Source organism: Myotis yumanensis, unplaced genomic scaffold (genome assembly GCF_028538775.1).
Source record: "Myotis yumanensis isolate MYYU_CA2020_CCGP unplaced genomic scaffold, mMyoYum1.0.hap1 SCAF_18, whole genome shotgun sequence".
NCBI classification, from domain to species: Eukaryota; Metazoa; Chordata; class Mammalia; order Chiroptera; family Vespertilionidae; genus Myotis; species Myotis yumanensis.
Window position 1 is genome coordinate 39,730,473 of NW_027223769.1, and position 62,358 is coordinate 39,792,830.

The 62,358-nt window shown below is 59.4% G+C and overlaps 5 protein-coding genes across 9 annotated transcripts in view; all 5 read right to left on the reverse strand.

The window, feature by feature from the left end:
* Window positions 1-1,272, reverse strand: part of LOC138996849 (protein C19orf12 homolog) — a 3,599-nt gene extending 2,327 nt beyond the window's left edge. The window contains exon 1 of the mRNA XM_070398054.1: window positions 951-1,272. The gene's annotated coding sequence lies outside the window, so the exon portion shown is untranslated. The remainder of the gene's footprint in view (window positions 1-950) is intronic.
* Window positions 1,273-4,929: 3,657 nt separating this feature from the next.
* LOC138996788 (protein C19orf12-like) lies at window positions 4,930-12,764 on the reverse strand. Of its 3 annotated transcripts, none has more exons than XM_070397955.1 (4): window positions 12,691-12,764; window positions 8,359-8,555; window positions 6,627-6,838; window positions 4,930-5,305 (listed from the first exon to the last, which is right to left on the reverse strand). In XM_070397955.1, the coding sequence occupies exons 2-4, from the start codon at window positions 8,553-8,555 to the stop codon at window positions 5,064-5,066; spliced, it is 651 nt and encodes a 216-aa protein (XP_070254056.1). In that variant the 5' UTR covers window positions 12,691-12,764; the 3' UTR covers window positions 4,930-5,063. The 3 variants fall into 3 exon arrangements, with proteins under 3 accessions (XP_070254056.1, XP_070254057.1, XP_070254055.1); XM_070397956.1 differs by lacking the exon at window positions 12,691-12,764 and adding an exon at window positions 12,490-12,644; XM_070397954.1 differs by lacking the exon at window positions 12,691-12,764 and adding an exon at window positions 11,989-12,213 and having other exon boundaries at window positions 8,359-8,571.
* A 7,369-nt stretch (window positions 12,765-20,133) lies between these two features.
* LOC138996963 (protein C19orf12-like) lies at window positions 20,134-23,077 on the reverse strand. The gene is made up of 3 exons (XM_070398273.1): window positions 22,952-23,077; window positions 22,037-22,212; window positions 20,134-21,685 (listed from the first exon to the last, which is right to left on the reverse strand). The coding sequence occupies exons 2-3, from the start codon at window positions 22,194-22,196 to the stop codon at window positions 21,552-21,554; spliced, it is 294 nt and encodes a 97-aa protein (XP_070254374.1). The 5' UTR covers window positions 22,197-22,212; window positions 22,952-23,077; the 3' UTR covers window positions 20,134-21,551.
* A 3,662-nt stretch (window positions 23,078-26,739) lies between these two features.
* LOC138997449 (titin-like) lies at window positions 26,740-45,816 on the reverse strand. Of its 3 annotated transcripts, none has more exons than XM_070399114.1 (4): window positions 45,713-45,816; window positions 43,705-43,820; window positions 29,763-42,145; window positions 26,740-28,948 (listed from the first exon to the last, which is right to left on the reverse strand). In XM_070399114.1, the coding sequence occupies exons 3-4, from the start codon at window positions 42,127-42,129 to the stop codon at window positions 28,695-28,697; spliced, it is 12,621 nt and encodes a 4,206-aa protein (XP_070255215.1). In that variant the 5' UTR covers window positions 42,130-42,145; window positions 43,705-43,820; window positions 45,713-45,816; the 3' UTR covers window positions 26,740-28,694. The 3 variants fall into 3 exon arrangements, with proteins under 3 accessions (XP_070255215.1, XP_070255213.1, XP_070255214.1); XM_070399112.1 differs by having other exon boundaries at window positions 43,651-43,820; XM_070399113.1 differs by having other exon boundaries at window positions 43,651-43,836.
* Window positions 45,817-51,455: 5,639 nt separating this feature from the next.
* Window positions 51,456-58,547, reverse strand: LOC138996888 (protein C19orf12-like). The gene is made up of 4 exons (XM_070398127.1): window positions 58,441-58,547; window positions 54,784-54,996; window positions 53,051-53,262; window positions 51,456-51,727 (listed from the first exon to the last, which is right to left on the reverse strand). Exons 2-4 carry the CDS (start codon window positions 54,978-54,980, stop codon window positions 51,486-51,488), a joined length of 651 nt encoding a protein of 216 aa, XP_070254228.1. The 5' UTR covers window positions 54,981-54,996; window positions 58,441-58,547; the 3' UTR covers window positions 51,456-51,485.
* Between the last annotated feature and the right edge of the window lie 3,811 nt (window positions 58,548-62,358).

Genomic DNA, 62,358 nt, shown 5'->3' on the forward strand with positions numbered 1-62,358 from the left:
TGAGGAGGCAGGGGTGGTGAGCGGGCAGGAACAGCCGACCTCTCAATCCCTTCCCCTGGCTGTCAGTCATCAATCACGCGATGGCAACAGGGGAACCAGGGTGGGTGGCAGTGGCGGGCGGGGCCAACTGTGGGCAGCCAGGGAAATGGCCCTGATTGCAGGCCAGGTCTAGGAACCGTACCCACACATGAATTTCGTGCGCTGGGCCTGAAGTATAGGATAATAAACTTGCTTAATTAGACCTGCTTTCTGATGCAGCCAAACTTTTTCCAGCCCAGTGAAGCACCCCAGCTTCTCTTTCAGGTAATTGTCAGCAACACAGCAGTAATATCAACACAAAGCAGATCATTATTGTAGATCACGCAGGGAGAACAAAGGGTGAAATATTTAGCTGCAGCCGTGTCTGACTATATTCTGTGCAGTGAGAAAACCTGAAGTCATTGTCAAGGTCCACCATTTCTTACTTCTTTTCAGTCGGGTCAAGTTTCTAAGCTTTCTAAATCTCCATTTTCTGGCTAATGGAAAGAAAATAGGATTCCACCGAGTCTCCTATCTGCCTACTCCAGGACTTCAGTGAGGATCACATGAGATGAGGCAGGGAAAACGCTTCACAGACATTTGGTTAAAAAGTGTGAAATGTTTGCACACTTGGCTATAAAGCAAGCCGTGTGCCTGGGCTGAAGACACTGCAAGGAGGCGAGTCGTTGTTAGAGAGAGGAAGCCGGGCGTTGCTACCTGACGTCATTACCTGGATGGACACTTAGCACCTTAGCCTTTTACATAGACAGATTCCTGTTCTTTCTGGCGGGGAGGGCCTTCTGGAAGCCAAGGGCTGGGTGAGGCTGGGAGGCGGCCCTTCTGCGGGGTAGGATCGGGGAGGAGGGGGCATTTGAGGGGGAAAGAGCACTTGGACAGTAGGACCCCCCCTCGCCCACACCCACCTCACCCACCTGTTAGAATGCTGTCAACGATGTGGCAGGAATGAGACAAACACTCGGAACTGGACCAGCACAGCAGATGGACGCCTGCGGGAAGGATGCTCCCCCAGCGGGAATCCTGGGCCACAGCACATGGAACGGGTATTTCCTTTCGGTTTCATTTCCTGCTACGGGTCTGCCTGCCCCTCACTCTGAACTCTGACTTGGTTGGTCAGGGCTCAGAGCTGGTTTTCTCATTAATGGACAATTGGCTAATTCCAAGGAAGGGGAGGGTAAGGCGGAGCCTAAGTTGGCGCGGCCCCCTGAGAGTCTGAAAGTCATATCAGAATTGGCAGAGCTCCTTCCTTTGACGGAAAGATCACTGGTTCACTCTCACCCCGCCCCCCTCCCGGCCCCCAGTGCCCGGGGAGAACACCCCAACTCCTCCTCCTGGCTGTGGGCTGTGACAGGCCCCATGGCCCCTCTGACCTGACCTCACCCTCCTCCCTCCACGGCCCCCGAGGGTCCCTGAGCTGTTCCCTGGGCCCAGACATGCTCCCCGCCGGCCTGTGCAGGGCTGGCTCCCCACAGGGTGCAGGGGGTGCCGGGTGACTGTCCCCGATCCTGCCTGGCACCACCCAGCCCCCCGGGCAGGTCAGCCTTCCTCCTGGCGGCCAGCACGCGGCATCAGAAAGGACCTGCTCCGTTCTCTTTCTAGGAAACGCCTCCCACCAGGAAGTCTGGCTCTGAGGGCTGGTCCCCACTCCCTGCTGGGAGGGTGCCCACACCCCTCTCCCAGGGCTCAGAGCTGTCCTCCCTCAGTGCAGGGAGGGAGGGAGGGACCGAGGGAGGGAGTAAGGTTCATTTTCTGGTGAGAACAGCAAACAGAAGAGGCCTCCCCAGCAGCTGTGGGGTGGGGGTGGGGTGGGGGGCAGGAGGAGGCGGGGCTGCTGTTTTTACCAAGAAAAGCCTCCAGGTCCTGTCACACAGGGTGTGAAGCTAAGGTCATGGGGAGGTGGGCGGATGCCCGGGGAGCCGCTGGGACCTGGCCAGGTGTGTGTGTGTGTGGGGGGGGAGGGGTAGGAGGGGGGTCAGAGGTGCATCCAACAACGACTGGTTTGTGTACAAGCCTGGGCCTCGCTGGGCCACACAAACTGGTCCGGGCTGGTTTTGCCTGGACAGAGGGCTCTGGGCAGACAGGTCAGGGGTGAGGGGCAACTTACTGAAGACAAATGGGGTGCCCTCCCAGAATCCACCTCCTGCTGGCTCCCCCACCCCCACCTCGAGGATCCAGCTCCAGAATGTTCCAGCGCTGACAGCAGAAAGGCAGGCCCCGGGAGCACGGGGTGGGCGGACAGAGCCAGACTCTCTGGGAAAAAAGCAGGGGAAGTTCCAGTCCCTGGAGCGTGCGCTGCGGGCCCTGCCAGGGGCGCCCAGTCCAGCAGGAGGCTTTCCCGGACCCGGCCTGCCCCGGGCTCCCAGGGGGCAGGGGGAGGGGGGGAGGGGGGGCCTGGTCTGCCCACAGTTCTTTCTCAGCTTATCCTGCCCCTCCAGCTGCCACAGCGATGCCCTGTATCCAGCTTTAAATGACCCACATTCTTAAAATGCCAAAATGGCCCGGCCGGCGTGGCTCGGTGGTTGAGCATTGACCTATGACCCAGGAGGTCAGTGTTTGATTCCTGGTCAGGGCACAGGCCCGGGTTGTGGGCTCGATCCCCAGTGTGGGGCATGCCGGAGGCTGCTGATCCATGATTGCCTCTCATCATTGATGTTTCTCTCTCTCTCCCTTCTTCTCTGAAATCAATAAAAATATATATATTTTAAACTGCCACTTCTTCACCCAGCAGCTTCACTTTGAGGGATCTCCCTAAAGACCATCTATCATGAGACAAAATACAGGGGATATTAACACAAAAATGCCCACGAGCGTTTAGGATTCTAAGGACCCTCCCCTCCTACCCCCAGGCAGCCGCACCGGGCTGGGCAGCTAAGAGCCAAGGAATGTTGCAGCCGCCACACACGTGGGCGGAATTCCTAGTCACAGCCCCAGTGTTCATCCGAGAAAGGTTCACAGTGGCCTAAACAGCAAGGATGCAAACGCGATGGAAACACACACACACACACTCACACACACACAGGTGGCATTACAAGTTGTGCACAAAATATACCATATTTCATGGTGGTTGAGTGCTGGAATCCATAGCACTTTTTAGTATCTATACTCGTCTGTGTTTTTCCAAGTCTTTGGCAATCAGCATTGACAAATAAAGGGAAATGAATCATTTTCAAAGACCATGTTTAAACCGAGTGGATGCACACGACGTTGATTGACAAGAGGGGCGGGCAGGGGGCAGCGGAGGAGGGAGCCCTCTCATCTTGTACCTGATTTTGTTCCAGCCTGGGGGGTGGGGTGGGGGGGCCTTTTCAAAAATAAATAAGGGAAGGTCTTTTACAAGGAAATAAGCCCAGGGGCTGAGCAGGCCTGAGGGGAGCCAGGTAAGTACCTTCATTCCGAGGGGGCTCTGGGCCCAAAGCCACTGCCAGCCTCCCAGGACCCGGCTGTCATGGGGGACGGCTCAGTACACGTGGGGCCTCAGCACCCACGGTCAGGGGTGGGCCCTCTCCTCCCCACGCTGTTTCCCAGGGGAAAGGCAGGCTGGCTGATGGGGGGCACGGGGGGGGGGGGCGGTGTTGGCTTCAGGGGCCATTGGTGTGGGACCTCTGACCCCTGTGCCCCTGGGCCTGGCAGAGAGCGACCCCACGTGAGTAACCCCGTCACCTTGTCTGATAGGCGAGCCATCCAGATGGGCCGACCTGCCCAGCCCTGGAGCAGCACAGAGGGATGGAGGCAGGCGGCCACCCTGGGCCCAGGTGCTGGAGGGCAGTGTCTGTGAGACCAAAGGCTCCGTCCTTCCTGAGGCACCGGGGGTTCAATCCCGGCCCCCCCCCCCCCCCGTTTTCTGTGCACATGGAGGTGCGGGGTCTGACCATCCTGGGCAGGAGGGCACCCCCCATGCACACACACACACACACACACTCCCAGGGAAGTGGAGCAGCGCCCCCTGGTGGCACTGGGAGGTGAGCAGCCTGGAAAGGGGTCCTCAGGCAGGGAATGCCCAGCTTCCCTCCATGTTTACAGTCACCCACCCCCTGCCTTCCTTTCTCCCCAGCGTTGGGTGTGCTCGCCTCCCGGGTCAGAGATCTTTCCAGGAATCGGAGGGAAAAGGCTGTTCAGAAACCGTGTGGATCTGCAGACGGGGAGCTGCGGGTCTGAAGGCAGCACAGTGTGTGGGGACCTGAGGGCGGTCACTTCTTCGAGGTTGTCCTGACCCCCCACTTCACCAGGAGCCCCTCTTCCTGCAGCAGCGGCCTCTCCAGCAGGACCCGGAGGGGGAGTCAGGCCGGGCTGCTGGCCCGGGGGCCCTTGGTGCCCCTCCATCACCCTCCATGAGGCCCCTGGGAAGGGACGAGGGGGCAGGGGGCGCTCTCGGGGGGCCGCATGGTTCCAGCAGGGCCGGCGGCCAGGCCCCGAGACCCTGGGCCCAGAGGGTCCCGTCCTGCCAGGGGCGCCCAGACAGCAGTCACCCTCACAGCCGAGCGGCTGAGCCCTCTGCCTCCGTGTCAGGAGATGGACGCAGAACCTGCCCCCGCGTCAGCCACAGGCGCCTCTGCCGGGTGCCAGCTCCCCACGGGCCGCGCCCAGGGCGGCTCTGAGAGCTCTTTCTGGAAGGTTCTGAGTGGGCCGGTGGGGCTCCTATGACACCGGCTGTGAGGCATCAACAAGCTTGTGCTTCAGGTGCCCGGGTGCTGCCGGGCTGAGCCCCCCAGACAGGAGCCAGCGCAGAGGGCGGGAGGGGGGGGGGGTCTGGGCAGCGATGGCGGCTGCTCGCGGATCGGCTGAGCTCAGGCTGCGTCCTGCGTCCCTCCCAGGCCCCGGTGTCCTCTGGTCCCTGCGCTGTGCGGGGCTCAGGGCTGCAGGCTCTCCGCCAGGGATCCGCTCAGCACAGAGAGATTCTCTCGGCCCCGTTTTATTCTCTTTCACCTTCACTTTCCAGGACAGGACCCGGCACAGCCCCCCCAAACCCACCCAGGCCTCCCCAGGTTAGGGGCCCCCACCCAAGCCTAGCTGCCATACTGCACTGTGGCTCACAGCTTCTTGATGACGTAGCCTGTGATCAGCGTCAGCAGCTGCTTCCGCACGTCCTCATTGGCCATGACCTTCTTGGTCAGCTGCACGAGGTCTGTCCACTCCAGGTTCCTGACGATGTCCCTGACCTGGCGGCATAGCTTCTCCTTCTCGGCCGGCGGCAGCTCCTTGAGGATCTGAGGGACGGACTTAAACTTCCCCTTCGACATCCAGAATGATAAGAATCCCCCGATGGTGCCCCCTGGGAACAGGAGGTTCGGTTAGTCGGGCTGTTCACAGTGCCTGCTCAGAGCTCGCTGGGAGCTCCTCCCCAGGATTCAGGTGGCAGCCCAGGGCTGGGGCCACAGTTTGTGATCTGAGCCACCACCTATGGTCCGGGTCACAGCCCGTGGGTTGGGTCACTGTAGGAGCGGCTTTAGGGTTAAGCCTCGGACTGACCTGTTGGCAAAGCCACAAACAAGTCCAGCTTAGAGGGCGGAGCCCCTTAGCATAATTAGGCTGGACCTTATGACGCTCCCCAGATCTTACCTGAGTAGCTAATGGGCTCAGGGAGATGCAGCAAGTGCTGCCAAAACAAGTGAAACTCACAAGAACATTGTAACTATGGTGACCACTACCTTGTTTACCTCTGGCTATAAAATAAAGGCTCAGCTTGCCTCTGGATCTCTCTGTGGCCTCAGCCAGGAACAGGAAGATCCACCTAGACCAGCCGTGGGCAAACTGCGGCCCGCGGGCCGGATCCGGCCCGTTTGAAATGAATAAAACTAAAAAAAAAAAGACCGTACCCTTTTATGTAATGATGTTTACTTTGAATTTATATTAGTTCACACAAACACTCCATCCATGCTTTTGTTCCGGCCCTCCGGTCCCGTTTAAGAACCCATTGTGGCCCTCGAGTCAAAAAGTTTGCCCAAAAAGCTGACCTAGACCCAGCTTCTTTTATCTGTCTTTTTTCAATCCTTCCCCGCCCGCCCCACCCCACAGGCTCACCAAACCCTTGGCTGTGCTGGCACAGGTCACAGCCTGTGGTGGGGTTCCCCCAGGAACCTCCTGCTCCCAGATTAGAGGGAGCAACCACCTGACCTCCAAGGACCATGGGAAGCAGCCCAACCTCCCTCATTGGCAGAAACTGGTCCCCAGATGGGAGCAGGGGTGAGACCAGGGACAGGTGCATGTGGGCCACCGTGGGTGCTTCTCCTGCACAAACTGGGGAGTAGAGACTGGGGACTGGGGTGAGGCTGGGCGCTCTCTGAACAGCTAACGTGAGCGGCCAGAGGCCTGGAATCCCAGCTCCCTCCTGACCCTGCAATGAAGACAGGAACAGGCCTGCCCAGGGGACACAGGGCACACCCCTGGGCAGAGCGCCTTCCAGTCCGCAGGCAGGAGCCACAGGAGGGCGCCCTGCACATCTGAGACACAGACACGTGTGTCCCTCCGGACACGTCTGTACACATAGGCCGAGTCTCAGGCTCAGGTAGCCAGCCCCTCACGCGGGTCACAGGCTCCTGTGAGGCCCCTGGGGACCCGGGGCCTCAGTCCACCCCAGGGGGCACTGCACTCACCAACGGCCAGTCCTGGCGGGCCCATGACCATGGCTCCAACTACCATCATGGCGCTGGTGACCAGGAGGGACTGCTTCACGTGCTTGACGGCCGCCTTCATCTCTGAATTCCAGACGTCGCTCAGCAGCTTCATGGCCTCCTCCACTCTCAGGGACATCTCGGACGGCTTCGCGGCGTCCTTCACCTTAGGGGACATCTCGCGCCTCTCCGGCCTGCGGGAGGGAGGGTTCCCACGCGTCAGTTCCCACCCAAAGCTCGCTCGTCCCCGTGTCCAGGGCGGACCCCCTGCTCCGGGAGGACCCAGCTCTGCCGTGGGTGAGAGGACAGCACCGTCACGTGACAAGTCCCCTGTCACGGAGAAAGCAGGGCTGCCGGTCGTCAATAAGCAAACAGGCCGGGCTGGTGTGGCTCAGGGGTTGAGCATCGACCTGTGAACCAGGAGGTCAGGGGTCGATTCCCACTCAGGGCACAGGCCCTGGTTGCAGGCTCGATCCTCAGTGGGGGGCGTGCAGGAGGCAGCTGATGGATGATTCTCTCTCATCACTGATGTCTCTCTCTCTCTCTCCCTCTCCCTTTCTCTCTGAAATCAATAAAATTATTAAAAACGAACATAAAAACGAAAGCAACCGCCAGGAAAGACAACCCACCCCCATTCGTGGGCCGGGAGGCGGCAGGAACACACAACAGCCAGGGAATAAAAGAATCACACATCCCAGGGACTCGGGGACACGTGGATCGTACGGAGCAGGACTCCACCTGGGGACAACGTTACAGCAAGTCTCTGGGGTCAGGAGGCTGTGGGCCAAGCTGGCAGGTGGGACAGGGCAGGGCGGGGCGGGCTCTGCCCAGAGTCCTGGGGATGGAGCGCCCCCGCCTGGCAGGGCTGGGAAGTAAAATCAAAGCTGAGCTATTTCCAGCTTGAGCTGCAGCTAAGCCAAGCCCAGCACCTCCCTGTCCCTCTCCCTCCCCCCTCCCCCTCCCCTTCCGCGGGGCTGACTCATGCTGGCAGCTGCTAAGGAGCCCGAGGACACAGGGCAGCCTCTCGCTCCGTGTCTTGGGGTCGATGAGGGTTTTCTGAACCGCGGGCAACCTGGACCCGTCTCTGCTGTGCAACTGTCCTCCCGGGTCCCAGGAAAACTGGGAGCTGTCAGGTCCAATCGGGGGATCCGCCCCCCGCCCCCCGCCCCCCCCCCCCTCTCTCAGTCCCAGGAGAGCTGCGTCCTGCAGGCCAGTGCCTGGGAGCCTTCTTTATATATTTTATATTTATATGTTTTACATTGACTTCAGAGAGGAAGGGAGATGGAGAGAGAGAAACATCAGTGATGACAGAGAATCATGGATGGGCTGCCTCCTGCACGCCCCACACTGGGGATGGAGCCCACAACCCGGGCCTGTGCCCTGACCGGGAATCAAACCCTGACCTCCTGGTTCCTGGGTCGACCCTCAAGCACTGAGCCACGCCGGCCGGGCCTCTGACATTCCCCAGATCACAGGCCCCCAAGGGGACAGGTCACTGAAGGTCACGGCAGCTCCGCAGCCTGGTGGGGGGACGCTGCCTTCACAGCGAGCCCAGGGGTCTCCAGCCGCACCCGGGAGGCAAGACTGCAGGGCCTGACCCGGGACCCCGGCGTCCATGACTCCGTCCTCGAGTCAGAAATTGCAAAACAGCATCAGCCAGAGGAGTCGGTCTGCCAAGTGGGGTTTGAGGGACCACGGGAGGGGACACAGGCACCTGAATGGTTGAAAGAAGTCGTCCGCATACTCCCTCTCCTGGCTGCGGCGGCGGCGGCGGTAGGACTCGCGTTGGGTTCTGCGTGGCCAGGCAAGGGTCAGTGCTTCCTCTTGCTCCTGGTGGTCCTCTATCACTGGCACTTCCTCTTCCTCCTCCAGGGAGGGATATGTCCATGTCGTACTGGTCTCCAGCTCCATCTGGAAAATGAATGAACTGCCCGGGTTTGCCGGGCAGTGCAGGTCAGCTCCGCGGGGCCCTGTGCCCGAGGGTCACCCAGACCCTGAGACCCACAGCAGGCTCAGGTGACAGGACCTCTGGGTTGGCACCAAGCAGGGCACAGGGAGACCAGGTCCTCAGGGCGCAGCCAACGCGCTCGGGTCCCTGGTCGCCGGCCTCCCAGGAGGACCCCTCCGACCTGGCCCTACCGCAGTGGGGAGTTTTGATTGGTCTGCTGTGTGGCCCCGAGGGCCCCCCTGCCCTCCATCCGCCCCACACGGAGCCCCCGTCTCCCTCGGGCTCTGTGGACCTCGGGCCAGGGACCCACCTGCTCCCCAGCCCCGCGCGCCAGAGCTCAGGGCCTGGGAGGTGAGGGGCTGAGTTAGTGTTTGGTGACTCACAGGCCAGAGTCTAACGGCAGGGCCTCCGGGCCTGGGGGCGGGTTTGGGGGGGAGCGGGCGTGGACAGGCCAAGGGCAGCTTTACTCCGGGGGCTCCAGGATGAAGTGGATGGGGAGCCTGGAGGATGCGAAGGGCCTGAGGAGTGTGGGTAACAGGGCCCCCAGATCCCCAAATCCCCAAGTTAGAGATTGTTTGTAATACAAATACCACTAAGTGCTGAGTGAGAAGCGGTTACATTGTCCGCTTAGGGAATCGTGACAGGAAAACCATGTCTTGCACCTGTTCAGTTCGAGCTGGTTTAGGTCCAACCACCCAGTGACGTCAGCAACAATGTAACAACATAACTAACCACCCAGTGACGTCAGCAACAATGTCACAACATAACTAACCACCCAGTGACGTCAGCAACAATGTGACAACATAACTAACCACCCAGTGACGTCAGCAACAATGTGACAACATAACTAACCACCCAGGGACGTCAGCAACAATGTGACAACATAACTAACCACCCAGGGACGTCAGCAACAATGTGACAACATAACTAACCACCCAGGGACGTCAGCAACAATGTGACAACATAACTAACCACCCAGGGACGTCAGCAACAATGTCACAACATAACTAACCACCCAGTGACACCAGCAACAATGTCACAACATAACTAACCACCCAGTGACGTCAGCAACAATGTCACAACATAACTAACCACCCAGTGACGCCAGCAACAATGTAACGACATAACTTGCACCCTGGCTTTGCCTATTGAGCACCTTTTACATCATAGTTTTGCTTGACCTGTTCTGTGCACTGGTAGGTGTAGACCCACAAATACTAGTACAGTGGGGCCTTGACTTACGAGTTTAATTCATTCTGAGACCGAGCTCATTAAGGAGCTCGTTAACTGAAATTACTGCCAACTCAAAGCAAAAAAATCGGCCGAGAGACAGCTGGTATCTCAAAAAACTCCTTAGTCGGGACACTCGTAAGTCAAGGCCCCACTGTACTTCCCACGGCGCTACGGTGGCCTGCGGTGGTCATCACAGTGACACGCTGGGCAGGCGTGTGGCCGGGAGCGACAGTGCCCTCCAGGGCGTGTGCACAACCACAGACTGCCGGACGACGAATTACCCGGAGTGTATCCCATCACCAAATGACACATGGCTGCACAGAGATATAGACTTTCAACCACTTTATCGGGTTGTGATCAGCACACAAAAAGCTGTTCATAGTTAATATCTAAAACTCGATAAATCTGGGGCAAGTGCACACCCATGGACCATCAGCACCATGAAGGCCATCGGTATGTCTGTCAGCTCGGGAGGTTCCCTGTTGCCCCCTCTTATACAATCGAGTGTGCGTGTGTGTGTGTGTGTGTGTGTGAACACAGAGCCCTGGCCGGTTTGGCTCAGTGGATAGAGCGTTAGCCCTCAGACTGAAGGGTCAGGGGTTTGATTTCCTTCAAGGGCACGTATGGGGCGCAGCTACAGTGTTTGGACAGGCTCAAGCCTTGGACTGATGAGAAGGCACAGTCCTCTCGTGGCCACGTGCAAGTCCCAGCGTGGAGGGCAGGGCCCTCCCAGCACAATCATAGCCAACGGCTGTAGTTGTGAGCTTGAACCTGTGGTCCGAACACGTGGCCCCACATGCCTGTGTGATAGAGTTCAGGTGCGTGTAGTTAAGTGAGGATGAAACCCTTGAGAATGCTGTAAACATCTTGATCACGCCCTGACTGTGCCTCGTGGCATCTGCTATAAAATGAAGACACGGCTTGTGAGCGCTGGCGCTGTCTCCTCATCAGGGAGCAGCGTCCCATCCAGACCCAGCCTTCTTCTCTTGTCTGTCTTTCCTCCATCCTTTCACCCCCTCACTCAGGATCACCCTTGGCCGTGCTGGCGCGGACCAGGCCCGTACCTCGGTTTCAGGTTCAATCCCGGGCCCCAACTGGGTGGGCTGTGTGCGGGAGACAACCAATCCATGTGTCTCACATCAATGTTTCTCTCTTTCTGTCTCTCTCCTTCCCTTCCACTCTCTCTAAGATCAACTGAAAGATATCCTCAGGTAAGGATTAACAAGAAGTTAAAAACACATGGAAATAATGGCTCTCGTTTACATCTCAGGCTGTGAGACCTACCCCCACACCCTCCACACTGCACCCCATTCCCCGAGCCACACAATACCCCTGAGGGCGAGGTTGTGTTCACAGAGCCAGCCGGAGCCAGAACTCAGATGGGGTCCCCGGAGGCCAGCACCCCCACCCTCACCCCCACCCTGCTCCCCCAGAGGCTCAGCGAGCCAGCCCCTCCCTCACACGGCTCCATCGGGAGAAACTCACCCAGACCCAAGGCTGGTGACCCCAGGCACAGGCTACCCCCCCCCCCCACACACACACACACAACCTTCTAATGGAGCGCATGAGACAACTTCATATCATTTCGAAAACTGAGATGTTATGGCCCAGCCGGTGTGGTTCAGTGGTTGAGTGTCAATCCATGAACCAGGAGGTCAGGGTTCAATTCCTGGTCAGGGCACAGGCCCGGGCTGTGGGCTCCATTCCCAGTGTGGGGCGTGCAGGAGGCAGCTGATCAGTGATTCTCTCTCATCATTGATGTTTCTCTCTCTCTCCCTCTCCCTGCCTCTCTGACATCAGTGGGAATATATATTTAAAATAAATAGAGAAGAGCAGCCGGCAGCCGCCCGCGGGTAGTTCAGAGCTGGGCTTCCCGGTCCCCCCGCTGGACCCTGGGCAGTGACTCCGAGGATGGAGGGGCCTCCCAGTGGCTTCAGTGAGGATTGACGGAGGGAACACTTGCAATGTGAGTCCCGCTGTGCCCTGTGAGCTGTTGTTTATTTTCCTCATTCCTGTTCTTTCTGGGGGGGAGGGCCTTCTGGGAAGCCGGGGCTGGGCGAGGCTGAGAGGCGGCCCCTCTGTGGGGTGGGGGTTGTGGGAAGGCTTTTGGGGGCTGACCACTTGGACAGTAGGACCCCCCTCGCCCACACCCGCCTCACCCACCTGTTAGAATGATCTCAACGATGTCGCAGGGATGAGACAATCACTCGGAACTGGACCAGCACAGCAGATGGACGCCTGCGGGAAGGGTGGTCCTCCAGCTGGGATCCTGGGCCACAGCACCCCTAACGGGAAGTCCCCTCCGGTTTTATTTCCTGACACGGGTCTGCCCGCCCCTCACTCTGAACTCTGACTTCATTGGTCAGGGCTCAGAGCTCGGGCTCCCATTATTGCATTCGGAGGAAGAGGAGGGTGAGGCGGAGCCTAAGGTGGTGGTGAGGGGGTGGGGGGGGCGGGGTGGGGGTGGAGGGGGCCCCTGAGAGTCTGAAGGTCACATCAAATATGGCAGAGCGTAAGATGGCAGCGAGCTCCTTTCTTTGACAGAAAGATCGCTGGTTCACTCTCCCTGCCCCACCCCACCCCCAGTGCCCGGGGAGACACCCCAACTCCTCCTCCTGGCTGTGGGCTGTGACAGGCCCCGTGGCCCCTCTGACCTGACCTCACCCTCCTCCCTCCACGGCCCCCGAGGGTCCCTGAGCTGTTCCCTGGGCCCAGAACGTGCTCCCCTCCGGCCTGTGCAGGACTGGCTCCCCCACAGGGTGCAGGGGGTGCCCGGTGACTGTCCCCGATCCTGCCTGGCACCACCCAGCCCCCCGGGCAGGTCAGCCTTCCTCCTGGCGGCCAGCACGCGGCATCAGAAAGGACCTGCTCGGTTCTCTTTCTAGCAAACGCCTCCCACCAGGAAGTCTGCCTCTGAGGGCTGGTCCCCACTCCCTGCTGCGACACTGTCCTCCATCAGTTGAGGGAGGGAGGGAGGGACAGAGGGAGGGAGATTCATTTTCTGGTGAGAACAGCAAACAGAAGAGGCCTCCCCATCAGCTGTGGGATGGGGGTGGGGCGGCAGGAGGAGGCGGGGCTGCTGTTTTTACCAAGAAAAACCCCCAGCTCCTGTCACACAGGGTGTGAAGCTAAGGTCATGGGGAGGTGAGCGGATGCCCGGGGAGCCGCCGGGACCTGGCCAGGCCCTGTGCTCACTTCCTCCAGGCCATGCCCACGGGCCCTCTGGTCAGGGGGGACCTGCACGCCAGCCCCGGAGCTCACCCGCCCACAGGGCCGCTCTGGCTCTTCTCGGCCCCGGGCCCGTCCCCCTCAGCTGGGGGGTCACAGGTCTAGGTCCTTGGCTGCAGCCTGGGTTCCCACCCGTCTGCCCGGCGCCTGACGCAGGAGTGTGCCTGGCACGGGTGGCCCAGGCCCCTGCCGGTGCCCATGCCAGGCCTGCGGGGCCCCAACCAGGAGAGCTCAGCGCTCCGCACCCACACATGGTCCTGTGAGCTGTGAGCTCGCCTCTGAGGACTTACATTCAGACAGAGAGATGGGGCCGGACACGTCCCCACTTCCCCCATCCGCTGGCGGGATGTGGTCACGTTTGCTGCTGCGATTTTTAAATAAAAGAAATAAAATAGTGCAGACAAGGGCCTGCCTGCTCCCCTCTTCCTGGTTCATCCGGCCCCTCCCCCCCCCCCAGGCCACTTTCCCCCGACTTTTTCCCAAAAATATGTTTTCATTGATATTGATGTTCTTTGTGAACTGAGACTCGGAGATGTGTCAGACGACAGGATACGGAGAAGCAGAGGGCTACCGCTCGCTCAGGCGAGTAGCAAAGACCCCCAAAGCCCTCACGGCTTTTATTTAGGGAGCACAGCAAATAACAATGGAGCACAGCAAGTGACAATGATTAACAAGCATGCTTATGAGATCATCTGAGCTAAGTTATACATTACACTGTTAATTTCCTATGTTACACAAAGATTATTTCCACCTGCAGCAGTGCACCCTCCCCTGAACTTTCTATGCCCTCATGGACTATTTATCACCTCAAGGAAAGTTCTGCCTCGGAGCAATAAGTCTCGCTCGCAAGACTTTGTACTGACGCGGCCCGCTTGCAGGCTCCCGCCTTTTCCCGGCAGAACCTCCTCTTCTAGTTAACTTCTTTCCGCTTGACTGCTCCAATTGATTTCAGAGAGGAAACAAGAGGGAGGGAGGGAGAGAGAGAAACATCAACGATGAGAGAGAACCATGGATCGGCTGCCTCCTGCACGCCCCACACTGGGGATCGAGCCCGCACCCGGGCCTGTGCCCTGACCAGGAATCGAACCCTGACCTCCTGGTTCCTAGGTCGACGCTCAATCGCTGAGCCAGGCGGCCGAGCTCCTCAGCACTTGGTGTCCATCCTGCTGACCCGGGAGGTCGGGAGCAGGTGCAGCCGCAGACGCCATCCCATGTGTGAGACCCGCCGTCTCACCACCACCTGCTGCCAGGGTCGCCGTGGTCCCCGCTGTGGGGACCCAGGTCACTGCCTGGCGTGTCTCCCTCGCTGCTCTCTGAGCTCCTCCCAGGAGCCCTCCTCCCTCCATCCCAGGGCCCCAGCTCAGCCTAAACGCCCTGGGGTGGCGCCCAGGGCAGGGTCAGCGATGGTCCCAGCAGGGCTGTCCCCAGCTCCAGCGAGGTCTGCATGCGGCACACGGCCCGGTCAGACGCCTAAACAGCCGCTCGTACAGACGGTGCTGTGGGCTGAGCCCCTTGTGCAGTGCACCCCGCTCCCCGCAGGGCCCGGCCCCACTTCACAGTGGAGGCCTGGTGGACGGGACCGCGAGGTGCTCACCCAGAAACACCGAGGGTGTGACCTGCTGATGTTGGGGAGCATAAGGCATTTTGGGGCTAGCACTCCGAATGTGTTCAGCAACCTGCTTTCCATTGCCCCCTCTTGCTAGCCGATAATTGACTCCATCTGTGAAAGAAGGTAGGCGACTTGCAGGGACTCTGTACCTAGTTAATCAGTGTCCCTAAGGCATTCCTTCCTTAATCATCTGGTCCTGCAAGAGCTATTTACCTAAATCTCCCAACCTACAAGGGCCCAAAGCCAGGATGTGACAGCGTAGCGAGAGGGAGGTCACTGGTGCCATCCAGGAGGGACATTAGCTACAATCTAGGTTAACCATCTAACTGATTCTCAAGGTGGTGGTGTGTGTGTGTGGGAGAGGGGGGGGGGGGGGGGGGGGCGAGGGTGCAGGATCTGGATCTTAGTGTCCCCTGAACCAGCAGCACAGCTTTGAATAAAGGCTTTTCCTGAACCTCAGCGTGTCCAACGGTCCCTTCTGTGCCAATTCCATAAATTCCATTATTCTACAACACTGGTTCATAGGTCCATGCTCAGCCACGGAGCCACGCCCACCGGGCCATCCATTTATCTTGTTCCTTAGATTTCACACAGGAGTGAGCCCATGTGATCCTTGTTGCCCTCTGACTGGCTTATTTTGCGCACCCCACTCCGCAGGGCCCCCTCACTTCCCAGTGACTCCTTGTCTCAGGGTCGGACTCTGGGCAGGAGGGGGTTGGAGACGGGCTGGGCAGTGGGGTCCCGCCCTGGGGCCGCCCCCTGACCCCCTGTGTGTGTGCCCTCCGCCCGCCCTCTGCAGGCCGGGACGATGGTGGAGCAGCTGGCCCACACGGAGATCAACCGCCGGCGCATCGCCGAGGTGGAGCGCTGCTTCGGGGCGTCGGGGCAGCCGCTGGCGCTGCCGGGCCGCGTGCTGCTGGGCGAGGGCGTGCTGACCAAGGAGTGCCGCAAGAAGGCCCAGCCGCGCGTCTTCTTCCTCTTCAGCGACATCCTGGTGTACGGCAGCATCGTGCTCAGCGGGCGCCGCTACCGCGCCCAGCGCGTCATCCCGCTGGAGGAGGTGACGCTGGAGCCGCTGCCCGAGACGCGGCAGGCGCGGCACCGCTGGCTGATCCGCACGGCCCGCAAGTCCTTCGCGGTGTCGGCCGCCTCGGGCCCCAGCACCGGGTGTGTGTGTGCGGGGGGAGGTGGGGGGGTTAGAGAGCGAGGTTCCCAGGGCCTGTGAGGCCTTCCTCACGGGGCAGAGGGACCGACCAGGTGTGTGTTGGGGGGGCAGGGGGGGGGGGTGGCAGAGGTGCATCCAACAACGACTGGTTTGTGTACAAGCCTGGGCCTCGCTGGGCCACACAAACTGGTCCTGGCTGGTTTTGCCTGGACAGAGGGCTCCCGGAGGACAGGTCAGGGGGTGAGGGGCCACTTCCTGAAGCCAATGGGGTGCCCTCCCAGCAAGGAGGCCAGGCAGCCGGTCCCTTCACCCTGCCTGGTGCTGGGCAAGGGTGCGCAGTCCCAGCCACGGCCTCCTGGTCTCAGCCCGTCCCCGGGTGTGGGGAGCGGCTACAGCCTTGGGACAGGTTCACGCCTCGGACTGAGGAGAGGGCACAGTCCTCTCATGGCCACGTGCAGGTCCCAGCGTGGAGGGCAGGGCCCCCCCAGCACAGTGACAGCCAACAGCTGTAGTTGTGAGCTTGAACCTGTGGTCCGAACACGTGGCCCCACGTGCCTGAGTGACGTGGGCTTGATAGAGTTCAGGTGCATGTCGTTGAGTAGGATCGAAACCCTTGAGAATGTTGTAAACATCTTGACCGCGCCCTGACTGTGCCTCGTGGCATCTGCTATAAAATAAAGACACGGCTTGTGGGCGTGGTCGCTGTCTCTCCATCGGGAGCAGCGTCCCACCCAGACCCAGCTTTCTTCTCTTGTCTGTCTTTTCTCAATCCTTCAGGGTCACTGAACCAGGCTGAGCTGGAGGCACATAGGTGCCCTGGGCTGAGTATGCCATGGCCGTGCCGGCTCGCCACACCCAGGGCCTCCCCCGCCTGGTCCGGGGCAGCGGTCATTGGGGCAGGAGGTCGTTGGGACAGGAGTGAGGTCTGCAGGCGGCCGGGTCCAAGCAGGGGCCTGGGCCCTGTTCTTTTTTTTTTTTTTTTTTTAAATATATATTTTATTGATTTTTTTACAGAGTGGAAGGAAGAGGGATAGAGAATTAGAAACATCAAAGAGAGAGAAACCTCAATCAGCTGCCTCCTGCACACCCCCTACTGAGGATGTGCCCATAACCAAGGCATATGCCCTTGACCGGAATCGAACCCGGGACCCTTCAGTCCGCAGGCCAATGCTCTATCCACTGAGCCAAACCGGTTAGGGCTGGGCCCTGTTCTGAGTCCCTCCCGGAATCCACCTCCTGCTGGCTCCCTCACGCCACCCCCACCCCCAGGATCCAGCTCCAGAATGTTCCAGCGCTGACAACAGAAAGGCAGGCCCCAGGGAGCACGGGGGTGGGTGAACAGAGCCGGACTCTCTGGGAAAAAAGCAGGGGCAGTTCCAGTCCCCGGAGCGTGCACCACGGGCCCTGCCAGGGGCTCCCAGGCGGCAGGAGGAGCGGGGGCCTCGTCTGCCCGCAGTTCTTTCTCAGCTTATCCTGCCCCTCCAGCTGCCACAGCGATGCCCTGTAACCAGCTTTAAATGACCCACATTCTTAAAATGCCAAAATGGCCCGGCCGGCGTGGCTCAGTGGTTGAGCGTTGACCTATGAACCAGGTCAGTGTTTGATTCCCGGTCAGGGCACATGCCCAGTTTGCAGGCTCGATCCCCAGTGTGGGGCATGCAGGAGGCAGCAGATTCATGATATCCTCTCATTGATGTTTCTATCTCTCCCTCTCCCTTCCTCTCTGACATCAATAAAAATATATATATTGCAAAAATACTGCCACTTCTTAACCCAGCAACTCCACTTTGAGAGATCTCCCTAAAGTGGGCGGGATTCTGAGTTACAGCCCGTGTTCATCCGTGAAACTGTTCACAGTGGGCTAAACTGCAAAGGTGCAAACGCTACAGAAACACACACAGACTCACAGACACACACATACACAGACACACACATACAAACACACACACACACAGACACACACATACAAACACAGACTCACACACACACACAGACTCACACACACAGACACACACACACAGACTCACACACACACAGACACACACACACACAGACACACACACACACACAGACTCACACACACTCAGACTCTCACACACACACACAGACTCACACACACAGACACACACACACACACTCACACACACACACAGACTCACACACAGACACACACAGACTCACACACACACACACACAGACTCACACATACAGACTCACACACACACAGACTCACACACACACACACACACACAGACTCACACACACACACTCACACACACAGACTCTCACACACACACAGACTCACACACACAGACACACACACACACACACACAGACTCACACACACACAGACTCACACACACACACAGACACACACACACAGACTCACACAGACTCACACACACACAGACTCACACACACACACAGACTCACACACACACAGACTCACACACACACACACAGACACACACACACACACAGACTCACACACACAGACTCACACACACACACAGACTCACACACACACAGACTCACACACACACACAAACACAGACTCACACACACACACAAACACAGACTCACACACACAGATTCACACACACATAGACTCACACACACACACAGACACACACACACAGACTCACACACACTCACACACACACACAGACTCACACACACACACAGACTCACACACACACACACACAAACACAGACTCACACACACACAGACTCACACACACACAGACTCACACACACACAGACTCACACACACAGACTCACACACACACACACAGACTCACACACACACACAGACTCACACACACACACACACACACACACACTCACACACACACACAGGTGGCATTACAAGTTGTGCACAAAATATACCATGTTCCATGGTGGTTGAGTGCTGGAATCCGTAGCACTCTTTATTGTATATACTCGTCTGTGTTTCTCCAAGTCTTTGGCAATCAGCATTGACAAATAAAGGGAAATGAATCATTTCCAAAGACCATGTTTAAACCCAGTGGATGCACACGACATTGATTGACAAGGGGGCGGGGCCGGGGGCAGCGGAGGAGGAAGCCCTCTTAGGCTTGTACCTGATTTTGTTCCAGCCTGGGGGGTGGGGGGGCCTTTTCAAAAATAAATAAGGGAAGGTCTTTTACAAGGAAATAAGCCCAGGGGCTGAGCAGGCCGGAGGGGAGCCAGGTAAGTACCTTCATTCCCGAGGGGGGCTCTGGGCCCAAAGCCACTGCCAGGCTCCCAGGACCCGGCTTGTCATCCGGGACGGCTCAGTACACGTGGGGCCTCAGCACCCAGGGTCAGGGGTGGGCCCTCTCCTCCCCACACTGTTTCCCAGGGGAAAGGCAGGCTGGCTGATGGGGGGCGTGGGGGGGGGGGGTGGCTTCAGGGGCCATTGGTGTGGGACCTCTGACCCCTGTGCCCCTGGACTTGGCAGAGGGCAACCCCACATGAGTAACCCCGTCACCTTGTCTGATAGGAGAACCATCCAGATGGGCCGCCCTGCCCAGCCCTGGAGCAGCACAGAAGGGATGGAGGCAGGCGGCCACCCTGGGCCCAGGTGCTGGAGGGCAGTGTCTGTGAGCCCAAAGGCTCCGGCCTTCCTGAGGCACCGGGGGTTCAATCCTCCCCGTTTTCTGTGCACATGGAGGTGCGGGGTCTGACCATCCTGGGCAGGAGGGCACCCCCCATGCACACACACACACACACACACACTCCCAGGGAGGGGGAGCAGTGCCCCTGGAGGCACAGGAAGGGGGAGCAGTGCCCCCTGGAGGCACAGGGAGGTGGAGCAGCGCCCCCTGGAGGCACTGGGAGGGGGAGCAGCCTGGAAAGGTGTCCTCAGGCAGGGAATGCCCAGCTTCCCTCCATGTTTACAGTCACCCACCCCCTGCCTTCCTTTGTCCCTGGCGTTGGGTGTGCTCGCCTCCCGGGTCAGAGATCTTTCCAGGAATCGGAGGGGAAGGCTGTTCAGAAACCGTGTGGATCTGCAGACGGGGAGCTGGGGGTCTGAAGGCAGCACGGTGTGTGGGGACCTGAGGGCGGTCACTTCTTTGAGGTCATCCTGACCCCCCACTTCACCAGGAGCCGCCTCTTCCTGCAGCAGCGGCCTCACCAGCGGGACCCGGAGGGGGAGTCAGGGCGGGTTGCTGGGCCGGGGGCCCTTGGTGCCCCCCATGAGACCCCTGGGAAGGGACTGTTATGCCCAGATTTCAAGATCCCCATTAGACCACACCAGGTAGCCAGTCGAGTTTGATGCAAAAGCAAAGAGTCATTTATTATCACAGACCCAGGTCTGGCTCCCCTACCCTCCTCACTGACACAGCAGCAGGTGGCAGAGAGACTGCCCCGTGGGAAAAAAGGGGTTTTAATAGGGGGGTGGAGTGAGGGGAGGAGAGATGACTGTGGGCCCTGCCGATTGGTCAGGTGCAAGTCAGGTCTTGTTACACAGGATGTGGTCATCTCTATGTTGCACACGTAGCACATGGCTGCTGCCCCAACATGGAGGATACAGGGCAAGATGGAGGGCATAGCCCTCGCCCTTTCAGGGACAAGGGGGGCAGGGAGCGCTCTCCGGGGGCCGCATGGTTCCAGCAGGGCCGGCGGCCAGGCCCCGAGACCCTGGGCCCAGAGGGTCCCGTCCTGCCAGGGGCGCCCGGACAGCAGTCACCTTCACAGCCGAGCGGCTGAGCCCTCTGCCTCCGTGTCAGGAGATGGACACAGAACCTGCCCCCGCGTCAGCCACAGGCGCCTCTGCCGGGCGCCAGCTCCCCATGGGCCGCTCCCACAGCTCTTTCTGGAAGGTTCCGAGTGGGCCGGGTAGGGCTCCTATGACACCGGCTGTGATGCATCCACAAGCTTTTGCTTCAGGCGCCCGGGTGCCACCGGGCTGAGCCCCCCAGACAGGAGCCAGCGCAGAGGGCAGGGGGGGACTCGTCAGGGATGGCGGCTGATCACGGTCTGGCTGAGCTCAGGCTGCGCCCTGCGTCCCTCCCGGGCCCGGTGTCCTCTGGTCCCTGCGCTGTGCGGGCTCAGGGCTGCAGGCTCTCCGCCAGGGATCCGCTCAGCACAGATTCTCTCGGCCCCGTTTTATTCTCTGTAACCTTCACTTTCCAGAACAGGACCCAGCACAGCCCCCTCAAAACCACCCAGGCCTCCCCAGGTTAGGGGCCCCGCCCCGAGCCTAGTCGCCATACTGCACTGTGGCCCCCAGCTCCTTGGTGAGGAAGTCCTCAAGCAGCACCAGCACCCGCTCCTGCAGGGCCTCGCTGCCCATGACCAGCTTGGTCAGCTGCCCGGAGGCCATCCAGTCCAGGTTCTTGACGATGGCCATGACTTGGCTGCATAGTTTCTCCTGCTTGGCAGGCGACAGCTCCTTGATGATCTGAGGGACCGGCTTAAACTTCCCTCTCAACACCAAGGCCCCTAAGAGCCCCCCGGCCACACCTCCTGGGGAACAGGAAGTTCCATTACCCAGGCTGTTCAAAATGACGGCCTCAGAGCTCACTGGGAGCTCGTCACAGGATTCCGTGGCAGCCCAGGGCTCAGCCGCAGCCCAGGGCTCAGCCACAGCCCATGATTCAGGCCGCAGTTGGTGGTCGGGTCACAGCCCGTGGTCTGGTCCAGAGCCCGTGGTGGGGTCACAGCCCGTGGTGGGGTCCCCCCGGAACCTCCTGCTCCCAGACTAGAGGGAGCAACTCACCCGACCTCCAAGGGACCATGGGAAGTAGCCCACACCTCCCTCATTGGCTGAAACTGGTCCCCAGATGGGAGCGGGGGTGAGACCAGGGGCAGGTGCATGTGGTCGACGGTGGGCGCTTCTCCTGCACAGACTGGGGGGGTCGGGAAGAAAGGGGGGCGGGCACTCTCTGAACAGCTAACGTGAGCGGCCAGAGGCCTGGAATCCCAGCTCCCTCCTGACCCTTCAATGAAGACAGGAAAGGGCCTGCCCAGGGGACACAGGGCACACCCCGGGGCAGGGCGCCTTCCAGTCCGCAGGCAGGAGCCACAGGAGGGCGCCCTGCGCTTCTGAGACACAGACACGTGTGTCCCACCGGACACGTCTGTACACAAAGGCCGAGTCTCAGGCTCAGCCCCCCAGCCCCTCACGCGGGTCACAGGCTCCTGTGCAGCCCTGGGGACCCGAGGCCTCTGTCCCCCACCCCACGGGGCACTGCACTCACCAACAGCCAGTCCCAGCGGGCCCCCGGCCAGGCCCCCGAGTAAGGCCGTGGTGCTGGCGAGCCCAACGCGCCGCTTTCGGCGCTTGATAGCCACCTTCATCTTCCTCGCCCCCGAGAGGGAGCACAGCAGGCTCATGGCGTCCTCCACCCTCAGGGGCATCTCGGGTCTCACGGGCCTGCGGGAGGGAGGGTTCCCACGCATCAGTTCCCGCCCAAAGCTCGCTCTTCCCAGTGTCCAGGGCAGACCCCCTGCTCCGGGAGGACCCAGCTCTGCTGTGGGTGAGAGGACAGCACCGTCACATGACAAGTCCTCTGTCACCGAGAAAGCGGGGCTGCCGGTCGTCAATAAGCAAACAGGCCCGGCCGGGTGGCTCAGTGGTTGAGCATCGACCTGTGAACGAGGTCACGGTTTGATTCCCGGTCAGGGCACAGGCCCGGGTTGCAGGCTTCATCCTCAGTGTGGGGTGTGCAGGAGGCAGCCGATCCATGATTCTCTCTCATCACTGATGTTTCTCTCTCTCTCTCCCTCTCCCTTCTTTTCTGAAATCAGTGGGAATATTTTTAAAAAATAAATGAATAAATAGAGAAGAGCAGCCCGCAGCCGCCCGCGGGTAGTTCAGAGCTGGGCTTCCCGGTCCCTCCGCTGGGGCCCTGGGCAGTGACTCCCAGGATGGAGGGGGCCTCCCAGTGGCTTCAGTGAGGATTGACGGAGGTAACACTTGCAATGCGTGTCCCGCTGTGTGCTGTGCCCGTGAGCTGTTGTTTATTTTCCTCATTCCTGTTCTTTCTGGGGGGGGGAGGGCCTTCTGGGAAGCCCGAGGCTGGGCGAGGCTGAGAGGTGGCCCCTCTGTGGGTTGGGGGAGGGGGAAGGCTTTTGGGGGTGAGCACTTGGACGGTGGCACCCCTTTCACCCACCTGTTGGAAATGCTCTCAACGATGTCGTCAGACTGAGACAAACACTCGGAACTGGACCAGCAAAGCAGATGGACACCTGCGGGAAGGGTGCTCCTCCAGCGGGAACCCTGGGCCACAGCACAGGGAACGGGGAGTTGCTTTGGGTTTTATTTCCGGCCGCGGGTCTGCCCGCCCCTCACTCTGAACTCTGACTTGATTGGTCAGGGCTCAGAGATCGGATTCCCATTAACGCGCAATTGGCTAATTCCGAGGAAGGGGAGGGTAAGGCGGAGCCTAAGTTGGCGGCCCCCTGAGAGTCTGAAGGTCATATCAGAAATGGCAGAGCCTAAGGTGGCCTGAGCTCCTTCCTTTGACAGAAAGATCCCTGGTTCACTCTCCTCCCTCCCGCCCCCAGTGCCCTGGAGAGCACCCCAACTCCTCCTCCTGGCTGTGGCCTGTGACAGGCCCCCGTGGCCCCTCTGACCTGACCTCACCCTCCTCCCTCCACGGCCTCCGAGGGTCCCTGAGCTGTTCCCTGGGCCCAGAACGTGCTCCCCTCCTGCCTGTGCAGGGCTGGCTCCCCACAGGGTGCAGGGGGTGCTGGGTGACTGTCCCTGATCCTGCCTGGCACCACCCAGCCCCCCGGGCACGTCAGCCTTCCTCCTGGCGGCCAGCACGCGGCATCAGAAATGACCTGCTTGGTTCTCTTTCTAGGAAACGCCTCCCACCAGGAAGTCTGGCTCTGAGGGCTGTCCCCACTCCCTGCTGGGAGGGTGCCCACACCCCTCTCCCAGGTGTCCACACCCCTCTCCCAGGTGCCCACACCCCTCTCCCAGGACTCAGCACTGTCCTCATCAGTGGAAGGAAGGAGGGATGGAGGTGGCAGAGGCAGGAGGAGGCGGGGCTGCTGTTTTTACCAAGAAAAACCCCCAGCTCCTGTCACACAGGGTGTGAAGCTAAGGTCATGGGAAGGTGGGCAGATGCCAGGGGAGCTGCTGAGACCTGGCCAGGCCCTGTGCTCACTTCCTCCAGGCCACGCCCACGGGCCCTCTGGTCAGGGGGGACCTGCACGCCAGCCCCCCCGGAGCTCACCCGCCCACAGGGCCGCTCTGGCTCTTCTCGGCCCCGGGCCCGTCCCCCTCAGCTGGGGGGTCACAGGTCTCGGTCCTTGGCTGCAGCCTGGGTTCCCACCCGTCTGCCCGGCGCCTGGCACGGGTGGCCCAGGCCCCGGCCGGTGCCCCGACCGGGAGAGCTCAGCGCTCCACACCCACACATGGTCCTGTGAGCTGTGAGCTCGCCACCTGAGGACTTACATTCAGACAGAGAGACCGAGCCGGACACGTTCCCACTTCCCCCATCCGCTGGCGGGATGTCGTCCCGTTTGCTGCTGCACCTTTTAAATAAAAGAAATAAAATAGTGCAGACAAGGGCCTGCCTGCTCCCCTCTTCCTGGTTCATCCAGCCCCGCCCCCAGGCCACTCCCCCGACTTTTCCCAAAAATGTGTTTTGATGTCAGAGAGGAAAGGAGAGGGAGAGATAGAAACATCAATGATGAGAGAGAACCATGGATCGGCTGCCTCCTGCACGCTCCCCACTGGGGATGGAGCCCACAACCCGGGCCTGTGCCCTGACCAGGATTCTAACCATCACCTCCTGGTTCCTGGGTCGATGCCCAACCACTGAGCCACACTGGCCGGGCCCCTCTCAGCAATTGGTTTCCGTCCTGCTGACCCGGGAGGTCGGGAGCAGGTGCAGCCGCAGACGCCATCCCATGTGTGGGACCCGCTGTCTCACCGCCCCCCCGGTGCCAGGGTCGCCGTGGTCCTCACGGTAGGGACGGAGGTCACTGCCTGGCATGTCTCCCTCCGCTGCTCTCTGAGCTCCTCCCAGGAGCCCTCCTCCCTCCACCCCAGGGCCCCAGCTCAGCCTAAACGCCCTGGGGTGGCGTTGGGCATGTTGACAGGGCGCCCGGTCAGCCGCCTAAAAATAGCCGGGTCTCAAATGTCCCCCTAGAGTGTGACCCTGACTCAGCAGGTGGGCCTGGCTCCAGGGGGAGAGGCTCAGCCTGCTGCTCACAGGCAGCCACCACTTGGGGGGGGGGGGGGGGCGAGGAGGGGGGTTAGAGTGCGAGGTTCCTCGGGCCTGTGAGGCCTTCCTCGTGGGGCAGAGGGACCAGACCCGGTATTTGGAGCGGGGGGGCGGGGGGTGGGGGGGGGAGCGGCCGAGGTGCATCCAAGAACGACTAGTTTGTGTACAAGCCTGGGCCTCGCTGGGCCACACAAACTGGTCCGGGCTGGTTTTGCCTGAACAGAGGGCTCTGGACAGACAGGTCAGGGGTGAGGGGCCACTTCCTGAAGCCACATGGGGTGCCCTCTCAGCAAGGAGGCCAGGCAGCTGGTCCCTTCACCCTGCCTGGTGCTGGGCAAGGGGCGGGCAGTCCCAGCCACGGCCTCCTGGTCTCAGCCCGTCCCCGGGTGTGGGGAGCGGCCAGTGTTTGAACAGGTTCAAGCCTCGGACTGAGGAGAGGGCACAGTCCTCTCATGGCCACGTGCAGGTCCCAGCGTAGAGGGCAGGGCCCTCCCAGCACAGTGATAGCCAACAGCTGTAGCTGTGAGCTTGAACCTGTGGTCCGAACACGTGGCCCCACGTGCCTGAGTGATGTGGGCTTGATAGAGTTCAGATGCATGTAGTGGAGTAGGATTGAAACCCAGGAGAATGTTGTAAACATCTTGATCACGCCCTGACTGTGCCTCGTGGCATCTGCTATAAAATAAAGACACGGCCTGTGGGTGTGGTCGCTGTCTCTCCACCTGAGGGCACCGTCCCACCGGACCCAGCTTTCATTCTCTTGTCCGTATTTTCTAATCCTTCGCTGTCCCCTCTCAGGGTCACTGAACCAGGCTGAGCTGGCGGCACATAAGGCGCCTGGGGCTGAGTATGCCATGGCCGTGCCAACCCGCCACACCCAGGGCCTCCCCCGCCTGGTCCCTGGTCCCTGGCCCGGGGCAGCGGTCACTGGGGCAGGAGCGAGGTCTGCAGGCGGCCGGGTCGGGCAGGGGCCAGGACCCTGTTCTGAGTCCCTCCCGGAATCCACCTCCTGCTGGCTCCTCCACCCCCTTCCCCTCCCTACCTTGAGGAGCCAGCTCCAGAATGTTCCAGCGCTGCCAAGGAAAAGGCAGGCCCAGGGGGACCACGGGGTAGGCGGACAGAGCCAGACTCTCTGGGCAAAAAGCAGGGGAAGTTCCAGTCCCTGGAGCGTGCGCTGCGGGCCCTGCCAGGGGCGCCCAGTCCAGCAGGAGGCTTTCCCAGACCCGGCCTGCCCGGGGCTCCCAGGGGACAGGGGGAGTGGGGCCTCGTCTGCCCGCAGTTCTATCTCCCTGTGACCTGCCCCTCCAGCTGCCACAGCGATGCCCTGTATCCAGCTTTAAATGACCCTCATTCTTAAAATCCCCAAATGGCCCGGTGGGCGAGGTTTTCAATTCCTGGTCAGGGCACAGGCCCTGGTTGCAGCTCAATCCTCAGTGTGGGGCGTGCAGGAGGCAGCCAGTCCATGATTCTCTCTCATCATAGATGTTTCTCTCTATCTCTCCCTTCCTCTCTGAAATCAATAAATATATATATATATATTGCAAAAATACTGCCACTTCTTAACGCAGCAACTTCACTTTGAGCGATCTCGGTAAAGTGGGTGAGAATTCCGAGTCACAGCCCGTGTTCATCCGTGAAACGGTTCACAGTGGCCTAACCAGCAAGGATGCAAATGCGATAGAAACACACACACACACACACACACACGTGGCAGTACCAGATGTGCACAAAATATACCATGTTCCATGGTGGCTGAGTGCTGGAATCCGTAGCACTTTTTATTATATATACTCGTCTGTGTTTCTCCAAGTCTTTGGCAATCAGCATTGACAAATACAGGAAAATGAATCATTTCCAAAGACCATGTTTAAACCCAGTGGATGCACACGACGTTGATTGACAAGAGGGGCGGGCAGGGGGCAGCGGAGGAGGAAGCCCTCTTAGGCTTGTACCTGATTTTGTTCCAGCCTGGGGGTGGGGGGGCCTTTTCAAAAATAAATAAGTGAAGGTCTTTTACAAGGAAATAAGCCCAGGCGCTGAGCAGGCCGGAGGGGAGCCAGGTAAGTACCTTCATTCCGAGGGGGGCTCTGGGCCCAAAGCCACTGCCAGCCTCCCAGGACCCAGATAGTCATGGGGGACGGCTCAGTACACGTGGGGCCTCAGCACCCAGGGTCAGGGGTGGGCCCTCTCCTCCCCACGCTGTTTCCCAGGGGAAAGGCAGGCTGGCTGAGGGGGGGCACGGGGGGGGGGGGGGCGGTGTTGGCTTCAGGGGCCATTGGTGTGGGACCTCTGACCCCTGTGCCCCTGGGCCTGGCAGAGGGAGACCCCACGTGAGTAACCCCGTCACCTTGTCTGATAGGAGAACCATCCAGATGGGCCGACCTGCCCAGCCCTGGAGCAGCACAGAAGGGATGGAGGCAGGCGGCCACCCTGGGCCCAGGTGCTGGAGGGCAGTGTCTGTGAGACCAAAGGCTCCGCCCTTCCTGAGGCACCGGGGGTTCAATCCTCCCCGTTTTCTGTGCACATGGAGGTGCGGGGTCTGACCATCCTGGGCAGGAGGGCACCCCCCATGCACACACACACACACACACACTCCTAGGGAGGCGGAGCAGCGCCCCCTGGGGGCACAGGGAGGCGGAGCAGCCTGGAAAGGTGTCCTCAGGCAGGGAATGCCCAGCTTCCCTCCATGTTTACAGTCACCCAGCCCCTGCCTTCCTTTGTCCCCGGCGTTGGGTGTGCACACCTCCCGGGTCAGAGATCTTTCCAGGAATCGGAGGGGAAGGCTGTTCAGAAACCGTGTGGATCTGCAGACGAGGAGCTGCGGGTCTGAAGGCAGCACAGTGTGTGGGGACCTGAGGGCAGTCACTTCTTCGAGGTCGTCCTGACCCCCACTCCACCAGGAGCCCCTCTTCCTGCAGCAGCGGCCTCACCAGCGGGACCTGGAGGGGGAGTCAGGCCGGGTTGCTGGGCCGGGGGCCCTTGGTGCCCCCCCTCACCCCCATGAGGCCCCTGGGAAGGGACAAGGGAGGGCAGGGGGCGATCTCCGGGGGCTGCATGGTTCCAGCAGGGCCGGCGGCCAGGCCCCGAGACCCTGGGCCCGGAGGGTCCCTGTCCTGCCAGGGGCGTCCGGACAGCAGTCACCCTCACAGCTGAGCGGCTGAGCCCTCTGCCTCGGTGTCAGGAGATGGACGCAGAACCTGTCCCCGCGTCAGCCACAGGCGCCTCTGCTGGGCGCCAGCTCCCCACGGGCCGCGCCCACGGCGGCTCTGAGAGCTCTTTCTGGAAGGTTCTGAATGGGCTGGGTGGGGCTCCTATGACACCGGCTGTGATGCATCAACAAGGTTTTGCTTCAGGCGCCCGGGTGCTGCCGGGCTGAGCCCCCCAGACAGGAGCCAGCGCAGAGGGCAGGGGGGGACTCGTCAGCGATGGCGGCTGCTCGCGGTCCTGCTGAGCTCAGGCTGCGTCCTGCGTCCCTCCCGGGCCCGGTGTCCTCTGGTCCCTGCGCTGTGCGGGCTCAGGGCTGCAGGCTCTCCGCCAGGGATCCGCTCAGCACAGAGAGATTCTCTCGGCCCCGTTTTATTCTCTTTCACCTTCACTTTCCAGAACAGGACCCAGCACAGCCCCCCGCCCCCCGCAGGCCTCCCCAGGTTAGGGGCCCCGCCCCAGCCTAGTCGCCTTACTGCACTATGACCCCCAGCTCCTTGAGGCAGTCCTTGAGTGGCACCCACAGCTGCTCCTGCAGGACCTTGTTGTCCTTGAAGTTCTTGATCAGATCCATGATGTCCGTCCACTTCAGGTTCTTGACAATGGCCATGGCCTGGCTGAGCAGCTTCTCCAGCTCGGCGAGCGGCAGCTCCATGAGGATCTGAGGGACCGGCTTAAACTGCCCCCAGGTCATCCAGGCCCCTAGGAGCCCCACGACGGCGCCCCCTGGGGAACAGGAGGTTGGGTTAGTCGGGTGTTCACAGTGCCGGCTCGGAGCTCACTGGGAGCTCGTGACAGGATTCAGGTGGCAGCCCAGGGCTCAGGCCCCAGCCCACGATACAGGACCAGCCCATGATCCGAGTCACAGCCCATCGACCAGGTCAAGCCCGTGGTGGGGTCACCTGGGAACCTCCTGCTCCCAGATTAGAGGAAGCAACTCACCGACCTCCAAGGACCGTGGGAAGCAGCCACACCTCCCTCATTGCCACAAACTGGTCCCCAGACTAGAGCAGGGGTGTGACCAGGGGCAGGTGCATGTGGGCAACTGTGGGCGCTTCTCCTGCACAGACTGGAGACTGGGGACCGGGACCAGGGCCCGGGGATTAGGGCCTGGGGACCGGGGACTGGAGGCCGGGGACCGGGGACCGGGGACTGGGGACTGGGGACCAGGGCCCGGGGATTAGGGCCTGGGGACTGGGGACTGGAGCTGGGCCGGGCACTCTCTGAACAGCTAACGTGAGCGGCCAGAGGCCTGGAATCCCAGCTCCCTCCTGACCCTGAAATGAAGACAGGACCGGGCCTGCCCAGGGGACACAGGGCACACCCCGGGGCAGGGCGCCTTCCAGTCCGCAGGCAGGAGCCACAGGAGGGCGCCCTGCGCTTCTGAGACACAGACACGTGTGTCCCACCAGGACACGTCTGTGCACAAAGGCCGAGTCGCAGACTCAGCTCGCCAGCCCCTCACGCGGGACGCAGGCTCCTGTGCGGCCCCTGTGCACACAGCGATTGTGTCTCCCACCCCGCGGGGCACTGCACTCACCAACGGCCAGTCCTGCTGGGCCCCCGACCAGGCCTCCAATTACAGTCGTGGTGGCGGTGAGCAGGGCGCCCAGACACGTGTACATGATGGTCACCTTCACCTCCTTCAACTCCCAGAGGCTGCTCAGCAGCTTCATGACATCTGCCTTCATCAAGGACTTCTCTGGCGGCTTCGTGGCCTCCTCCATTTTAAGGGACTTCTCTGGCAGCTTCGCGGCCTCCTCCACCTTAAGTGACTTCTCGGGTGGATTTGTGGCCTCCTCCATCATCAGGGACTTCACTGGTAGCTTTGTGGCGTCTTCCACCTTAAGTGACTTCTCTGGCAGCTTCGTGGCCTCCTCCATCTTAAGGGACTTTTCTGGAGGCATTGTGGCCTCTTCCACCTTCAGTGACTTCTCGGGTGGCTTTGTGGCCTCTTCCACCTTAAGTGACTTCTCAGGTAGCTTTGTGTAGTCCTCCACATTAAGGGACTTCTCTGGCGGCTTCGTGGGCTCCTCAAACTTAAGGGACTTTCCAGGTGGGTTCGAAGCATCCTCCACCTTAAGTAACTTCTCTGGTGTATTTTTGGCCTCTTCCACCTTTAGTGACTTCTCGGGTGGCTTCGTGGCCTCTTCCACCATCAGGGACATCTCTGGTTGCTTTGTGGGCTCCTCCAAGTTAAGGGACTTCTCTGGAGGCTTTGTGTTTTCCTCCACGTTACAGGTCTCCTCTTGCATCTTCGTGGCCACCTCCATCATCAAGGACTTCTCTGGTGGCTTTGTGGCCTCCTCCACCTTAAGGGAATTCTCTGGCAGCTTCGTGGCCTCCTCCACCTTAAGGGACTTCTCTTGCGGCCTTGTGGCCTCTTCTACCTCAAGTGTCTTCTCGGGTGGCTTCGTGGTGTCTTCCACCTTAAGGGACCTCTCTGGCGGCTTTGTGGCCTCCTCCACCTTAAGTGACTTTTCAGGTGGCTTTGTGACCTCCTCCATCATCAGGGACTTCTCTGGCGGCTTCGTGGTCTCTTCCACCTTAAGTGACTTCTCGGGTGGCTTCGAGACGTCCTCCACCTTAAGCGACTTCTCTGGCGTCTTTATGGCCTCTTCCACCTTAAGTGACTTCTCGGGTGGCTTCGTGGCCTCTTCCATCATCAGGGACTTTTCTGGCAGCTTTGTGGCCTCCTCCACCTTCAGTGACTTCTCGGGGGGCTTTGTGTTTTCCTCCACGTTACGGGTCTTCTCTGGCATCTTCGTGGCCTCATTCATCATCAGGGACTTCTCCAGTGGCTTTGTGGCCTCTTCCACCTTAAGTGACTTCTCAGGTGGCTTTGTGTTGTCCTCCACGTTAAGGGACTTCTCTGGCGGCTTCGTGACCACTTCCACCATCAGGGACTTCTCTGGTTGCTTTGTGGGCTCCTCCACCTTAAGGGCCTTCTCTGGTGGCTTCATGGCCTCCTCCACCTTAAGTGATTTCTCGGGTGGCTCCGTGACCTCCTCCATCACCACGGACTTCTCTGGTGGCTTTGTGGCCTCTTCCACCTTAAGTGACTTCTCGGGTGGCTGCGAACCATCCTCCACCTTAAGGGACTTCTCCTGTGGCTTCATGTCCTCCACCATCATCACGGACTTCCTTGGTGGCTTTGTGGCCTCTTCCACCTTAAGTGACTTCTCGGGTGGCTTCGAGACGTCCTCCACCTTAAGGGACGATTCTGGTGTCTTTGTGGCCTCTTCCACCTTGAGTGTCTTCTCGGGTGGCTTCGAGACTTCCTCCACCTTAAGGGACGATTCTGGCGTCTTTGTGGTCTCTTCCAGCTTGAGTGTCTTCTCGGGTGGCTTCGAGACTTCCTCCACCGTAAGAAAATTCTCTGGCAGCTTCGTGGCCTCCTCCACCTTAAGGGACTTCTCTGACGGCTTCATGGCCTCCTCCATCATGAGGGACTTCTCTGGTGGCTTTGTGGCCTCTTCCAGCTTAAGTGACTTCTCTGGAAGTTTCATGGCCTCCTCTATCTTAAGGGACTTCTCTGGCATCTTCGTGGCCTCCTTCATCATCAGGGACTTCTCTGATGGCTTTGTGGCCTCCTCCACCTTAAGGGACTTCTCTGGCGGCTTCGTGGCCTCCTCCAACTTAAGGGACTTCCCAGGTGGGTTCGAGGCGTCCTCCACCTTAAGCGACTTCTCTGGGGGCCTTGTGGCCTCTTCCACCTGAAGTGTCTTCTCGGGTGGCTTCGTGGTGTCTTCTACCTTAAGGGACTTCTCTGGCGGCTTTGTGGCCTCCTCCACCTTAAGTGATTTCTCGGGTGGCTCAGTGACCTCCTCCATTATCAGGGACTTCCCTGGTGGCTTTGTGGCCTCTTCCATCATCAGGGCCTTCTCTGGTGGCTTTGTGGCCTCTTCCAGCTTAAGTGACTTCTCGGGTGGCTTTGTGTTGACCTCCACATTAAGGGACTTCTCTGGCAGCTTCGCGGCCTCTTCCACCATCAGGGACATCTCTGGTTGCTTTGTGGGCTCCTCCATGTTAAAGGACTTCTCTGGAGGCTTTGTGGCCTCTTCCACCTTAAGTGACTTCTCGGGTGGCTTTGTGTTTTCCTCCACGTTACGGGTCTTCTCTGGCATCTTCGTGGCCTCCTCCATCATCAGGGACTTCTCTGGTGGCTTTGTGGCCTCCTCCATCATCAGGGACTTCTCTGGCGGTTTCGTGGCCTCCTCCACCTTAAGGGACTTCTCAGGAGGCTTCGAGGCGTCCTCCACCTTAAGCGACTTCTCTGGTGGCTTTGTGGCCTCTTCCACCTTAAGTGACTTCTGGGGTGGCTTTGTGTCCTCCTCCATTATCAGGGACTTCTCTGGTGGGTTTGTGGCCTCTTCCAGCTTAAGTGACTTCTCGGGTAGCTTTGTGTTGTTCTCCACGTTAAGGGACTTCTCTGGCGGCTTCGTGGCCTCTTCCACCAACAGGGACTTCTCTGGTTGCTTTGTGGGCTCCTCCACCTTAAGGGACTTCTCTGGCGGCTTCATAGCCTCCTCCACCTTAAGTGATTTCTCGGGTGGCTCCGTGACCTCCTCCATCACCACGGACTTCTCTGGTGGCTTCGTGGCCTTCTCCACCTTAAGCGATTTCTCGGGTGGCTCCGTGACCTCCTCCATTATCAGGGACTTCCCTGGTGGCTTTGTGGCCTCCTCCATCATCAGGGCCTTCTCTGGTGGCTTTGTGGCCTCTTCCAGCTTAAGTGACTTCTCGGGTGGCTTTGTGTTGACCTCCACATTAAGGGACTTCTCTGGCAGCTTCGCGGCCTCTTCCACCATCAGGGACTTCTCTGGTTGCTTTGTGGGCTCCTCCATGTTAAAGGACTTCTCTGGAGGCTTTGTGGCCTCTTCCACCTTAAGTGACTTCTCGGGTGGCTTTGTGTTTTCCTCCACGTTACGGGTCTTCTCTGGCATCTTCGTGGCCTCCTCCATCATCAGGGACTTCTCTGGTGGCTGTGTGGCCTCCTCCACCTTAAGGGACTTCTCTGGCGGCTTTGTGGCCTCCTCCAACTTAAGGGACTTCCCAGGTGGGTTCGAGGCGTCCTCCACCTTAAGCGACTTCTCTGGCGTCTTTGGGGCCTCTTCCACCTTAAGTGACTTCTCGGGTGGCTTCGTGGCCTCTTCCATCATCAGAGACTTCTCTGGTAGCTTTGTGGCCTCTTCCACCTTAAGTGACTTCTCGGGTGGCTTCGAGACGTCCTCCACCTTAAGGGACTTCTCTGGCGGCTTCATGGCCTCCTCCATCATCAGGGACTTCCCTGGTGGCTTTGTAACCTCCTCCATCATCAGGGACTTCCTTGGTGGCTTTGTGGCCTCCTCCACCTTAAGGGACTTCTCTGGCGGCTTCGTGGCCTCCTCCAACTTAAGGGAATTCCCAGGTAGGTTCGACGCGTCCTCCACCTTAAGCGACTTCTCTGGCGTCTTTGTGGCCTCTTCCACCTTAAGCGACTTCTCTGGCGTCTTTGTGGCCTCTTCCACCTTAAGTGACTTCTCTGGCTGCTTCATGGCCTCCTCCATCATCAGGGACTTCCCTGATGGCTTTGTGGCCTCCTCCATCATCAGGGCCTTCTCTGGTTGCTTTGTGGCCTCTTCCACCATCAGGGACATCTCTGGTTGCTTTGTGGCCTCCTCCACCTTAAGGGACTTCTCTGGCGGCTTCGTGGCCTCCTCCAACTTAAGGGACTTTCCATGTGGGTTCGAAGCATCCTCCACCTTAAGTGACTTCTCTGGCGTCTTTACGGCCTCTTCCACCTTAAGTGACCTCTCGGGTGGCTTCGTAGCCTCTTCCACCATCTGGGACATCTCTGGTTGCTTTGTGGGCTCCTCCTCGTTAAGGGACTTCTCTGGAGGCTTTGTGGCCTCCTCCACCTTAAGGGACTTCTCTGGCGGCATCGTGGCCTCCTCCAACTTAAGGGACTTCCCAGGTGGGTTCGAGGCATCCCCCACCTTAAGCGACTTCTTTGGCGTGTTTGGGGCCTCTTCCACCTTGAGTGACTTCTCGGGTGGCTTCGTGGTGTCTTCCACCTTAAGGGACTTCTCTAGCGGCTTTGTGGCCTCTTCCATCATCAGGGACTTCTCTGGCGGTTTCGTAGCCTCTTCCACCTTAAGTGACTTCTCGGGTGGATTTGTGTCCTCCTCCATCATCAGGGACTTCTCTGGCGGCTTTGTGGCCTCTTCCAGCTTAAGTGACTTCTCAGGTAGCTTTGTGTTGTCCTCCACATTAAGGGACTTCTCTGGCGGCTTCGTGGCCTCTTCCACCATCAGGGACTTCTCTGGTTGCTTCGTGGTGTCCTCAACCTTAAAGGACTTCTCTGGCGGCTTTGTGTGCTCCTCCACCTTTAGTGACTTCTCTGGAGGCATTGTGGCCTCTTCGACCTTCTGTGACTTCTCAGGTGGCTTTGTGTTGTCCTCCACGTTAAGGGTCTTCTCTGGAGGCTTTGTGGCCTCTTCCAACGTAAGTGACTTCTCGGGTGGCTTTGTGTTGTCCTCCACGTTACGGGTCTTCTCTGGCATCTTCGTGGCTTCCTCCATCATCAGGGACTTCTCTGGCGGCTTCGTGGCCTCCTCCAACTTAACGTACTTTCCAGGTGTGTTCGAGGCATCCTCCACCTTAGGTGACTTCTCTGGCATCTTTGTGGCCTCTTCCACTTTAAGTGACTTCTCTGGTGGCTTTGTGTTGTCCTCCACGTTAAAAGACGTCTCTCGCGGTTTCGTGGCCACTTCCACCATCAGGGACTTCTCTGGTCGCTTCGTGGCCTCCTCCACCTTAAGTGATTTCTCGGGTGGCTCCGTGACCTCCTCCATCATCACGGACTTCTCTGGTGGCTTTGTGGCCTCTTCCAGCTTAAGTGACTTCTCTGGCAGTTTCGTGGCCTCCTCTATCTTAAGGGACTTATCTGGCAGCTTTGTGGCTCCTTGCACACTAAGTGACTTCTTGGGTAGCTTTGTGTTGTCCTCTAGTTTAAGTGACTTCTCTGGCGGCGGCATATCCTCTTCCACCATCATGGCCTTCTGTGGTTGCTTTGAGGGCTCCTCCACCTTAAGGGACTTCTCTGGCATCTTTGTGGCCTCTTCCACCTTAAGTGACTTCTCTGGCGGCTTCATGGTCTCCTCCATCATCCGGGACATCCCTGATGGCTTTGTGACCTCCTCCATCATCAGGGACTTCTCTGGCGGCTTTGTGACCTCTTCCACCATCAGGGACATCTCTTGTTGCTTTGTGGCCTCCTCCACCTTAAGGGACTTCTCTGGCGGCTTCGTGGCCTCCTCCAATTTAAGGGACTTTCCATGTGGGTTCGAAGCATCCTCCACCTTAAGTGACTTCTCTGGCGTCTTTTCAGCCTCTTCCACCTTAAGTGACCTCTCGGGTGGCTTCGTGGCCTCTTCCACCATCAGGGACATCTCTGGTTGCTTTGTGGGCTCCTCCTCGTTAAGGGAGTTCTCTGGAGGCTTTGTGGCCTCTTCCACCGGAAGTGACTTCTCGGGTGGCTTTGTGTTTTCCTCCATGTTACAGGTCTTTTCTGGAATCTTCGTGGCCTTCTCCATCATCAGGGACTTCTCTGGTGGCTTCGTGGCCTCCTCCCACTTAAGGGACTTACCTGGTGGGTTCGAGGCGTCCTCCACCTTAAGCGACTTCTCTGGCGTCTTTGGGGCCTCTTCCACCTTAAGTGACTTCTCGGGTGGCTTCGTGGTGTCTTCCACCTTAAGGGACTTCTCTAGCGGCTTTGTGGCCTCTTCCAGCTTAAGTGACTTCTCGGGTGGCTTTGTGTTGTCCTCCACATTAAGGGACTTCTCTGGCGGCTTTGTGGCCTCCTCCTCCTTAAGTGACTTTTCAGGTGGCTTTGTGGCCCCCTCCATCATCAGGGACTTCTCTGGCGGCTTCGTGGCCTCCTCCACCTTAAGTGATTTCTCGGTTGGCTCCGTGACCTCCTCCATCATCAGGGACTTCACTGGTGGTTTTGTGGCCTCTTCCACCTTAAGTGACTTCTCGGGTGGCTTCGAGACGTCCTCCACCTTAAGGGACTTCTCTGGCGGCTTCATGGCCTCCTCCATCATCAGGGACTTCCCTGGTGGCTTTGTGGCCTCCTCCATCATCAGGGACTTCCTTGGTGGCTTTGTGGCCTCCTCCACCTTAAGGGACTTCTCTGGCGGCTTCGTGGCCTCCTCCAACTTAAGGGAATTCCCAGGTAGGTTCGACGCGTCCTCCACCTTAAGCGACTTCTCTGGCGTCTTTGTGGCCTCTTCCACCTTAAGCGACTTCTCTGGCGTCTTTGTGGCCTCTTCCACCTTAAGCGACTTCTCTGGCGTCTTTGTGGCCTCTTCCACCTTAAGTGACTTCTCTGGCGGCTTCATGGCCTCCTCCATCATCAGGGACTTCCCTGATGGCTTTGTGGCCTCCTCCATCATCAGGGACATCTCTGGTTGCTTTGTGGCCTCCTCCACCTTAAGGGACTTCTCTGGCGGCTTCGTGGCCTCCTCCAACTTAAGGGACTTTCCATGTGGGTTCGAAGCATCCTCCACCTTAAGTGACTTCTCTGGCGTCTTTACGGCCTCTTCCACCTTAAGTGACCTCTCGGGTGGCTTCGTAGCCTCTTCCACCATCAGGGACATCTCTGGTTGCTTTGTGGGCTCCTCCTCGTTAAGGGAGTTCTCTGGAGGCTTTGTGGCCTCTTCCACCGGAAGTGACTTCTCGGGTGGCTTTGTGTTTTCCTCCATGTTACAGGTCTTTTCTGGAATCTTCGTGGCCTCCTCCATCATCAGGGACTTCTCTGGTGGCTTTGTGGCCTCCTCCACCTTAAGGGACTTCTCTGGCGGCATCGTGGCCTCCTCCAACTTAAGGGACTTCCCAGGTGGGTTCGAGGCGTCCTCCACCTTAAGCGACTTCTTTGGCGTGTTTGGGGCCTCTTCCATCTTGAGTGACTTCTGGGGTGGCTTCGTGGTGTCTTCCACCTTAAGGGACTTCTCTAGCGGCTTTGTGGCCTCTTCCATCATCAGGGACTTCTCTGGCGGTTTCGTAGCCTCTTCCACCTTAAGTGACTTCTCGGGTGGATTTGTGTCCTCCTCCATCATCAGGGACTTCTCTGGCGGCTTTGTGTTGTCCTCCACATTAAGGGACTTCTCTGGCGGCTTCGTGGCCTCTTCCACCATCAGGGACTTCTCTGGTTGCTTCGTGGTGTCCTCAACCTTAAAGGACTTCTCTGGCGGCTTTGTGTGCTCCTCCACCTTTAGTGACTTCTCTGGAGGCATTGTGGCCTCTTCGACCTTCTGTGACTTCTCAGGTGGCTTTGTGTTGTCCTCCACGTTAAGGGTCTTCTCTGGAGGCTTTGTGGCCTCTTCCAACGTAAGTGACTTCTCGGGTGGCTTTGTGTTGTCCTCCACGTTACGGGTCTTCTCTGGCATCTTCGTGGCTTCCTCCATCATCAGGGACTTCTCTGGCGGCTTCGTGGCCTCCTCCAACTTAACGTACTTTCCAGGTGTGTTCGAGGCATCCTCCACCTTAGGTGACTTCTCTGGCATCTTTGTGGCCTCTTCCACTTTAAGTGACTTCTCTGGTGGCTTTGTGTTGTCCTCCACGTTAAAAGACGTCTCTCGCGGTTTCTTGGCCACTTCCACCATCAGGGACTTCTCTGGTCGCTTCGTGGCCTCCTCCACCTTAAGTGATTTCTCGGGTGGCTCCGTGACCTCCTCCATCATCACGGACTTCTCTGGTGGCTTTGTGGCCTCTTCCACCTTAAGTGACTTCTCGGGTGGCTGCGAACCGTCCTCCACCTTAAGGGACTTCTCTGGCGGCTTCATGTCCTCCACCATCATCAGGGACTTCCCTGGTAGCTTTGTGGCCTCTTCCACCTTAAGTGACTTCTCGGGTGGCATTGTGTTTTCCTCCACGTTAAGGGACTTCTCTGGCAGCTTCATGGCCTTTTCCACCATTTGGGACTTCTCTGATGGCTTTGTAGCCTCTTCCACCTTAAGTGACTTCTCAGGTGGCTTCGAGACGTCCTCCACCTTAAGGGACGTCTCTGGCGTCTTAGTGGCCTCTTCCACCTTGAGTGTCTTCTCGCGTGGCTTCGAGACTTCCTCCACCGTAAGACACTTCTCTGGCAGCTTCGTGGCCTCCTCCACCTTAAGGGACTTCTCTGGCGGCTTCATGTCCTCCACCATCATCAGGGACTTCCCTGGTAGCTTTGTGGCCTCTTCCACCTTAAGTGACTTCTCGGGTGGCTTCGAGACGTCCTCCACCTTAAGGGACGTCTCTGGCGTCTTAGTGGCCTCTTCCACCTTGAGTGTCTTCTCGCGTGGCTTCGAGACTTCCTCCACCGTAAGACACTTCTCTGGCAGCTTCGTGGCCTCCTCCACCTTAAGAGACTTCTCTGGCGGCTTCATGGCCTCCTCTACCTTAAGGGACTTCTCTGGCGGCTTCATGGCCTCCTCCATCATGAGGGACTTCTCTGGTGGCTTTGTGGCCTCTTCCAGCTTAAGTGACTTCTCTGGCAGTTTCGTGGCCTCCTCTATCTTAAGGGACTTATCTGGCAGCTTTGTGGCTTCTTGCACACTAAGTGACTTCTTGGGTAGCTTTGTGTTGTCCTCTAGTTTAAGGGACTTCTCTGGCGGCGGCATGGCCTCTTCCACCATCATGGACTTCTCTGGTTGCTTTGAGGGGTCCTCCACCTTAAGGGACTTTTCTGGCAGCTTTGTGGCCTCCTCCACCTTCAGTGATTTCTCGGGTGGTTCCGTGACCTCCTCCATCAACAGGGACTTCTCTGGTGGCTTTGTGGCCCTCTCCACCTTAAGTGATTTCTCGGGTGGCTCCATGACCTCCTCCATCATCAGGGACTTCCCTGGTGGCTTTGTGGCCTCCTCCATCATCAGGGCCTTCTCTGGTGGCTTTGTGGCCTCTTCCAGCTTAAGTGACTTCTCGGGTGGCTTTGTGTTGACCTCCACATTAAGGGACTTCTCTGGCAGCTTCATGGCCTCTTCCACCATCAAGGACATCTCTGGTTGCTTTGTGGGCTCCTCCATGTTAAAGGACTTCTCTGGAGGCTTTGTGGCCTCTTCCACCTTAAGTGACTTCTCGGGTGGCTTTGTGTTTTCCTCCACGTTACGGGTCTTCTCTGGCATCTTCGTGGCCTCCTCCATCATCAGGGACTTCTCTGGTGGCTGTGTGGCCTCCTCCAACTTAAGGGACTTTCCAGGTGGGTTTGAGGCGTCCTCCACCTTAAGCGACTTCTCTGGCGTCTTTGGGGCCTCTTCCACCTTAAGTGACTTCTCAGGTGGCTTCGTGGCCTCTTCCATCATCCGGGACTTCTCTGGTGGCTTTGTGGCCTCCTCTACCTTTAGTGACTTCTCGGGTGGCTTTGTGTTGTCCTCCACATTAAGGGACTTCTCTGGCGGCTTCTTGGCCACTTCCACCATCAGAGACTTCTCTGGTTGCTTTGTGGGCTCCTCCACCTTAAGGGACTTCTCTGGCGGCTTTGTGGCCTCTTCCACCATCAGGCACATCTCTGGTTGCTTTGTGGGCTCCTCCATGTTAAGGAACTTCTCTGGAGGCTTTGTGGCCTCTTCCACCTTTAGTGACTTCTCGGGTGGCTTCGTGTTGTCCTCCACGTTAAGGGACTTCTCTGGCGGCTTCGTGGCCACTTCCACCATCAGAAACTTCTCTGGTTGCTTTGTGGGCTCCTCCACCTTAAGGGACTTCTCTGGCGGCTCCGTGACCTCCTCCATCACCACGGACTTCTCTGGTGGCTTTGTGGCCTCTTCACCCTTAAGTGACTTCTCGGGTGGCTTTGTGTTTTCCTCCACGTTAAGGGACTTCTCTGGCGGCTTCATCGCCTTTTCTACCATTTGGGACTTCTCTGATGGCTTTGTAGCCTCTTCCACCTTAAGTGACTTCTCGGGTGGCTTCGAGATGTCCTCCACCTTAAGGGACATCTCTGGCGTCTTTGTGGCCTCTTCCACCTTAAGTGACTTCTCGGGTGGCTTCGAGACGTCCTCCACCTTAAGGGACGTCTCTGGCGTCTTTGTGGCCTCTTCCACCTTGAGTGTCTTCTCGCGTGGCTTCGAGACTTCCTCCACCGTAAGACACTTCTCTGGCAGCTTCGTGGCCTCCTCCACCTTAAGGGACTTCTCTGGCGGCTTCATGGCCTCCTCCATCATGAGGGACTTCTCTGGTGGCTTTGTGGCCTCTTCCAGCTTAAGTGACTTCTCTGGCAGTTTCGTGGCCTCCTCTATCTTAAGGGACTTATCTGGCAGCTTTGTGGCTTCTTGCACACTAAGTGACTGCTTGGGTGGCTTTGTGTTGTCCTCTACTTTAAGGGACTTCTCTGGCGGCGGCGTGACCTCTTCCACCATCATGGGCTTCTCTGGTTGCTTAGATGGCTCCTCCACCTTAAGGGACTTCTCTGGCAGCTTTGTGGCCTCCTCCACCTTAAGTGACTTCTCGGGTGGCTTTCTGTTGTCCTCCACGTTATGGGTCTTCCCTGGCATGTTCGTGGCCTCCTTCATTATCAGGGACTTCTCTGGTGGCTTTGTGGCCTCCTCCAACTTAAGGGACTTCTCAGATGGCTTTGAGGCGTCCTCCACCTGAAGGGACTTCTCTGGCGGCCTTGTGGCCTCTTCCACCTGAAGTGTCTTCTCGGGTGGCTTCGTGGTGTCTTCCACCTTAATGGACTTCTCTGGCGGCTTTGTGGCCTCCTCCACCTTAAATGACTTTTCAGGTGGCTTTGTGGGCTCCTCCACCTTAAGTGACTTCTCTGGCGGCTTCGTGGCCTCCTCCACCTTAAGTGATTTCTCGGGTGGCTCCGTGACCTCCTCCATCAACAGGGACTTCTCTGGTGGTTTCGTGGCCTCCTCCACCTTAAGTGATTTCTCGGGTGGCTCTGTGACCTCCTCCATCATCAGGGACTTCCCTGTTGGCTTTGTGGCCTCCTCCATCATCAGGGCCTTCTCTGGCGGCTTTGTGGCCTCTTCCAGCTTAAGTGACTTCTCAGGTGGCTTTGTGTTGACGTCCACATTAAGGGACTTCTCTGGCAGCTTCGCGGCCTCTTCCACCATCAGGGACATCTCTGTTTGCTTTGTGGGCTCCTCCACCTTAAGGGACTTCTCTGGCGGCTTCGTGGCCTCCTCCACCTTAAGTGATTTCTCGGGTGGCTCCGTGACCTCCTCCATCATCACGGACTTCTCTGGTGGCTTTGTGGCCTCTTCCACCTTACGCGACCTCTCGGGTGGCTTCGAGACGTCATCCACCTTAAGGGACATCTCTGGCGTCTTTGTGGCCTCTTCCACCTTGAGTGTCTTCTCGCGTGGCTTCGAGTCTTCCTCCACCGTAAGAAACTTCTCTGGCAGCTTCGTGGCCTCCTCCACCTTAAGGGACTTCTCTGGCGGCTTCATGGCCTCCTCCATCATGAGGGACTTCTCTGGTGGCTTTGTGGCCTCTTCCAGCTTAAGTGACTTCTCTGGAAGTTTTGTGGCCTCCTCTATCTTAAGGGACTTATCTGGCAGCTTTGTGGCTTCTTCCACACTAAGTGACTTCTCGGGTGGCTTTGTGTTGTCCTCCACGTTAAGGGACCTCTCTGGCGGCTTCGTGGCCACTTCCACCATCAGGGACTTCTCTGGTTGCTTTGTGGGCTCCTCCACCTTAAGGGACTTCTCTGGCGGCTTTGTGGCCTCCTCAATCATCAGGGACTTCTCTGGCGGTTTCGTGGTCTCCTCCACCTTAAGTGACTTCTCGGGTGGCTTCCTGGCCTCTTCCATCATCAGGGACTTCTCTTGTAGCTTTGTGGCCTCTTCCACCTTAATTGTCTTCTCAGGTGGCTTCGTGGCCTCCTCCACCTCAAGGGACTTCTCTAGCATCTTTGTGGCCTCTTCCACCGTAAGGGACATCTCGGGTCTAATGGGCCTGCGGGAGGGAGGGTTCCCATGCATCAGTTCCCACCCAAAGCTCGCTCTTTCCAGTGTCCAGGGCCGACCCCCTGCTCCGGGAGGACCCCAGCTCTGCCGTGGGCAAGAGGACAGAACCGTCAGGTGACAAGTCCCCTGGCACCGAGAAAACAGGGCTGCCGGTCGTCAATAAGCAAACAGGCCCGGCCGGCGGGGCTCAAGGGGTTGAGCATCGACCTAGGAACCAGGAGGTCAGGGTTTGATTCCCGGTCAGGGCACAGGCCCTGGTTGTGGGCTCGATCCTCAGTGCATGCAGGAGGCAGCCCATCAATGATTCTCTCTCATCACTGATGTCTCTCTCTCTCCCTCTCCCTTCCTCTCTGAAATCAATAAAAATATTAAAAACAAACAAACAGAAAAACCAAAACAACCGCCATGAAAGGCAACACACCCCCATTTGGGCCGGGAGGCGGCAGGAAACGCAACAGCCAGAGAATAAAACAATCACACATCCCAGGGACTCGGGGACACGTGGATCGTACGGAGGACTCCACCTGGGGACAACGTTACAGCAAGTCTCTGGGGTCAGGAGACTGTGGGCCAAGCTGGCAGGTGGGACATGGCAGGGCGGGGCGGGCTCTGCCCAGGGTCCTGGGGATGGAGCGCCCCCGCCTGGCAGGGCTGGGAAGTAAAGTCCAAGCTGAGCTATTTCCAGCTTGAGCTGCAGCCAAGCCAAGCCCAGCACCTCCCTGTCCCTCCCCCTCCCCCTCCCCTTCCGCGGGGCTGACTCATGCTGACAGCTGCTAAGGAGCCCGAGGACACAGGGCAGCCTCTCGCTCCGTGTCTTGGGGTCGATAGGTTTTCTGAACCGCGGGCAACCTGGACCCGTCTCTACTGTGCAACTGTCCTCCCGGGTCCCGGGGAACTGGGAGCTGTCAGGTCCCATCGGCGGATCTGCCCGCCCCCCACAGGCAGGGTTTCGGCACTTCTCGCTGTCCCAGGAGAGCTGCGGCCCTGCAGGCCAGTGCCTGGGACCCTTCTTTATATATTTTATATTTATATGTTTACATTGACTTCAGAGAGGAAGGGAGATGGAGAGAGAGAAACATCAGTGATGACAGAGAATCATGGATGGGCTGCCTCCTGCAGGCCCCACACTGGGGATGGAGCCCACAACCCCGGCCTGTGTCCTGACCGGGAATCGAACCCTGACCTCCTGGTTCCTGTGTCGACCCTCAAGCGCTGAGCCACACCGGCCAGGCCTCTGACATTCCCCAGATCACGGCCCCCAAGGGGACAGGTCACTGAAGGTCACGGTAGCTCCACAGCCTGGTGGGGGGACGCTGCCTTCACAGCGAGCCCAGGGGTCTCCAGCCGCACCCGGGAGGCAAGACTGCAGGGCCTGACCCGGGACCCCGGGGTCCATGACTCCGTCCTCGAGTCAGAAATTGCAAAACAGCATCAGCCAGAGGAGTCAGTCTGCCAGGCGTGGTCTGAGGGGACCACGGGAGGGGACACAGGTACCTGTGGGAGGTCACAGGCTTCCTCTCCAGGCAGGGGCAGCGGTGGCTTTCTCACCCAGTTCTGGGAACCCTGTCAAAGGCCAGTGTCTCCTCTCGCTCCAGATGGACCTAACTCGCTGGCGCTTCCTCTTCCTCCTAGGGGACCGTTGTCATCGCACTCTGCAGCGCCATCTGGAAAATGAATGAACTGTCCGGGTTTGTCGGCCAGTGCAGGTCAGCTCCACGGGGCCGGACACACGCGCCCCGCCCAGCCGCCCACCACGTGCGGTCACCCGCTGCCTCCCAGGAACACGGGCCATGTGCCCGAGGGTCATCCAGACCCTGAGATCCACGAGCAGGCTCAGGCGCCGGGACCTTCCGGGTCGCCACGGGACGCGGACCGCGGGACGGGCTCCTCGGGGCGCAGCCACCGCGCTTGGGTCCCTGGTCGCCAGCCGCTTGGGAGGACCCCGGGCAGGGCGGGTGCCCCTCCGACCCGGCCCCGCCCCCGGTCTGCTGTGTGGCCCCAAGGGCACCCCTGCCCTTCACCCGCCCCCCACGGAGGCCCCCGTCTCCCTCGGGCTCTGTGGGCCTCGGGCCAGGGACCCACCTGCTCCCCAGCCCCGCGAGCCAGAGCTCAGGGCCTGGGAGGCGAGGGGCTGAGTTAGTGTTTGGTGACTCACAGGCCAGAGTCTAACGGCAGGGCCTCCGGGTCTGGGGCGGGTTTGGGGGGGCAGGGTTGTTGACAGGCCAAGGGCAGCTTTACTCCTGGGGCTCCAGGACCAAGCGGATGGGGAGCCTGGAGGATGCGAAGGGCCTGAGGAGTGTGGGTAACAGGGCCCCGCAGATCCTCTAATCCCCAAGTTAGAGATTGTTTGTAATACAAATACCACTGAGTGCTGAGTGAGTAGCGGTTACACTGTTCGCTTAGGGAATCAAGACAGGAAAACCGTGTCTGCACCTGTTCAGTCCCAGCTCGTTTAGGTCCAACCACCCAGTGACGTCAGCAACAATGTAACAACATAACTAACCACCCAGTGACGTCAGCAACAATGTCACAACATAACTAACCACCCAGTGACGCCAGCAAAAATGTAACAACATAACTTTGCCTTTTGAGCTCCTTTTACATCATAGTTTTACTTGACCTGTTCTGTGCACTGGTAGGTGTAGACCCACAAATACTAGTACTTCCCACGGCGCTATGGTGGCCTGCGGTGGTCGGCACAGTGACACGCTGGGCAGGCGTGTGGCCGGGAGCGACAGTGCACTCGAGGCCTGTGCACAACCACAAGACTGCGGGGTGATGAATTTCCCGGAGTGTATCCCCATCGTTAAGGGACACATGGCTGCACAGATATATAGAGTTTCAACCACTTTACTGAGCTGTGGTCAGCACACAAAAAGCTGTTCATAGTTAATATCTAAAACTCGATTATCTGGGGCAAGTGCACACCCATGAACCATCAGCACCATCAAGGCCAGCAGTACATCTGTCAGCTCGGGAGGTTCCCTGCTGCCCCCTCTTATATAATCGAGTGTGTGTGTGTGTGTATGTGTGTGTGTGTGAACACAGAGCTGGTTTGCCTCAGTGGGTAGAGCGTTAGCCCTCAGACTGAAGGGTCGGGGGTTCGATTTCCTTCAAGGGCACGTACCTCAGTTTCAGGCTCAATCCCTGGCCCTAACTCGTTGGGGTGTGTGTGGGAGACAACAAATCAATGTGTCTCTCTCACATCGATGTTTCTCTCTCTGTCTCTCTCCCTCCCTTTCACTCTCTCTAAAATCAATTTAAAAAATATCCTCAGGTGAGAATTAACCAAAAAATAAAAATAAATAGAAATAATTGTTCTCATTCACATCGCAGGCTGTGAGCTGAACAGCGTCAGTAAAGCCCCATGTGAGCGCCAGGCACCCAGAGGGTCAGGAGACCTACCCCCACTGCCTCCACCCTGCACCCCATTCCCCGAGCCCCACAATGCCCCTGAGGGCGAGGCTGTGTTCACAGAACCAGCCGGAGCCAGAACTCAGATGGGGTCCCCAGAGGCCAGCACCCCCGCCCTCACCCCCACACCCGCCTGACCCACCTGTTAGAAATGCTGTCAACAATGTCCCAGGAATGAAAGAAACACTTGACACTGGATCGGCAAGGAGACTGACGCCTGCGAGAAGGGTGCTCCTCCAGTGGGAATCCTGGGCCACAGCACACAGAACGGGTATTTCCTTTCGGTTTTATTTCCTGACCAGGGTCTGCCCGCCCATCGCTCTGAACTCTGACTTGGTTGGTCAGGGCTCAGAGATCGGATTCCCATTAACGCACAATTGGCTAATTCCGAGGAAGGGGAGGGGAAGGCGGAGCCTAAGTTGGCGGCCCCCTGAGGGTCTGAAGGTCATATCAGAAATGGCAGAGCCTAAGGTGGCCTGAGCTCCTTTCTTTGACAGAAAGATCACTGGTTCACTCTCACCCCCCAAACCCCCCAGTGCCCGGGGAGACACCCCAACTCCTCCTCCTGGCTGTGGGCTGTGACAGGCCCCCGTGGCCCCTCTGACCTGACCTCACCCTCCTCCCTCCACGGCCCCCGAGGGTCCCTGAGCTGTTCCCTGGGCCCAGACATGCTCCCCTCCGGCCTGTGCAGGGCTGGCTCCCCCACAGGGTGCAGGGGGTGCCGGGTGACTGTCCCGATCCTGCCTGGCACCACCCAGCCCCCCGGGCACGTCAGCCTTCCTCCTGGCGGCCAGCACGCGGCATCAGAAAGGACCTGCTGGGTTCTCTTTCTAGCAAACGCCTCCCACCAGGAAGTCTGCCTGAGAGCTGGTCCTGCTCCCTGCTGGGAGGGTGCCCACACCCCTCTCCCAGGTGCCCACACCCCTCTCCCAGGGCTCAGCACTGTCCTCCCTCAGGGAGGGAGGGAGGGAGATTCATTTACTGGTAAGAACAGCAAACAACATGGGGATGGGGGTGGGGCGGCAGGAGGAGGCGGGGCTGCTGTTTTTACCAAGAAAAGCCTCCAGCTCCTGTCACACAGGGTGTGAAGCTAAGGTCATGGGGAGGTGGGCAGATGCCCGGGGAGCCGCTGGGACCTGGCCAGGCCCTGTGCTCACTTCCTCCAGGCCACGCCCACGGGCCCTCTGGTCAGGGGGGACCTGCACGCCAGCCCCGGAGCTCACCCGCCCACAGGGCCGCTCTGGCTCTTCTCGGCCCCGGGCCCGTCCCCCTCAGCTGGGGGGTCACAGGTCTCGGTCCTTGGCTGCAGCCTGGGTTCCCTCCCGTCTGTCCGGCGCCTGTCCCAGGAGTCTGCCTGGCACGGGTGACCCAGGCCCCTGCCGGTGCCCATGCCAGGCCTGCGGGGCCCCGACCGGGAGTGCTCAGCGCTCCGCACCCGCACATGGTCCTGTGAGCTGTGAGCTCGCCACCTGAGGACTTACATTCAGACAGAGAGACGGGGCCGGCACGTCCCCACTTCCCCCACCCGCTGGCGGGATGTCGTCCCGTTTGCTGCTGCGCCTTTTAAATAAAAGAAATAAAATAGTGCAGACAAGGGCCTGCCTGCTCCCCTCTTCCTGGTTCATCCAGCCCTGCCCCCAGGCCACTCCCCCAACTTTTCCCAAAAATGTGTTTTGATGTCAGAGAGGAAAGGAGAGGGAGAGATAGAAACATCAATGATGAGAGAGAACCATGGATCGGCTGCCTCCTGCACGCTCCCCACTGGGGATGGAGCCCACAACCCGGGCCTGTGCCCTGACCAGGATTCTAACCATCACCTCCTGGTTCCTGGGTCGATGCCCAACCACTGAGCCACACTGGCCGGGCCCCTCTCAGCAATTGGTTTCCGTCCTGCTGACCCGGGAGGTCGGGAGCAGGTGCAGCCGCAGACGCCATCCCATGTGTGAGACCCGCCGTCTCACCGCCACCCGCTGTCAGGGTCGCCGTGGTCCTCACGGTAGGGACGGAGGTCACTGCCTGGCGTGTCTCCCTCCGCTGCTCTCTGAGCTCCTCCCAGGAGCCCTCCTCCCTCCACCCCAGGGCCCCAGCTCAGCCTAAACGCCCTGGGGTGGCGTTGGGCATGTTGACAGGGCGCCCGGTCAGCCGCCTAAAAATAGCCGGGTCTCAAATGTCCCCCAGGAGTGTGACCCTGACTCAGCAGGTGGGCCTGGCTCCAGGGGGAGAGGCTCAGCCTGCTGCTCACAGGCAGCCACCACTTGAGGGGGGGGGGGGCGAGGAGGGGGGTTAGAGTGCGAGGTTCCTCGGGCCTGTGAGGCCTTCCTCGTGGGGCAGAGGGACCAGACCGGGTATTTGGAGCGGGGGGGCGGGGGGTGGGGGGGGGAGCGGCCGAGGTGCATCCAAGAACGACTAGTTTGTGTACAAGCCTGGGCCTCGCTGGGCCACACAAACTGGTCCTGGCTGGTTTTGCCCGGACAGAGGGCTCTGGACAGACAGGTCAGGGGTGAGGGGCCACTTCCTGAAGCCACATGGGGTGTCCCCTCAGCAAGGAGGCCAGGCAGCCGGTCCCTTCACCCTGCCTGGTGCTGGGCAAGGGGTGCGCAGTCCCAGCCACGGCCTCCTGGTCTCAGCCCGTCCCCGGGTGTGGGGAGCGGCCAGTGTTTGAACAGGTTCAAGCCTCGGACTGAGGAGAGGGCACAGTCCTCTCGTGGCCACGTGCAAGTCCCAGCGTGGAGGGCAGGGCCCCCCCAGCACAGTGATAGCCAACAGCTGTAGTTGTGAGCTTGAACCTGTGGTCCGAACACGTGGCCCCACGTGCCTGAGTGATGTGGGCTGGATAGAGTTCAGGTGCATGTAGTGGAGTAGGATTGAAACCCAGGAGAATGTTGTAAACATCTTGACCGCGCCCTGACTGTGCCTCGTGGCATCTGCTATAAAATAAAGACACGGCTTGTGGGCGCTGGCGCTGTCTCCACCTGAGAGGGCAACATCCCACCGGACCCAGCTTTCATTCTCTTGTCTGTCTTTTCTAATCCTTCACCGCAACCCCTCAGGGTCACTGAACCTGGCTGAGCTGGCGGCACATAAGGTGCCTGGGGCTGAGTATGCCATGGCCGTGCCAACCCGCCACACCCAAGGCCTCCCCCGCCTGGTCCCTGGTCCCTGGTCCGGGGCAGCGGTCACTGGGGCAGGAGCCAGGTCTGCAGGCGGCCGGGTCGGGCAGGGGCCAGGGCCCTGTTCTGAGTCCCTCCCGGAATCCACCTCCTGCTGGCTCCCCCACCCCCTTCCCCTCCCTACCTTGAGGAGCCAGCTCCAGAATGTTCCAGCGCTGCCAAGGAAAAGGCAGGCCCAGGGGGACCACGGGGTAGGCGGACAGAGCCAGACTCTCTGGGCAAAAAGCAGGGGAAGTTCCAGTCCCTGGAGCGTGCGCTGCGGGCCCAGCCAGGGGCTCCCAGGCGGCAGGGGGAGCGGGGGCCTCGTCTGCCCGCAGTTCTATCTCCCTGTGACCTGCCCCTCCAGCTGCCACAGCGATGCCCTGTATCCAGCTTTTAAATGACCCACATTCTTAAAATCCCCAAATGGCCCGGTGGGCGAGGTTTTCAATTCCTGGTCAGGGCACAGGCCCTGGTTGCAGCTCAATCCTCAGTGTGGGGCGTGCAGGAGGCAGCCAGTCCATGATTCTCTCTCATCATTGATGTTTCTCTCTATCTCTCCCTTCCTCTCTGACATCAATAAATATATATATATATATTGCAAAAATACTGCCACTTCTTAACCCAGCAACTTCGCTTTGAGGGATCTCCATAAAGTGGGTGAGAATTCCGAGTTACAGCCCCAGTGTTCATCCGTGAAACGGTTCACAGTGGCCTAACCAGCAAGGATGCAAATGCGATAGAAACACACACACACACACACACACAGAGGTGGCAGTACCAGTTGTGCACAAAATATACCATATTTCATGGTGGTTGTCTGAGTGCTGGAATCCGTAGCACTTTTTATTATATATACTCGTCTGTGTTTCTCCAAGTCTTTGGCAATCAGCATTGACAAATAAAGGGAAATGAATCATTTCCAAAGACCATGTTTAAACCCAGTGGATGCACACGACATTGATTGACAAGAGGGGGCGGGCAGGGGGCAGCGGAGGAGGAAGCCCCCTTATGCTTGTACCTGATTTTGTTCCAGCCTGGGGGGTGGGGGGGCCTTTTCAAAAATAAATAAGGGAAGGTCTTTTACAAGGAAATAAGCCCAGGCGCTGAGCAGGCCGGAGGGGAGCCAGGTAAGTACCTTCATTCCGAGGGGGGCTCTGGGCCCAAAGCCACTGCCAGGCTCCCAGGACCCAGATAGTCATGGGGGACGGCTCAGTTCACGTGGGGCCTCAGCACCCAGGGTCAGGGGTGGGCCCTCTCCTCCCCACGCTGTTTCCCAGGGGAAAGGCAGGCTGGCTGATGAGGGGAGGGCGGTGGTGGTGGCTTCAGGGGCCATTGGTGTGGGACCTCTGACCCCTGTGCCCCTGGGCCTGGCAGAGGGCGACCCCACGTGAGTAACCCCGTCACCTTGTCTGATAGGAGAACCATCCAGATGGGCCGCCCTGCCCAGCCCTGGAGCAGCACAGAGGGATGGAGGCTGGCGGCCGCCCTGGGCCCAGGTGCTGGAGGGCAGTGTCTGTGAGACCAAAGGCTCCGTCCTTCCTGAGGCACCGGGGGTTCCATTCCCCCCCCCCCCCCCCGTTTTCTGTGCACATGGAGGTGCGGGGTCTGACCATCCTGGGCAGGAGGGCACCCCCCATGCACACACACACACCCACACACACACTCCCAGGGAAGTGGAGCAGCGCCCCCTGGAGGCTCTGGGAGGCGGAGCAGCTTGGAAAGATGGGCCTCAGGCAGGGAATGCCCAGCTTCCCTCCATGTTTACAGTCACCCACCCCCTGCCTTCCTTTCTCCCCAGCGTTGGGTGTGCTCGCCTCCCGGGTTAGAGATCTTTCCAGGAATCGGAGGGAAAGGCTGTTCAGAAACCGTGTGGATCTGCAGACGGGGAGCTGCGGGTCTGAAGGCAGCACAGTGTGTGGGGACCTGAGGGCGGTCACTTCTTCGAGGTCGTCCTGACCCCCCACTTCCCCAGGAGCCCCTCTTCCTGCGGCAGCGGCCTCACCAGCGGGACCCGGAGGGGGAGTCAGGCTGGGCTGCTGGGCTGGGAGCCCTTGGTGCCCCCCACCCCCCATGAAGCCCCTGGGAAGGGACGAGGGGGCAGGGGGCGCTCTCGGGGGGCCGCATGGTTCCAGCAGGGCCGGCGGCCAGGCCCCGAGTCCCTGGGCCCGGAAGGTCCCGTCCTGCCAGGGGCGCCCAGACAGCAGTCACCTTCACAGCCGAGCGGCTGAGCCCTCTGCCTCCGTGTCAGGAGATGGACGCAGAACCTGTCCCTGCGTCAGCCACAGGCGCCTCTGCCGGGTGCCAGCTCCCCACGGGCCGCGCCCAGGGCGGCTCTGAGAGCTCTTTCTGGAAGGTTCCGAGTGGGCCGGTGGGGCTCCTATGACACCGGCTGTGAGGCATCAACAAGCTTGTGCTTCAGGTGCCCGGGTGCTGCCGGGCTGAGCCCCCCAGACAGGAGCCAGCGCAGAGGGCGGGAGGGGGGGGGTCTGGGCAGCGATGGCGGCTGCTCGCGGATCGGCTGAGCTCAGGCTGCGTCCTGCGTCCCTCCCGGGCCCGGTGTCCTCTGGTCCCTGCGCTGTGCGGGCTCAGGGCTGCAGGCTCTCCTCCAGGGATCCGCTCAGCACAGAGAGATTCTCTCGGCCCCGTTTTATTCTCTTTAACCTTCACTTTCCAGGACAGGACCCGGCACAGCCCCCCGCCCCCCGCAGGCCTCCCCAGGTTAGGGGCCCCCACCCAAGCCTAGCTGCCATACTGCACTGTGGCTCACAGCTTCTTGATGACGTAGCCTGTGATCAGCCTCAGCAGCTGCTTCTTCACATCCTCATTGGCCATGACCTTCTTGGTCAGCTGCATGGCGTCCGTCCACTCCAGGTTCCTGACGATGTCCCTGACCTGGCAGCGTAGCTTCTCCTTCTCGGCCGGCGACAGCTCCTTGAGGATCTGAGGGACGGACTTAAACTTCCCCTTCGACATCCAGAATGATAAGAATCCCCCGACGGTGCCCCCTGGGAACAGGAGGTTCGGTTAGTCGGGCTGTTCACAGTGCCTGCTCAGAGCTCGCTGGGAGCTCCTCCCCAGGATTCAGGTGGCAGCCCAGGGCTGGGGCCACAGTTTGTGATCTGAGCCACCACCTATGGTCCGGGTCACAGCCCGTGGGTTGGGTCACTGTAGGAGCGGCTTTAGGGTTAAGCCTCGGACTGACCTGTTGGCAAAGCCACAAACAAGTCCAGCTTAGAGGGCGGAGCCCCTTAGCATAATTAGGCTGGACCTTATGACGCTCCCCAGATCTTACCTGAGTAGCTAATGGGCTCAGGGAGATGCAGCAAGTGCTGCCAAAACAAGTGAAACTCACAAGAACATTGTAACTATGGTGACCACTACCTTGTTTACCTCTGGCTATAAAATAAAGGCTCAGCTTGCCTCTGGATCTCTCTGTGGCCTCAGCCAGGAGCAGGAAGATCCACCTAGACCAGCCGTGGGCAGACTACGGCCCGCGGGCCGGATCCAGCCCGTTTGAAATGAATAAAACTAAAAAAAAAAAAGACCGTACCCTTTTCTGTAATGATGTTTACTTTGAATTTATATTAGTTCACACAAACACTCCATCCATGCTTTTGTTCCGGCCCTCCGGTCCAGTTTAAGAACCCATTGTGGTCCTCGAGTCAAAAAGTTTGCCCAAAAAGCTGACCTAGACCCAGCTTCTTTTATCTGTCTTTTTTCAATCCTTCCCCGCCCGCCCCACCCCACAGGCTCACCAAACCCTTGGCTGTGCTGGCACAGGTCACAGCCTGTGGTGGGGTTTCCCCAGGAACCTCCTGCTCCCAGATTAGAGGGAGCAACCACCCGACCTCCAAGGACCATGGGAAGCAGCCCAACCTCCCTCATTGGCAGAAACTGGTCCCCAGACGGGAGCAGGGGTGAGACCAGGGACAGGTGCATGTGGGCCACCGTGGGTGCTTCTCCTGCACAAACTGGGGAGTAGAGACTGGGGACTGGGGTGAGGCTGGGCGCTCTCTGAACAGCTAACGTGAGCGGCCAGAGGCCTGGAATCCCAGCTCCCTCCTGACCCTGCAATGAAGACAGGAACAGGCCTGCCCAGGGGACACAGGGCACACCCCTGGGGCAGGGCGCCTTCCAGTCCGCAGGCAGGAGCCACAGGAGGGCGCCCTGCACATCTGAGACACAGACACGTGTGTCCCTCCGGACACGTCTGTACACATAGGCCGAGTCTCAGGCTCAGGTAGCCAGCCCCTCACGCGGGTCACAGGCTCCTGTGAGGCCCCTGGGGACCCGGGGCCTCTGTCCACCCCAGGGGGCACTGCACTCACCAAGGGCCAGTCCTGGCGGGCCCATGACCATGGCTCCAACTACCATCATGGCGCCGGTGACCAGGAGGGACTGCTTCACGTGCTTGACGGCCGCCTTCATCTCTGAATTCCAGACGTCGCTCAGCAGCTTCATGGCCTCCTCCACCCTCAGGGACATCTCGGACGGCTTCCCGGCATCCTTCACCTTAGGGGACATCTCGCGCCTCTCCGGCCTGCGGGAGGGAGGGTTCCCACGCGTCAGTTCCCACCCAAAGCTCGCTCGTCCCCGTGTCCAGGGCGGACCCCCTGCTCCGGGAGGACCCAGCTCTGCCGTGGGCGAGAGGACAGCACCGTCACGTGACAAGTCCCCTGTCACGGAGAAAGCGGGGCTGCCGGTCGTCAATAAGCAAACAGGCCGGGCTGGTGTGGCTCAGGGGTTGAGCATCGGCCTGTGAACCAGGAGGTCAGGGGTCGATTCCCACTCAGGGCACAGGCCCTGGTTGCAGGCTCGATCCTCAGTGGGGGGCGTGCAGGAGGCAGCTGATGGATGATTCTCTCTCATCACTGATGTCTCTCTCTCTCTCTCCCTCTCCCTTTCTCTCTGAAATCAATAAAATTATTAAAAACGAACATAAAAACGAAAGCAACCGCCAGGAAAGACAACCCACCCCCATTCATGGGCCGGGAGGCGGCAGGAACACACAACAGCCAGAGAATAAAAGAATCACACATCCCAGGGACTCGGGGACACGTGGATCGTACGGAGCAGGACTCCACCTGGGGACAACGTTACAGCAAGTCTCTGGGGTCAGGAGGCTGTGGGCCAAGCTGGCAGGTGGGACAGGGCAGGGCGGGGCGGGCTCTGCCCAGAGTCCTGGGGATGGAGCGCCCCCGCCTGGCAGGGCTGGGAAGTAAAGTCCAAGCTGAGCTATTTCCAGCTTGAGCTGCAGCCAAGCCAAGCCCAGCACCTCCCTGTCCCTCCCCCTCCCCCTCCCCTTCCGCGGGGCTGACTCATGCTGACAGCTGCTAAGGAGCCCGAGGACACAGGGCAGCCTCCTGCTCCGTGTCTTGGGGTCGATGAGGGTTTTCTGAACCGCGGGCAACCTGGACCCGTCTCTGCTGTGCAACTGTCCTCCCGGGTCCCGGGGAACTGGGAGCTGTCAGGTTCAATCGGAGGATCCGCCCCCCCCCCCCCCCTCCCCGGCAGGGTTTCGGCACTTCTCTCAGTCCCAGGAGAGCTGCGTCCTGCAGGCCAGTGCCTGGGAGCCTTCTTTATATATTTTATATTTATATGTTTACATTGACTTCAGAGAGGAAGGGAGATGGAGAGAGAGAAACATCAGTGATGACAGAGAATCATGGATGGGCTGCCTCCTGCAGGCCCCACACTGGGGATGGAGCCCACAACCCGGGCCTGTGCCCTGACCGGGAATCAAACCCTGACCTCCTGGTTCCTGGGTCGACCCTCAAGCACTGAGCCACGCCGGCCGGGCCTCTGACATTCCCCAGATCAGGGCCCCCAAGGGGACAGGTCACTGAAGGTCACGGCAGCTCCGCAGCCTGGTGGGGGGACGCTGCCTTCACAGCGAGCCCAGGGGTCTCCAGCCGCACCCGGGAGGCAAGACTGCAGGGCCTGACCCGGGACCCCGGCGTCCATGACTCCGTCCTCGAGTCAGAAATTGCAAAACAGCATCAGCCAGAGGAGTCGGTCTGCCAAGTGGGGTTTGAGGGACCACGGGAGGGGACACAGGCACCTGCATAGTTGAAAGAAGTTGTCCGCATACTCCCTCTCCTGGCTGCGGCGGCGGCGGCGGTAGGACTCGAGTTGGGTTCTGCGTGGCCAGGCAAGGGTCAGTGCTTCCTCTTGCTCCTGGTGGTCCTCTATCACTGGCACTTCCTCTTCCTCCTCCAGGGAGGGATATGTCCATGTCGTACTGGTCTCCAGCTCCATCTGGAAAATGAATGAACTGCCCGGGTTTGCCGGGCAGTGCAGGTCAGCTCCGTGGGGCCCTCCCAGAAACACGGGCCATGTGCCCGAGGGTCACCCAGACCCTGAGATCCACAGCAGGCTCAGGTGACAGGACCTCTGGGTTGGCACCAAGCAGGGCACAGGGAGACCAGGTCCTCAGGGCGCAGCCAACGCGCTCGGGTCCCTGGTCGCCGGCCTCCCAGGAGGACCCCTCCAACCTGGCCCTACCCCAGTGGGGAGTTTTGATTGGTCTGCTGTGTGGCCCCGAGGGCCCCCCTGCCCTCCATCCGCCCCACACGGAGCCCCCGTCTCCCTCGGGCTCTGTGGGCCTCGGGCCTAGGGACCCACCTCCTCCCCAGCCCCGCGCGCCAGAGCTCAGGGCCTGGGAGGTGAGGGGCTGAGTTAGTGTTTGGTGACTCACAGGCCAGAGTCTAACGGCAGGGCCTCCGGGCCTGGGGGCGGGTTTGGGGGGGGAGCGGGCGTGGACAGGCCAAGGGCAGCTTTACTCCGGGGGCTCCAGGACCAAGCGGATGGGGAGCCTGGAGGATGCGAAGGGCCTGAGGAGTGTGGGTAACAGGGCCCCCAGATCCCCAAATCCCCAAGTTAGAGATTGTTTGTAATACAAATACCACTAAGTGCTGAGTGAGAAGCGGTTACATTGTCCGCTTAGGGAATCGTGACAGGAAAACCATGTCTTGCACCTGTTCAGTTCGAGCTGGTTTAGGTCCAACCACCCAGTGACGTCAGCAACAATGTAACAACATAACTAACCACCCAGTGACGTCAGCAACAATGTGACAACATAACTAACCACCCAGGGACGTCAGCAACAATGTAACAACATAACTAACCACCCAGGGACGTCAGCAACAATGTGACAACATAACTAACCACCCAGTGACATCAGCAACAATGTGACAACATAACTAACCACCCAGTGACGCCAGCAACAATGTGACAACATAACTAACCACCCAGTGACGTCAGCAACAATGTGACAACATAACTAACCACCCAGTGACGCCAGCAACAATGTAACAACATAACTAACCACCCAGTGACGCCAGCAACAATGTCACAACATAACTAACCACCCAGTGACGCCAGCAACAATGTCACAACATAACTAACCACCCAGTGACGCCAGCAACAATGTAACGACATAACTTGCACCCTGGCTTTGCCTATTGAGCACCTTTTACATCATAGTTTTGCTTGACCTGTTCTGTGCACTGGTAGGTGTAGACCCACAAATACTAGTACAGTGGGGCCTTGACTTACGAGTTTAATTCATTCTGAGACCGAGCTCATTAAGGAGCTCGTTAACTGAAATTACTGTCAACTCAAAGCAAAAAAATCGGCCGAGAGACAGCTGGTATCTCAAAAAACTCCTTAGTCGGGACACTCGTAAGTCAAGGCCCCACTGTACTTCCCACGGCGCTACGGTTGCCTGTGGTGGTCAGCACACTGACACGCTGGGCAGGCGTGTGGCCGGGAGCGACAGTGCCCTCCAGGGCGTGTGCACAACCACAGACTGCCGGACGACGAATTACCCGGAGTGTATCCCATCACCAAATGACACATGGCAGCACAGATATATAGACTTTCAACCACTTTATCGGGTTGTGATCAGCACACAAAAAGCTGTTCATAGTTAATATCTAAAACTCGATAAATCTGGGGCAAGTGCACACCCATGGACCATCAGCACCATGAAGGCCATCGGTATGTCTGTCAGCTCGGGAGGTTCCCTGTTGCCCCCTCTTATACAATCGAGTGTGCGTGTGTGTGTGTGTGTGTGTGTGTGTGAACACAGAGCCCTGGCCGGTTTGGCTCAGTGGATAGAGCGTTAGCCCTCAGACTGAAGGGTCAGGGGTTTGATTTCCTTCAAGGGCACGTATGGGGCGCAGCTACAGTGTTTGGACAGGCTCAAGCCTCGGACTGATGAGAAGGCACAGTCCTCTCGTGGCCACGTGCAAGTCCCAGCGTGGAGGGCAGGGCCCTCCCAGCACAATCATAGCCAACGGCTGTAGTTGTGAGCTTGAACCTGTGGTCCGAACACGTGGCCCCACATGCCTGTGTGATAGAGTTCAGGTGCGTGTAGTTAAGTGAGGATGAAACTCATGAGAATGTTGTAAACATCTTGATCACGCCCTGACTGTGCCTCGTGGCATCTGCTATAAAATGAAGACACGGCTTGTGAGCGCTGGCGCTGTCTCCTCATCAGGGAGCAGCGTCCCACCGAGACCCAGCTTTCATTCTCTTATCTGTCTTTTCTCAATCCTTTCACCCCCTCACTCAGGATCACCCTTGGCCGTGCTGGCGCGGACCAGGCACGTACCTCAGTTTCAGGTTCAATCCCGGGCCCCAACTGGGTGGGGTGTGTGCAAGAGACAACCAATCCATGTGTCTCACATCGATGTTTCTCTCTTTCTGTCTCTCTCCTTCCCTTCCACTCTCTCTAAGATCAACTGAAAGATATCCTCAGGTAAGGATTAACAAGAAGTTAAAAACACATGGAAATAATGGCTCTCCTTTACATCTCAGGCTGTGAGACCTACCCCCACACCCTCCACACTGCACCCCATTCCCCGAGCCCCACAATACCCCTGAGGGCGAGGTTGTGTTCACAGAGCCAGCAGGAGCCAGAACTCAGATGGGGTCCCCGGAGGCCAGCACCCCCACCCTCACCCCCACCCTGCTCCCCCAGAGGCTCAGCGAGCTAGCCCCTCCCTCACACGGCTCCATTGGGAGAAACTCACCCAGACCCAAGGCTGGTGACCCCAGGCACAGGCCACCCCCCCGCAAACACACACACACAACCTCCTAATGGAGCGCATGAGACAACTTCATATCATTTCGAAAACTGAGATGTTATGGCCCAGCCGGTGTGGTTCAGTGGTTGAGTGTCAATCCATGAACCAGGAGGTCAGGGTTCAATTCCTGGTCAGGGCACAGGCCCGGGCTGTGGGCTCCATTCCCAGTGTGGGGCGTGCAGGAGGCAGCTGATCAGTGATTCTCTCTCATCATTGATGTTTCTCTCTCTCTCCCTCTCCCTGCCTCTCTGACATCAGTGGGAATATATATTTAAAATAAATAGAGAAGAGCAGCCGGCAGCCGCCCGCGGGTAGTTCAGAGCTGGGCTTCCCGGTCCCCCCGGCTGGACCCTGGGCAGTGACTCCGAGGATGGAGGGGCCTCCCAGTGGCTTCAGTGAGGATTGACGGAGGGAACACTTGCAATGTGAGTCCCGCTGTGCACTGCCCGTGAGCTGTTGTTTATTTTCCTCATTCCTGTTCTTTCTGGGAGGGAGGGCCTTCTGGGAAGCCGGGGCTGGGCGAGGCTGAGAGGCGGCCCCTCTGTGGGGTGGGGGTTGTGGGAAGGCTTTTGGGGGCTGACCACTTGGACAGTAGGACCCCCCTCGCCCACACCCGCCTCACCCACCTGTTAGAATGATCTCAACGATGTCGCAGGGATGAGACAAACACTCGGAACTGGACCAGCACAGCAGATGGACGGCTGCGGGAAGGGTGCTCCTCCAGCTGGGATCCTGGGCCACAGCACCCCTACCGGGAAGTCCCCTCGGGTTTTATTTCCTGACCCGGGTCTGCCCGCCCCTCACTCTGAACTCTGACTTCATTGGTCAGGGCTCAGAGCTCGGGCTCCCATTATTGCATTCGGAGGAAGAGGAGGGTGAGGCGGAGCCTAAGGTGGTGGTGAGGGGACGGCGGGGGGTGGGGAGGTAGGGAGTGGAGGGGGCCCCTGAGAGTCTGAAGGTCACATCAAATATGGCAGAGCGTAAGATGGCAGCGAGCTCCTTCCTTTGACAGAAAGATCGCTGGTTCACTCTCACCCCCCACACCCCCCAGTGCACAGGGAGACACCCCAACTCCTCCTCCTGGCTGTGGGCTGTGACAGGCCCCGTGGCCCCTCTGACCTGACCTCACCCTCCTCCCTCCATGGCCCCCGAGGGTCCCTGAGCTGTTCCCTGGGCCCAGAACGTGCTCCCCTCCTGCCTGTGCAGGGCTGGCTCCCCCACAGGGTGCAGGGGGTGCCGGGTGACTGTCCCCGATCCTGCCTGGCACCACCCAGCCCCCCGGGCACGTCAGCCTTCCTCCTGGCGGCCAGCACGCGGCATCAGAAAGGACCTGCTCGGTTCTCTTTCTAGCAAACGCCTCCCACCAGGAAGTCTGCCTCTGAGGCCTGGTCCCCACTCCCTGCTGCGACACTGTCCTCCATCAGTTGAGGGAGGGAGGCAGGGACAGAGGGAGGGAGGTTCATTTTCTCATGAGAACAGCAAACAGAAGAGGCCTCCCCATCAGCTGTGGGATGGGGGTGGGGGCGGCAGGAGGAGGCGGGGCTGCTGTTTTTACCAAGAAAAACCCCCAGCTCCTGTCACACAGGGTGTGAAGCTAAGGTCATGGGGAGGTGGGCAGATGCCCGGGGAGCCGCTGGGACCTGGCCAGGCCCTGTGCTCACTTCCTCCAGGCCACGCCCACGGGCCCTCTGGTCAGGGGGGACCTGCACGCCAGCCCCGGAGCTCACCCGCCCACAGGGCCGCTCTGGCTCTTCTCGGCCCCGGGCCCGTCCCCCTCAGCTGGGGGGTCACAGGTCTCGGTCCTTGGCTGCAGCCTGGGTTCCCACCCGTCTGCCCGGCGCCTGACCCAGGAGTGTGCCTGGCACGGGTGGCCCAGACCCCTGCCGGTGCCCATGCCAGGCCTGCGGGGCCCGACCAGGAGAGCTCAGCGCTCCGCACCCGCACATGGTCCTGTGAGCTCGCCTCTGAGGACTTACATTCAGACAGAGAGACCGAGCCGGCACGTCCCCACTTCCCCCATCCGCTGGTGGGATGTGGTCACATTTGCTGCTGCGCTTTTTAAATAAAAGAAAAAAAACAGTGCAGACAAGGGCCTGCCTGCTCCCCTCTTCCTGGTTCATCAGTGCCCGCCTCCCCCCGCCTCCCTCCCCCCCAGGCCACTTTCCCCCGACTTTTTCCCAAAAATATGTTTTCATTGATATTGATGTTCTTTGTGAACAGAGACTCGGAGATGTGTCGGACGACAGGATACGGAGAAGCAGAGGGCTACCGCTCGCTCAGGCGAGTAGTAAAGACCCCCAAAGCCCTCACGGCTTTTATTTAGGGAGCACAGCAAGTAACAATGATTAACAAGCATGCTTATGAGATCATCTGAGCTAAGTTATACATGACACTATTAATTTCCTATGTTATACAAAGACCCTTTCCACCTGCAGCAGTGCACCCTCCCCTGAACTTTCTATGCCCTCATGAACTATTTATCACCTCAAGGAAAGTTCTGCCTCGGAGCAATAAGTCTCGCTCCCAAGACTTTGTACTGACGCGGCCCGCTTGCAGGCTCCCGCCTTTTCCCGGCAGAACCTCCTCTTCTAGTTAACTTCTTTCCGCTTGACTGCTCCAATTGATTTCAGAGAGGAAACAAGAGGGAGGGAGGGAGAGAGAGAAACATCAACGATGAGAGAGAACCATGGATCGGCTGCCTCCTGCACGCCCCACACTGGGAATCGAGCCCGCACCCGGGCCTGTGCCCTGACCAGGAATCGAACCCTGACCTCCTGGTTCCGAGGTCGAGGCCCAACCACTGAGCCAGGCGGCCGAGCTCCTCAGTGCTTAGTGTCCGTCCTGCTGACCCGGGAGGTCGGGAGCAGGTGCAGCCGCAGACGCCATCCCATGTGTGAGACCCGCTGCCAGGGTCGCCATGGTCCCCGCTGTGGGGACCCAGGTCACTGCCTGGTGTGTCTCCCTCCACTGCTCTCTGAGCTCCTCCCAGGAGCCCTCCTCCCTCCATCCCAGGGCCCCAGCTCAGCCTAAACGCCCTGGGGTGGCGTCGGGCATGTTGCCAGGGCGCCCACAGCAGGGTCAGCGATGGTCCCAGCAGGGCTGTCCCCAGCTCCAGCGAGGTCTGCATGCGGCACACGGCCCGGTCAGACGCCTAAACAGCCGCTCGTACAGAAGGTGCTGTGGGCTGAGCCCCTTGTGCAGTGCACCCCGCTCCCCGCAGGGCACGGCCCCACTTCACAGTGGAGGCCTGGTGGACGGGACCGCGAGGTGCTCACCCAGAAACACCGAGGGTGTGACCTGCTGATGTTGGGGAGCATAAGGCATTTTGGGGCTAGCACTCCGAATGTGTTCAGCAACCTGCTTTCCACTGCCCCCTCTTGCTAGCCGAGAATTGACTCCATCTGTGAAAGAAGGTAGGCGACTTGCAGGGACTCTGTACCTAGTTAATCAGTGTCCCTAAGGCATTCCTTCCTTAATCATCTGGTCCTGCAAGAGCTATTTACCTAAATCTCCCAACCTACGAGGGCCCAAAGCCAGGATGTGACAGCGTAGCGAGAGGGAGGTCACTGGTGCCATCCAGGAGGGACATTAGCTACAATCTAGGTTAACCATCTAACTGATTCTCAAGGTGGTGGTGTGTGTGTGTGGGAGCGGGGGTGGGGTGGGGTGGGGGTGGGGTGGGGGGGTGGGCGAGGGTGCAGGATCTGGATCTTAGCGTCCCCTGAACCAGCAGCACAGCTTTGAATAAAGGCTTTTCCTGAACCTCAGAGTGTCCAACGGTCCCTTCTGTGCCAATTCCATAAATTCCATTATTCTACAACACTGGTTCATAGGTCCATGCTCAGCCACGGAGCCACGCCCACCGGGCCATCCATTTATTTTGTCCCTTAGATTTCACACAGGAGTGAGCCCATGTGATCCTTGTTGCCCTCTGACTGGCTTATTTTGCGCACCCCACTCCGCAGGGCCCCCTCACTTCCCAGTGACTCCTTGTCTCAGGGTCGGCCTCTGGGCACGGAGGGGGTTGGAGACGGGCTGGGGAGTATGGTCCCGCCCTGGGCCGGCCCCCTGACCCCCTGTGTGTGCGCCCTCCGCCCTCCGCAGGCCGGGACGATGGTGGAGCAGCTGGCCCACACGGAGATCAACCGCCGGCGCATCGCCGAGGTGGAGCGCTGCTTCGGGGCGTCGGGGCAGCCGCTGGCGCTGCCGGGCCGCGTGCTGCTGGGCGAGGGCGTGCTGACCAAGGAGTGCCGCAAGAAGGCCCAGCCGCGCGTCTTCTTCCTCTTCAGCGACATCCTGGTGTACGGCAGCATCGTGCTCAGCGGGCGCCGCTACCGCGCCCAGCGCGTCATCCCGCTGGAGGAGGTGACGCTGGAGCCGCTGCCCGAGACGCGGCAGGCGCGGCACCGCTGGCTGATCCGCACGGCCCGCAAGTCCTTCGCGGGCCCCCAGCACCGGGTGTGTGTGTGCGGGGTGGGGGGGGGGGGGGGTTAGAGAGCGAGGTTCCCAGGGCCTGTGAGGCCTTCCTCACGGGGCAGAGGGAC

Coding starts and splice junctions, on each gene's coding strand:
- LOC138996788 (XM_070397955.1), bottom strand. CDS start 8,555: ATGGAGCTGGAGACCAGTACGACATGGACATATCCCTCCCTGGAGGAG. Junction 6,839..8,358: donor GACTTCTTTCAACCATTCAG/GTGCCTGTGTCC, acceptor TCCCTCCCGCAG/GCCGGAGAGGCGCGAGATGT. Junction 5,306..6,626: donor CCCGCCAGGACTGGCCGTTG/GTGAGTGCAGTG, acceptor TCCTGTTCCCAG/GGGGCACCATCGGGGGATTC.
- LOC138996963 (XM_070398273.1), bottom strand. CDS start 22,196: ATGCCCCTGAGGGTGGAGGACGCCATGAGCCTGCTGTGCTCCCTCTCG. Junction 21,686..22,036: donor CCCGCTGGGACTGGCTGTTG/GTGAGTGCAGTG, acceptor CGACCCCCCCAG/TCTGTGCAGGAGAAGCGCCC.
- LOC138997449 (XM_070399114.1), bottom strand. CDS start 42,129: ATGTCCCTTACGGTGGAAGAGGCCACAAAGATGCTAGAGAAGTCCCTT. Junction 28,949..29,762: donor CCCAGCAGGACTGGCCGTTG/GTGAGTGCAGTG, acceptor CCTGTTCCCCAG/GGGGCGCCGTCGTGGGGCTC.
- LOC138996888 (XM_070398127.1), bottom strand. CDS start 54,980: ATGGAGCTGGAGACCAGTACGACATGGACATATCCCTCCCTGGAGGAG. Junction 53,263..54,783: donor AACTTCTTTCAACTATGCAG/GTGCCTGTGTCC, acceptor TCCCTCCCGCAG/GCCGGAGAGGCGCGAGATGT. Junction 51,728..53,050: donor CCCGCCAGGACTGGCCCTTG/GTGAGTGCAGTG, acceptor TCCTGTTCCCAG/GGGGCACCGTCGGGGGATTC.